The sequence below is a fragment of the Cololabis saira genome, chromosome 10 (genome assembly GCF_033807715.1).
Source record: "Cololabis saira isolate AMF1-May2022 chromosome 10, fColSai1.1, whole genome shotgun sequence".
NCBI lineage: Eukaryota > Metazoa > Chordata > Actinopteri > Beloniformes > Belonidae > Cololabis > Cololabis saira.
The window spans coordinates 622,356-694,444 of record NC_084596.1 but is presented as its reverse complement, the minus strand read 5'-3'; the positions used below and the strand labels follow the sequence as shown (position 1 = coordinate 694,444).

The 72,089-nt window shown below is 42.1% G+C and overlaps 2 protein-coding genes across 2 annotated transcripts in view; one reads left to right on the top strand and one right to left on the bottom strand.

Moving 5' to 3' along the window:
* cahz (carbonic anhydrase) overlaps positions 1 to 18,921 on the top strand; it is a 23,542-nt gene extending 4,621 nt beyond the window's left edge. Inside the window, exons 2-7 of the mRNA XM_061731504.1 lie at positions 644 to 841; positions 9,715 to 9,833; positions 9,943 to 10,035; positions 14,411 to 14,473; positions 16,395 to 16,550; positions 18,056 to 18,921. Coding sequence (XP_061587488.1) covers positions 644 to 841; positions 9,715 to 9,833; positions 9,943 to 10,035; positions 14,411 to 14,473; positions 16,395 to 16,550; positions 18,056 to 18,175 — 749 coding nt within the window. The 3' untranslated portion in view covers positions 18,176 to 18,921. The remainder of the gene's footprint in view (positions 1 to 643; positions 842 to 9,714; positions 9,834 to 9,942; positions 10,036 to 14,410; positions 14,474 to 16,394; positions 16,551 to 18,055) is intronic.
* Positions 18,922 to 43,462: 24,541 nt separating this feature from the next.
* LOC133451769 (tissue factor-like) lies at positions 43,463 to 62,798 on the bottom strand. Its single transcript, XM_061730912.1, has 7 exons — positions 62,678 to 62,798; positions 57,667 to 57,790; positions 55,196 to 55,285; positions 54,986 to 55,092; positions 53,709 to 53,887; positions 48,715 to 48,880; positions 43,463 to 43,644 (listed from the first exon to the last, which is right to left on the bottom strand). The coding sequence occupies exons 1-7, from the start codon at positions 62,742 to 62,744 to the stop codon at positions 43,502 to 43,504; spliced, it is 876 nt and encodes a 291-aa protein (XP_061586896.1). The 5' UTR covers positions 62,745 to 62,798; the 3' UTR covers positions 43,463 to 43,501.
* Between the last annotated feature and the right edge of the window lie 9,291 nt (positions 62,799 to 72,089).

The following is a 72,089-nucleotide window of genomic DNA, read 5'->3' as shown; positions in this document are numbered from 1 at the left end:
TGGTACCATAACTAACCCCCCTGTCCCCCCAGGCCCAGACACCTGGGGCCAGGACTTCCCGGTAGCTAACGGGTCCTGGTCCTGGTACCATAACTAACCTCCCTGTCCCCCCAGGACCAGACACCTGGGGCCAGGACTTCCCTGTAGCTAACGGGTCCTGGTCCTGGTACCATAACTAACCCCCCTGTCCCCCCTGTCCCCCCAGGACCGGACACCTGGGGCCAGGACTTCCCTGTAGCTAACGGGTCCTGGTCCTGGTACCATAACTAACCTCCCTGTCCCCCCAGGCCCAGACTCCTGGGGCCAGGACTTCCTGGTGGCCAACGGGTCCTGGTCCTGGTCCTGGTACCATAACTAACCTCCCTGTCCCCCCAGGACCAGACTCCTGGGGCCAGGACTTCCCGGTGGCTAACGGGTCCTGGTCCTGGTACCCTAACTAACCCCCCTTTCCCCCCTGTCTCCCCCCAGGCCCAGACACCTGGGGCCAGGACTTCCCGGTAGCTAACGGGTCCTGGTCCTGGTACCCTAACTAACCTCCCTGTCCCCCCAGGACCGGACACCTGGGGCCAGGACTTCCCGGTAGCTAACGGGTCCCTGATTAGACCTGGTCCTGGTACCATAACTAACCTCCCTGTCCCCCCAGGACCGGACACCTGGGGCCAGGACTTCCCGGTGGCCAACGGGTCCCGTCAGTCCCCCATCAACATCGTCCCTAAGGAGGCCCAACACGACCCGTCCCTGAAGAACCTGAAGCTCCGCTACGACCCGGGCACCGCCAAGGGAATCCTCAACAACGGACACTCCTTCCAGGTGGACTTTGTGGACGACGCTGACAGCTCTGGTAACTATCAGATATGGACCAATCAGGAGAAGGGGCGGGGCTAATTCAGGCCAATGAAAGTCAAGCAGTCTAAACCGAGTCTGATGAACCACCATGACTTTTTATGCCAAAACATTCAAAAGTTATAGCAGAAAGTAGAAACTATCAAATATGAACCAATCAGATGAAGGGTGGGCGCGCTTTTTGGCGTCTAGCGTCGCCACGGTAACGCTTTTGAAAGAGAAAAGTAATGCGTGGTGTCGGAGGATGAAGACGCACATTTTGATGTATAACACACCTGGGTGCACGTTACGGTTCGGGCCGTATTAACTGCCGAAGGAATGGCATAAATTTCGCCAAAATGACACGATTAATTCAAAATGACCGACTTCCTGTTGGGTTTGGGCCATGGCTCCAAGAGACTTTTCTTTAAGTTGCAACATGATACAGGTGTGTAGTGATTTTCGTGCATGTACGTCAAACCGTATTGTGGGGCTTGAGGAACAAAGTTTTCCGGGGGGCGCTGTTGAGCCGTTAGACCACGCCCATTAATGCAAACCATGAAATATCACATTTTTCACCAGGACTGACTTGGGTGCAAAATTTGGTGATTTTTGGGGCACGTTTAGGGGGGCAAAAGACCTGATTTAGTCGGAAAAAGAGAAATGAAGGAAAATTCCTAAAGATACAATAGCGGCCTAGCACTGTCAGTGCTAGGCCGCTATTGATAATAATAATAATAATAATAATAATAATAATACAGTTTGATAATTAAAAGGAAATAATAAAATCAAGACAAGAGATAAAAGGGATAAAAAGTAAAGACATGGGAGAAAAAGAGAATAAAACAATTAAAAACAGCAACTAAGGAAAAAACAACAGCATTGTTTAGTGATTGTTTAGCTTTGCTAAAAAAGGTTTTATTTAATTGTCATTATTTACATTTTCAACATTAATCTCTACATTGCAACTTTTTTCTGGAAGTGCACAATAAAAGAACTCTTCTCCTCTGAAATATGTGTCCTCCTCCCTGGCCCTGATACTCTCTGTCCCACCAGAGTCCAGTTCCAGGGTGTTCCCCCATAAACCCCCCTCAGGTCCAGGTTCTGGACCTGAGAACCGGTCCCTGGACCAGACACCGCTGTGGTCTAACGTTCCAGGGTGTTCCCCCATAAACCCTCAACTGTCTGAGCAGATAAGAGCGTTGATGACGTTATTATGGCTGTGAGTGTTTATCTGGAGGTGGACAGACGGCCCTCACCCCCCCCGGTCCAGGTCCAGAACCCCCTCTGGTCCTGGTCCAGAAGCAGCGGAGGCAGACTGATATCATTGGACGCCGAGGCTTTGGATCGCGTGGAGTGGGGAATCTTTTTCACACATTAGATAAATTCAGCTTTGGTAAAAAGTTTACTACCTGGTAGGGTTGCACGGTATACCGGTACCAGTATAGTACCGCGGTACTAGAGTTTTGAAAACGGTACTATACCAGCATTTAAAAACAAACGGTACTTTTATATATTTTTTCTATGCAAACGAATTGGTAAATTGGAGCCTGTCTCTTTAAGCACGGCGAGCTCAGCGAGTGTGACGTAGTTGCAGAAGCAGAGCCGCCTCCCCCTCCCACTCGCATGCGGAGGAGAGAGAAACGAGAAGTCGCGTGTTATTAGACAGACAGAGCGGGTTGAAATAAAATTGAAATAAATAGAGATGGCAGCTGCAGAAAAGCCCGTACTTTTGGACAAAATGGGGGCCCGAAGTACGGTGTGGAAATATTTCTGGTTCAAACCGAGCGATAAGGGCGAGCCACTGAACCAGACGCACCGCAGTGCAAGCGCTGCTACAAAGCGTGTCTCGCAAAAGGAGGCAACACTTCAAACTTGTCCAAACGTTTAAAGGACAACCACATGGACTTGTTCCCCGACTTCAGTCAAGAACGACAGCTGATAACTTTGTTCACCAGTTCACTGCACTGTCATGTTAATTACTACAGAGCCTCTCCCAGCCCGTAGTAAACCTACAGCAGCCTACATACACAGTTAAAACATGTCCATGGTTAATAAATGCAATTTTTAAAATATTAAAAAAAAAACAATTACATTCTTAAAATATTTAAATAAATTCCACAGACTAGAATATAACTTTAATATATTTTTTATATTTTAATATTATTTAATGTTTCATATATATTATAAACCATTAAGGCAATGAATTATATTAATTAATATTATATATTAAAACACACTTTTGTAAAACATTCCATTAGCCTACAATATCTAATCCTATCCTAGTAGAGGACTGTCTCAGAAAATTAGAATATTGTGATAAAGTTCTTTATTTTCTGTAATGCAATTTAAAAAAACAAAAATTGGCATCCATTCTGGATTCATTACAAATCAACTGAAATATTACAAGCCTTTTATTATTTTAATATTGCTGATTATGGTTTACAGTTTAAGATTAAGATTCCCAGAATATTCAAATTTTTTGAGATAGGATATTTGAGTTTTCTTAAACTGTAAACCATGATCAGCAATATTAAAATAATAAAAGGCTTGCAATATTTCAGTTGATTTGTAATGAATCCAGAATGGATGACATTTTTGTTTTTGTAATTGCATTACAGAAAATCACAATATTCTAATTTTCTGAGACAGTCCTGTAGATAATAGAATGATCCTCAATTTATTTTTCTAGTTATGCCCATTTAATGTTTCATGTGGCCTATAGTTTCAAAACACAAACCTTTTGAACAATGAGAACAAGTAAAATAAAGCAATGGAATTCAAATTAAAATGACCATGTTAATTAAAATACTGTACCCCCTCCCTCCCCCAATTACAGAAGTCTAGTGCTCCTGGCTCAGAGAGGGTGACACCACCCACTCAGAAGCAGGAGTTTTTGCTGCTACAGTATTTTATTTAACATGGTGACTTTAATTTGAATGGCATTGCTTTATTTTACTTGTTCACACTGTTCTAAAGGTTTGAACATTTTAATATCCCATGCCAATTATTTATTTTATTTATTGTTGTTATTGTTCCCAAAGTCTGCTTTAAAATAAAGGAAAACATTGACATTGAGAGAGTTCCACCTTTTTACAAAAAGTATCGAAAAGTATCGAAAAGTATCGAAATACATATTGGTATCGGTATCGAAACAGAAATTTGGTATCGTGACAACCCTACTACCTGGGTGGAATGACTCTATTCTTCTCCTCACGATTCAGTCAGAACGAACAATACTCTGGGAGTATTTCCCTCTCCACCGGTCGACCAGGGTCAGACTGATCTGTTTCTGTCCCTGCTGCACTGGCAAACTTGAAGTTATTCAGTTTTATATCAGGATGTAAACTTAACTTCGGTAAAGTGAACTATTTCCTCTAAACAAAACTACACGTATGTTTCCTTTACACCAGTGGTTCTCAACTCCGGTCCTCGGGACCCCCTGCCCTGCATGTCTTAGTTGTTTCACTGCTTCAACACACCTGATTCTAATTAACAGTCGTCACCAGGTTGTCATCAAAGTCTGGACAGTTCTGTTGATGACACAGCTCCTTGTATCACGGTGTGCTGAAGCAGGGAAACATCTAAGACCTGCAGGGCAGGGGGTCCCGAGGACCGGAGTTGAGAAACACTGCTTTACACAATTTCCCATTTAAAATATCTTTGCATGGTTTCACATATCTTGGAATTCGAGTCACAAGTAAATTCAAACATCTTTTTAAAGCCAATTTTAGACCTTGTGTGGAACGTATGAAACAGGAAACTGCTCCCATTACATTCAGCTGCAAGGATTAATGCTGTAAAAATGAATTATTTTCCAAAGTTCTCCTATGTATTTCAGTGTAGAACGATGTTCCTCCCCCAGGTGTTCTTCCAGAGTTTATTTGGGATAAAAAAAACCCAAGAATATGGAAGGAATATTTACAGAGACCAAAACCTCTTGAGGAAAGGCCTTACCAAACTGAAGGTTTTATTCCTGGGCCACTAACACCAGAGTTCTACAGTACTGGTTTAGGTCTGATACCTTTCACCTCCTCCTGCCTGGTTGGTAATCAGTCTTTTTCCTCCAAACCTGTCTCTGACAGCTCTTGTACACTCCCCCAGTAATTGCCCCATCTCTTCCTATCCTAAAATATAATTGTTAAGACCTCCTTAAGGATTTGGAACCAGTTCAAGCGTCACTTTGGCTGACAAACCTTTTCCATGGATGCTCCACTGGCTGCAGGTCATGTTTCCCTCCTTCTATATCAGATGGTGCTTTTTTAATATGCTCTAACCTTGGATTAAACAATTCAAAGATTTATATGTGGGCGGTAGATCTGTATCTTTTCAACAGGTTCTACAGTTGTTCTCTCTTCCTCAACATCACCAATGTAGATACAGGCAGACTCGTAGTTTTGTTGGCAGTGAATACGCCCATTTCCTTAATACAGTGGTCCCCAACCCCCGGGCCCCGGTCCGGTACCGGGCCGTGGGTCATCTGGTACCGGGCCGCACAGAGAGAAAAAATTATTTCTGTAACCCCGACTAATGATGGTTGACTATCAAACTGATGGTTCACGGTGTTTTTATTCCTTGGATGTAAATACACTGCAAACACACTGTAAGAGCTATAAAGGAATACAATAAAATAGTTAGTCTTTCTACATTCATATAAGTTTCATTTAACTTAAATACAGACCGACGCAGCTGCTGCTCGGTAATAAAGCTACCACAATACATGAGTAACCATGGCAACCAAACTCAAGCTGGACATAAATACGGCATAACATTTGCAAAGAAAACAAATCCTGATCAGCAGGAGCTTTTTGTGTCAGTTAGGCTCCACGTTAGCGCAGGATGTTTACGAGGTCTCGGTGAGACGCCTTCCTGACTGCAGTTTTTAAGACTTTGACAGAAGTAACTGGGACAATCATTGATCCTAATTCCATGACTGATTTGTTTGGTGTCTTTCAACTGCCTTTGCTTAAACTCCAAGCAGATCTGAAAGCTTTTGTGACTTTATTGGCTGGACGTTTTATTCTAATGAGGTGAAAATCACCAACACCATCACTAACACTGTGGATAAAAGATATAAATCCAACACACACTGAGAGAATCTTCCAGAAAACTTAGTGAAATGTGGGGACGTTTCTTTGCAGAGAAAGTTTACACCGGAATAATAGACCGGGTTAGTATCTTCTTTGCAGTAGTTTGTTAGTATCTTCTGGTTAGGTACATCTTATGACCCTCGAGAGCTTCTCAGGTGCAGGGGGTAGGGTGGTCTTGACTGGCACAAATCCCTCGCCAGACTTGAGCCAACCGCAGTCCGTCGGACTACGTTCGTCTGTAAGAAAAGATGCACTTTGTCATTCATCATGAGTACTGTCCGAGCGGGAATGAGACACAAGATTATTGTTATATTGACACACTTAAATGTAGGTATATACATGATCAGTGCAAGAACAGTAAAAATGCAAATGTACCGGAGGCTGATGCCTTCCATTCCTGTACTTGTAGGTACACTCTCAGGCTGTGGTATTTTGCTGCCCCTGATGTAGGTGGTAAGGCCTGTGGCTCAATATGAGTGGAGCTTGATGCCACTTTCTCACAGAACCGATGGTATCGGAGGGAGTCCAGGGTGTCTGCTGGCTTGCCATTGTACAGTATCACCAAGGCTTTCTCTCCTGCCCTTGCTACATCATCTTTAGAAGATGAACTGTCAAAGAAGACGTTGGCTTGCTCTCGAAACAGGGCACTCTCTTTGAATTTTTTTAAGGAGGTTCCCTTCCCGACCCCATGAAGACGAGATGTTGTGTCACATCCGAAAACTGCATGTAAGAACAAGATGTGCTTACATATATCTGGGCCGAGCAGTCGTTTTGTGGCCTTGATGTTCCACATGTGGGTCTTTTTTGTGTTCTGTCTTGTTTCAGAACAGAAGAATAGATCACAAGACTTCAGACTGGCATGGTGGCATAGAAGCACCAACAGGTCTGTGTCATCTCCTATGAGCACGGTCTTGTTGGTGGTAGCACACTGCACAGCTTTCTGCACAATCAGCAGGTCAGCATCTCCTGAGGCATGGTAGGTTTCACAGTTTGCCTTCTGTAGCTCTGCACTTAACATGAAAATGAAATTCTGCTTGTTATCTCTGTTGGTCAAGAACTCGTCTTTCTTCATGGTAAGTGTCATATCAGCTGTAAATGTCACTATGGCTCCGATCCTTCCTTTAGAACGTCTCTGGTGTGTCATATCCTTTGTGTTGTTAGATTGATATCCATCAAACACCACTACGGCCTTTCCATACTTCTTTACCACATACTGTGTGTATTGGTGGAATATGTATGTGTAAGTGGATCCAATGGACCACGGGATACGTTGTAGGAGTGCTCCCCCATCCAGGACGTACTGGCTGCCATCAACCACATTGTCTGCTGGAACATCTGGCCCAACGTGTTTCCTGATGGCATCAGCAAGGGCAGGCTTTTTTGCTTCTCGAAGGAGCAGAGAGGAATCAAAAAGAGCTGGCGGATAGCTACAGAGCTCATACTTCAGGGCTGACTCCAGTTCATCACACTTCTGTGCCACTATCATCAGTCTCTGGAAGAGGAGCTGCGGATCAACTTGGATTTGATCTCCATCTATTTTTACAGATGACTTCATGCCGAGAGTGACAGCTTGATCTTTCCTCTTGAAAGTGTACTCTGCAGGTGTGTGACCATCCATAGAGCTCAGGATTGATGTGCCGACAGCCTGTGCAGTATCTACATTGACAATGGAAAGGGCATGCTCTCCAGTGGCTATATTGCGAAGACTTGGGTCCTTGTCAAAGGGATTTCGCTCCTGTAGATATGCGAGAACGCTCAGTGTATCCTTCCAGTCACGGGCTTGCCTTGCTTCGGTCATGTCTCGGTTCTGCTCTCCAGTATTAAAGTTGACCCCTGTGAGTGCTTCCATTGCCTGGTTGACTTCTGCACAGGCAGGCATGGAAAGCAGCCACAGCCATAAAGCAATACAGTACTGTGTGAAACAAAGTATATAATTCCTGTGTATAGTAAATTGAAAATGAAAGGAAAATCTACATCTGATTATTATCTTTATTTTTGAGAGTTAATGTTACCTCACATCTATACCTCTGCAGCTTTTCCGATGGTGGTGAGAGTGAATGTAATAATTAACATTCCTATCATTAGTTTATATTGATGACCATTTTTGGGTTCATAAAATTTCCAGTAAAGCTGCACAAATGAATAGCTTACATCTGGGCTCATTGGATGCACAAGAGTCTCAGCTGTCAAGAAATACCAATTTATGCAATGACATTCCTGACTCCCAGTGTGCAGAAATGGGCAAATACACAGTTTTTATAATAGGCGGAAATTACATATTTGTACAGCATGCAAAACACTACATGATTCTTGCACAAAACTACATGGGCTTAACATAAATTTGGTATGTCTGTATAGGGGAGGCTTGTAGGTACCCATGTAACCCATTTCCATTAACATATATTGAGGTAGAAGGCCAAGGGACCATTTGAAAAATGGTGATGGCCATATTTCCCTCCCCAAAAAATCGTCTTAACTTTGAATAATTAGGTATGTAGCCCCCTTTCCAATGAGGTAACATGACATGGTTGGTCTCATTGGAAACCTGAGGTTGTCTAGAATCAAATGGTATCTTTACTTTTGAGCTACCTCAAAATTTGAACGCGTCACAATCTCTGAAAGACAGTGTCGTCAGTGATCCTGCCAGCAATCAAGTAGGTGTCATAGGGGTAACAAAACATTGAAAAAAAACACATTTCCCATGATGGGATTCCTTGGGACTTTTTTTCTCTCACTAAAGACATATTGAGGATACAAAATCAGTTGAGTTTGCTACTGTTGCAATTTGTCCTAGGTTTAGCCTAATTCTGGCCTATAATGACTGGACTATAGGGCCGGACTGGAAAACCTTTTCAGGCCAGGAGTCAGTCATGTAACCAGGCCGCCTTGCCCACACGCACGCACACAATTGTCAGGGTTTTGACACTTCCTCCCAGTTTTAGTTTCAGTTCTGTCTTGCCCCGCCTGTGTCCCATCTGCCCTGATTGTGTCTGCACCTGTGTCTCGTCATGTCTCGTTATCCCCTCAGTATATCTTGTCTTGTCATTCCTTGGTTCCCTGTCGGTCCGTACTGTTCCCTCCTCCATGTCTCCTCGTACCTTTTTTATGATCCTGGTTTTTTGTCAATCCTGCTCTGCAGCGCTTTGTTTTTGCCCTTTGTGAATTAAACCCTTTTATTTTTGAGAACTCCTGTCTCCAGCCTCCCTCTGTCTCCTGCACTTGGGTCCTAAGAAAACCCTAACCATGACACACAATAGTATGTTTTTGGCTGATTAAAAACGAAATGCACTCCAATATAAGAATAATAGCCACTAAAACCCTCACCCTAATGTTTACAAGAATGTGCGTGGAAGAAAGCATAACAAATGACTCTTCAACTAGCAAATCCAACTAGGGCCAAACCTAGCAATTAATCTACGGAGGGACAGCCTTATTACACATGGCACATAAGCACACAACACATGCAAACTAGCACATATGTGTGGGTGGACAGACAAACACACACATGTACTGCATTCCAAATAGAAGTCCACATATGGACCTACTGTGATTTCTAAGGTTGGAATATACAGTAATTTTACTGATGTAATTCAGTTTCAGTTCTGGTTCTGGTTCTGTTCTAACCCGGTTCTGGTTCTGTTTCAGTCCTGAACGGGGGTCCGATCACCGGGACTTACCTCCTGGTTCTGTTTCAGTTCTAACATGGTTCTGGTTCTGGTTCTGTTTCAGTTCTAACCTGGTTCTGGTTGTGTTTCAGTTCTGGTTCTGGTTCTGTTCTAACCCGGTTCTGGTTGTGTTTCAGTTCTGAACGGGGGTCCGATCACCGGGACTTACCGCCTGAGACAGTTCCACTTCCACTGGGGGGCCGGAGACGACCGCGGGTCTGAGCACACGGTGAACGGGACCAAGTTCCCCTGTGAGGTACCAAGACCACTAGAACCCCTAGACCAGCAGACCCCCTAGAGACCTAAACCCCCTAGAACCAGGTACCCCCTGATCCGGTCTCCAGTAACTGGTTTCTCCTCCCCAGCTCCACCTGGTCCACTGGAACACCAAGTATCCCAGTTTTGGAGACGCCGCCGACAAACCAGATGGACTCGCCGTGGTGGGAGTTTTCCTGAAGGTGAGAACCTGGTTCTGGTCCTGGTTCTGGTTCTGGTCCTGGACGTGGACCGGGTAACTGGTCCAGTTCTGAGGCCTCATCTATAAAGCTTGCTTGCGCAGAAAAAGCGCCTGAAAGTTGCAGAAGCACCTTCTATGCAAAGCCTCAGATCTAAAAAGAAAAAACTAACCAAAAAATCTGCGTATCTTTACGGCAACCCTGACCCTCCCGTAAGAATTTACTTAAGACACGGGGAACTGGCGACGCAGGCTGTGAGGTGGTGAAATGAAGCAGATTCATGTCATACTCTTAATAATGTCATCACATATCACAACATATATCAGACTTATAATAAAATAGTGCTGATAACGGAGCAGGCGGCGGGGGGGGGGGGGGGCGGGGGGGGGTGGCTGCCGCTCTGAGCCCACTACTCCACGCCGAAGAGGAAAAAAGAAAGTGTTCTGATTAAAATAAGGAAAGTTGGACTATATAACAATTGCGTTCATAAGGATAAAGTTTTAAAAAAAGTTAAAAATTAAAGAAATAGTCTTCTCCCCGTGTGTGTCTGCTTGTCGTGCACGGGTACGTGCGCGCATGTTGTGTTTACTTTTAAGCCGGAATTATGTAAATCAGCCCTGAGCAGCTCTGAGGGGAGGAGGGGGAGCGGGTCCCGTCCCGTCTTCGCACAGAGTGTCTTGAGGATTTGCAATTACAGGCTGAGCCTTCCGTTAGTTTTTAAACTGTAAAGTGGGGGGGATTTCAACCACAGGAATGGCTAGTTTCAAAATTAAACTGAGAGAAGCTGTGTTTCAACATAATATAATGTTACAATAGTCTATTAGAAAAGTTAAAGGAATCCATTCATGTACATTTTTCAATGTTCATATTATTATTATTAGTATTTGTTCATATGCACTGAGAAATTCATGTTAATATTTTCAGGTTAATTGATCTATGTAATTCTTTGTATAAATGCTGAATTGTTGATTAATTGTATGATTTAATGTGGACCCCAGGAAGAATAGTCTTCATATTTATGCAGACTAATGGGGATCCAAAAATAATAAATAAATAAATAAAAATACATGATTTTGAAAAGTGGGGGGGACATGTCCCCCCTGTCCCCAGTGGAAATTGCGTCGTGGCACTAACGGGCAGCAACGGCGTGCTGCCACTCACTCGCTTTATTTTATACTATTTATATACTTATTCTAACTTTTACTGTGACCACCAAATAATGTGGTTTTCCTGTCCTCCACATCATCTACAACATCTAGATCTAAGTCTCCGTGAAATTCATTCTGATCCAAACAGGCTGCAGGAAGCCACTGCACATGCTCAGTAGGCTCATCCATATGCATTTATGCTATGAAGTGGGCGTGTAGAGGGCGGGATATGAGGCGGATTCAGATGCACATCCTTCCAGCTGGACTGTGATGTATAAAGAGAACATTGCGTGCAAATGTGCGTGCACACGGTTTTATAAATCCGGATTTTTTTTTGCGCCCGGCATATTCGGCTTTTGAGCGTACGTGCACTTTTAGTATGACTCCTACGCAGTCCATTTTAAATGAGGCCCCTGGTGTGTAAGTTCTGACCCAGTTCTGACCTGGTCCTGACCCGGTTCTGACCTGGTCCTGGTCCAGACCTCCTCCTGAGGTCCTGGTGTGTAGGTTCTGTCCCAGTTCTGACCCAGTTCTGACCCGGTTCTGACCTGGTCCTGGTCCAGACCTCCTCCTAAGGTCCAGGGGCCTCATCTATAAAGCTTGCTTGCGCAGAAAAGGCGCCTGAAAGTTGCGGAAGCCACCTTCTACGCAAATCCTCGGATCTAAAAAGAAAAAACTAACCTAAAAATCTGCTTATCTTTACGGCAACCCTGACCCTCCCGTAAGAATTTACTTAAGACACGGGGAACTGGCGAGACAGGCTGTGAGGTGGTGAAATGAAGCCAGATTCATGTCATACTCTTAATAATGTCATCACATATCACAACATATATCAGACTTATAATAAAATAGCGCTGATCGTGTCCTCTGTGTGTGAAGCTGTCAGTCAGGAGGACTCTGCTGCTGCTGGAGCTGCAGCCTCTTCTTCACCCACCGCTTTAGGACAGAACAAATGAGGGGCTGCGTTTAGGGAGCCCCACGGAGCCCCTCATTTCTTCCCTAAAGGGACTCAGATTTGTTTTCATATATATGAGTTTTACGCGCGCGTGAAACCTTTACGTGCGGGTGTATGGTGCCTAAATTAGGGTCCCGCGTTAAACGACGCAGAGCTACGGCGTAGGGTACGCGGCGACGCGCAGCTACGCCGTAGGGTCTGCGTTGGTGACGCAGAACCATAAACCCGCCCTGAGCAGCTCTGAGGGGAGACGGGAGAGGAAGAGGGGGAGCGGGGGGTGAAGCGGGGCTGCGGGGCCGTTTTCGTATCGCTTTCATACAGTGTCTTGATAATTTGCAATTTAAGGCTGAGCCTACCGTTAGTTTTTAAACTGTAAAAAGTAAGGGGGAAAAAAACATGATTTTGAAAAGACGGGGGGACGTTTGTCCCCCTTTTGCACCAGGGAACTCACGGCGTTTAGCGCAGCAACGGCGTGCTGCCACTCACTCGCTTTATTTTATTGTATACTATTTATATAGTTATTCTAACTTTTACTGTGACCACCAAATAATGTGGTTTTCCTGTCCTCCACATCATCTACAACATCTCTGTCTCCGTGAAAGTCAGTGTCACGGTGACGGGACACCCTCTCATTCATTCTGAAGCCAAACAGGCTGCAGGAGCCACTGCACATGCTCAGTAGGCTCATCCATATGGATTTATGGCATAAAGTGGGCGTGTAGAGGGCGGGATATGAGGCGGATTCAGCTGAGCAACCTTCCAGCTGGACTGTGATTCATAAAGGAACATTGCGTGCACATGGTTTTATAGATCCAGATTTTTTTTTTGCGCCCGCCATTTTTGTCTTTTGGGTGTACGTTAGGGCTGGGCGATTATACGATCTCGATTTGTGATCGCGATCAAATTAAGTTCGATCACGGTGATCAGCTGTGGGTCTACTTTCTCGATCACGTGCAAAACATGCTGCAGCAAAGTGCACGACAACCAATCACAACCCGCTTTCCTGGCACCGCGCTGTCTGCATTAATTGATCATGCATGACATGCCGCGGCAAGTTGCATGACCATAGGCATTAAAGTAGTCACATCTGCCTCCCCTGCACTGGTGGGAGCAAGCGTGACCAGAGAGAATAAAACTACAAGACAACAACAACCGCAGGCTAGCGTTAGCTTAGCTTCGAGCCGACCGGGACTCACGGTTAGCGGTTATTTATTTATTTATTTCGCCGGACAACTTCTTCCGAGCGTACAGGAGGAGGGTGTGATGGATTCACAAAATGCCCTTCGTGATGGATGTATTGTGTATTCGAACCGCACTCATTAAAGTTGTGATTCGCTCTGCTTGTACCACAAATTACTCTGATCACCGCCGACTTCAGAAACTCCGCGGCCCCGACATGGGTGTGTGTGTGCGTGTGTGCGTGTGTGCGCGCTCAGCGGAGTGAATGTGTCGGAGCGCGGAGGCAACAAGCAGAGCTCACCAGATGACGCCGTAGGTGTAACGCGGGACCATAAATCAGCGTTAAGTCCCTTTAGGCTAATACTGTGAGAAATAACCTCTCATAATAGCGGTACTACAGTTAATAAATGTAATAAAACTGCCGTTTCTGCTGGCTACTGAGTCCTGTAAGTGGCGATTGAGTTTTAACTCCTTAATTACCAACCAGCGTCAGAGTCACGCACAGTAAACAAACAGTGATGTTAGAGCGCCACCTGTTGGTCAATTTAAGCAACCGCATCGCCAGCTGCTTGACAGTGGCTCAAATCATATTAGTTTACTGTTTTTGTTTTTAATAATGTCATTGCAATTTTATCTATGCAATTGTGAAAAAAATGGCAAAATAAATGAAAAACTGTGAACAACCGCATTCCGTAGGCTATTCAGTACTCAGTATTCAGCCAAGTCTTTACATTTTATTCCGCTTCAGTTTCGGCCTCAAATTTTCATTTTGGTGCATCCCTAGTTTTTTCGGTGGGTACCACTGGTAGCATTCTGGATTCTTGTTAAAACATGCTATTGGCTTTATTTGTTAATAAAAAAAAAACTAATCTCTGGAGGGGGGGATCTTCTGATTTAAAAAAAATCGTGATTAAAAATCGAGATCGTTCAATATGGGAAAAAAAATCGTGATCACTTTTTTTGCCATATCGCCCAGCCCTAGTGTACGTGCACTTTTAGTATGAATCCTACGCACTCCATTTTAAATGAGGCCCCTGGTGTGTAGGTTCTGACCCAGTTCTGACCCAGTTCTGACCCGGTTCTGTGTCTCCTCCAGATCGGACCGGCCAACCCGCGTCTCCAGAAGGTTCTGGACGCCCTGGACGGGATCAAGACCAAGGTAGGACCCGTTCTGCTTTCAGGTTTCAGGTTCTGGAGGACCCGGTTCTGGTTTCAGGTTCTGGAGGACCCGGTTCTGATTGGTAGAAATGAACCAACTGTTCTCTGATTGGTAGAAATGAACTAACTGTTCTCTGATTGGTAGAAATGAACCAACTGTTCTCTGATTGGTAGAAATGAACCAACTGTTCTCTGATTGGTCAGAAATGAACCAACTGTTCTCTGATTGGTATAAATGAACCAACTGTTCTCTGATTGGTCAGAAATGAACCAACTGTTCTCTGATTGGTCAGAAATGAACCAACTGTTCTCTGATTGGTAGAAATGAACCAACTGTTCTCTGATTGGTCATAAATGAACCAACTGTTCTCTGATTGGTCATAAATGAACCAACTGTTCTCTGATTGGTAGAAATGAACCAACTGTTCTCTGATTGGTCAGAAATGAACCAACTGTTCTCTGATTGGTCATAAATGAACCAACTGTTCTCTGATTGGTAGAAATGAACCAACTGTTCTCTGATTGGTCAGAAATGAACCAACTGTTCTCTGATTGGTAGAAATGAACCAACTGTTCTCTGATTGGTCAGAAATGAACCAACTGTTCTGATTGGTAGAAATGAACGTGGGAGGAGCTTCCTCTTCCGTACCCGGGATAAACAACAAGCCTCTTTCACAGAGAGGGTGCAAAGCGGCGACCGCACCGGCTTTCCCATTTATTTATGTGCTACAAAAATGTGCTGCGCCTGCCTGCCCCAATTGAACATTTTTTAATTTCACTTTGCTGTGCTGTGACGACATCTCGACTCGTCCAATAGGAGAGAAGAGAGAAAGTTGTGTCCAATAGGAGAGAAGGGGGCGGAGCCTCTGCGCCGACTCTTCTGCTTGCGCCGCTCCAATTTGTGATCAAACCGTAGCTCGTAGCCAAAAAATGAAAACATCGTGAGAGACACAGAACCCGGCAGATTCTGACAATCTTAATTTATTCAGATATTCCTTAAAATGAGTGAGTAAGCTCAGTGCGAAGACAGAGTGAGATTCTTTTGAAGAAAAAAAGTCATTTTATGAATCCCAACACCTATGTCTACATTCTGACCAAAAATTATTGGTCTCCTTTTTACGGTTTGGCCGTGAGCTCGAGTTACAAATAAAAATTCAGGTAATTTTTAACGGCTTCTGCCACTCTACCAACCGACATTCCGCACGAAAAAGTGATTTCCAGTCCTCGCTTGAGTGCTCATATTTGGAAAAGTTTACATCTTAGGAAAAAACAGTTTCAGTTTTTGAGAGAAGAGAAGTTTTCCTCCGTTTTGAAGTTTGAATGACATTTCTACGTGCAAGCACGAGAAAGTTAGGTGACTCAGAACAAAGGTGATTTTTTTTACCTCCTCCCATCCACAGTGTGACATTCCGCGCCACACACATACATGGGAAAATCTCCCCATTAGTTTGGAGACCTGGAAATGTTTTTGCACTTCGAGCGAAAACTATTTGTGCGATCGCTCTGAAAATCCACAGGACTGTAGTTAAATTCAGGGCCTACAACTTTCTAAATTGGTTCAGAATTTTTCAAGTAACCGTGTGCGATTGTTGAGGCCCCAAAGTTCTCGCAATGCATTCCAGATGGCGCTAAAAGTGCACGTTTTTGCACGTTACGCGAAAGCGTACGAACCAATCGCTAATAAAAGTCATACCACTCGATTCCCGATTAGGGCGCACGTTTCTACGTTTCCTGTTTCAGTAGGACAGAGAGCGTCCGATGTCTTGCAGTGTGACGCGATAGTCGGACGTTCTCATGCATTTATGACACAGTGTATGTTCTGAACTCTGACGGTGTTTCCTTCCTTCCTTCCTTCCTCGTCTCCTCGTCTCCTTGGTTCCTGGTCCTGATTCCTGGTCCTGGTCCTGGTCCTGGTCCTGCAGGGGAAGCAGACCACCTTCTCCAACTTTGACCCCCGTACGCTCCTCCCCGGGTCTCTGGACTACTGGACCTACGACGGGTCCCTGACCACCCCCCCCCTGCTGGAGAGCGTGACCTGGATCGTCCTGAAGGAGCCCATCAGCGTCAGTCCGGCCCAGGTTAGTAATCTAGACCTAGACTTGAACCTAGACCTCAATCTGGTTCTAGATCTGGGTCTCTCCCGCTGTTGCTTCCACCTGCCTGTGTGTGTGTCTGTGTGTGTACGACTCCATTGCCGCTGTTGGCAACTCTGTTCCCGCGGCGCTGTTGCTGACATTGCTGCGTGTGTGTGTCTGATGTGTGTCCTGGTCCAGGTTTCTAACCCCCTTATGATCCAGGTCTAGTCCTGGTCCTGGTCCTGGTCCTGGTCCTGGTTTTCCTGGATCTCTGCTTCTCTTCTCTCCATCATTCTGGTCTGGTTTCCACGGCGAGGAGCTGATTCCAGTCCAGCAGGTCCTGGTTCCCAGGTCTCTGGGGGGCCCAGATCCTCCTGGGGGACCTGGGTCCAGGTAACCGGGTCCTCCTGGGGGTCCTGGGTCCAGGTAACCGGGTCCTCCTGGGGGGCCCCTGGAGACCTGCTGGTCCCGTAGGAGACTCTGTTTACTCCAGGACCTGCTGAGTCCAGGTCCCCCATGTAGACCTGGACCCGCCCCCCCTCCTGAGACTCCTTATTAATTCCAGTCCCTTCTACACTAATTAAACAGCAGTTTGTTCCTGCTGAATATCATGAAAGTTGTTTTATTAAGATTCTATGGAGGTAGATTTGTTCCTTAATTATTAAATAAAAAACACCTAGTACGAGTATTTTAATTTGTACTTGTACAAATTTGTAGTACTTGTAGTACTTGTACTACCAACACCGAGTACCGATCCGATACTTCTACCACAAAATAACTAGGCTAAAAATGCAATGAATTGGAAGACGAAGGTTTTATTTGCAACAGAAATTGCGACGCCGAAGTTGCGATGCCGTTGCTGCGACGCCGTTGCCGCTACGCCGTTGCCGCTACGCCGTTGCCGCTACGCCGTTGCCGCGACGCCGTTGCCGCTACGCCGTTGCCGCTACGCCGTTGCCGCTACGCCGTTGCCGCGACGCCGTTGCCGCTACGCCGTTGCCGCTACGCCGTTGCCGCGACGCCGTTGCCGCTACGCCGTTGCCGCTACGCCGTTGCCGCTACGCCGTTGCCGCTACGCCGTTGCCGCGACGCCGTTGCCGCTACGCCGTTGCCGCTACGCCGTTGCCGCGACGCCGTTGCCGCTACGCCGTTGCCGCGACGCCGTTGCCGCTACGCCGTTGCACATACGCACACACACATAGCCGCACATACATATACAGACACACTGGCTAGTTCACCTGCACGCTTGCTCTGTAGTTTTGGGGTTAGTTAGGGGTAGCTTACCCTAGCCTAGCCTAGCTTAGCTCAGACTGTGATTAGATCTCCAGATTTGGGTCGATTGCTGCTCGTGTTTTGGTCGGCTCCGTGTCGGTTTTGTGTTTCGTTTGTGTTTTTTTTTTTCAGATTTCCAGTGCTCGACGTGAGGCCTCCGTGTGTTCCTGCCAGTCTGAACCGGTCTGGTCTGAACCGGTTTGAGCCGGACCTGATTGATCTTGTTTCGTCCCCAGATGGCGAAGTTCCGGAGCCTCCTGTTCACCGGAGAGGAAGAATCCGCCTGCTGCATGGTGGACAATTACCGTCCCCCCCAGCTGCTGAAGGGGCGGCAGGTCCGGGCCAACTTCAAGTAGCTCTGCCCCCTCTCCTAACCCCGCCCACCCAGCCCTGGCCCCGCCCCTCACCTCCTAACCCCGCCCCCAGCTCCAATTACCGTCCCCCCCAGCTGCTGAAGGGGCGGCAGGTCCGGGCCAACTTCAAGTAGCTCCGCCCCCTCCACTACTGGCCCCGCCCCCAGCTCCTGAAGGGCCACGTCTCCTTCAAATAAACCTGACTCCGCCCACTCAGCTCGCTGGCTCCTCCCTCTTTCTGACGCTCCGCTAGCTCCAGTTTAGCCGCGTTTAGCCGTGCTCCGTCGCTAACATGCTAGGCTAGTTTCTCCGATTCTTTTATCTTTCGGATAAAGTCTGAAACTCTGGACTCTGGAGGACGTTTGATCCCGTTTAGACGTAAAAGTGTGTTTTTGTGAGGAAGATTTTACAGTGACAATCCGGCGACAATCAGCCGACGACCCGACACTCAGATTGTTCGGAGAAACAAACGACTTCATTTGTAGCAAAATCAGAACCTTTAAGAACTGAAGCCAGAGTCGGCGCATGGAAGCGATTTTTTACGTTAAATTTTAGTTCAAAGTTACTTTTTTACCCTAAAGTCGTAGAGTTTGAAAATTATTCTTAAAATTCCTGATTTTCCCGACTTTCTCTAATTTGTTACATTTTTATGAAGTAGGTTTTTAAATAGCTGAATTTTCTGGTATGAGTTATAGATAAAGATATTGAGTATAAATTCAGGTGTTTTTTCTACTGGACTTTACCAACTTCAACGATGCAGAATGTTAGCTCATGCTAGCCTTAGCTAAACACTAGCTCAGCTAGCCTCAGCTAAACGCTAGCTTGGCTATTCTTATCTAAATGCTAGCTCGGTTAGCCTCAGCTAGATGCTAGCTCGGCCTGAATTTAATCTTTCCTTCACCAACGTGCCTTGTTTCTTTCCCAAAACGATGAAAACATCAGCAGGATCTTTGTAAGAAGTAATAATTAATAATTCAGGCTTAAAGTTCTGAGTTAAAGGTCGAGTTCCTCCAGAGATCCAGAGTCTTAGCTAGAAATCTACTAGCCTCGCTCTGCAAAAACTCTAAATCTTAACACGAATATTTGTCTTATTTCTAGTTAAAATGTCTCATTTTTAGTGAAAAAAAATCTCATTCCATTTAAAACAAGACTCATCACTGGAAACAATAACAATTTTCACCTGTTTCAAGTAGATTTTCACTTTAAATAAGTAGAAAAATCTGCTTTTTTTTGCTTGTAATGAGAAGATAAATATTGTTCCACTGGCAGATTTTTCTACTTATTTCAAGTGAAAATTTACTTGAAACAGGTGAAAATTGTCAAATAACAAGTTATTTTTCTGGTGATGACTCTTGTTTTAAGTGTAATGAGATTTTTGAAGTAGAAATAAGACAAATATTCTCGTTAAGATTTAGAGTTTTTGAAGTGAAGTTTTGATCGACTTCCGAAGCTTTTTCTTTGCTGTGAATTGTTTCGTAGACGTTAAATGTTAGAAAGTGTTTTTATTGATAACTGGTTTCCTGAAGGAGGATCCTGGATTCTCCGTTAGCTCAGTTAGCTCAGTTAGCTCAGTTAGCTCCGTTAGCTCAGTTAGCTCCGTTAGTTCAGTTAGCTCCGTTAGCTCAGTTAGCTCCGTTAGCTCAGTTAGCTCCGTTAGCTCCGTTAGCTCAGTTAGCTCCGTTAGCTCAGTTAGCTCTGTTAGCTCAGTTAGCTGAATGTTTCAGTGTTGGATGTTTCAGTAAAACAATAAAAACTCTGAAGTTCCAGACGTGTCTGTCGTTTTTAAACGTGTCTTATTTTTATTTTGTATAAATATTCACAGTTGATGAGTGGATGAAAGTTTGGATGAGCAGGACCAGGACCAGCAGATGAGACCGCCCCCCCCCGAGGGTTTGGACCTGATCTGATCCTGAATGAGCTTCTGTTGTTCTGGACCTTCAGTAAACGGGTCAACGGGTTCATGTGTTTGTTGTTGAGGTTAATGATGAATTATGGAACTCTGGCAGGACGTTGTCCCCCCCCGGTCCAGGTCGTCTCCACCGTCCCCCCCGTCCTCCTCTGACCTTTAAAGCATTTAAGAGTCATCTAACCGCGTTAAACCCACTTTAAACCACTTTAAACCACTTTAAACCAGTTCTGAGCGCTTTAAACCACTTTTAACCACTGTACTTTAAACCAAAGTTAAAGTTTTTTTTTCTTCTTTTTTCTTCTTTTTTCTTTTTTTTCTTCACCAAAGAAAAACAATTTAAAGTTATTTTTTATCGTTTTTTGTCTTTTCTTAAAAGCTCTTCTGCCTGTTTGGCGACATAGAGAGATGAAAAATGTCAAATTGTGGTAAAAGATGCCGTATTAAGGCTACAACTTTTATTCCTCGTCCCCCTGGAATTATTCTCTAAAATGTTATTTTGTTTATTGTCCCAACTAGGAAATGAGATTGTAGCTCCTATAATGTAATAACTCCCTATAATGTAATAATAATCTCCTATAATGTAATAATTTCCTATAATGTAATAATTTCCTATAATGTAATAAATTACTATAATGTAATAATTTACTATAATGTAATAATTTACTATAATGTAATAATTTACTATAATGTAATAATCTCCTATAATGTAATAATTTACTATAATGTAATAATCTCCTATAATGTAATAATTTACTATAATGTAATAATCTCCTATAATGTAATAACTCCCTATAAAGTAAGAATCTATAAAGTAATAAAGTAATAATCTCCTATAATGTAATAATTTCCTATAATGTAATAATTTCCTATAATGTAATAGTTTACTATAATGTAATAATCTCCTATAATGTAATAATCTCCTATAATGGAATAATGTCCTATAAAGTAATAATTCCCTATAATGTAATAATCTCCTATAAAGTAATAATCTCTTATAATGTAATAATCTCCTGAAAATGATTTGAAAAATGATTGAAACGATTTTATTACATTTTCGATTGAGTTAAGTGCAAATTGTATTACATTTTCAGGAGATTAATACATTATAGGACATTATTACATGATAGGAGATTATTACATCATAGGGAATTATTACATTATAGGAGATTATAACATTATAGGAGATTATTACATTATAGGAGATTATTACATCATAGGGAATTATTACATTATAGGACGTTAATACATTATAGGAGCTCCAAGGATTTTGGCCCCTGAAATGACCCAGACCATCTCTTAACTCCGACTGTTAGCTGGACAGAGACCTGGACAGAGAACTAAACTCTGGGGACGTTTGTCTGAAAGTTCCCACCAATTACTGGATAATGAGTTGTGGTTTTGGACCAGTTTCATTGTGTTTCTGATCAGCAAGAATGTCTCATTAGCAGCTCCAACAAAGATCTCTCTCTCTGTTCTGGATTCATTATTTCATATTGTCTGGACACTGAGAGACGATAATGAGGTAAAAACTGGATCAGAACCTGAAACAACGACCGCTGGGAGAGAACCACAGGAAGGTTTGGACCTTTGCTTTGTTTCCTCGGCCCGCCAACGCTGGAACGTCTGGAACTTTGGGTTTCCAGAATCTTCAGTCTGAAACAGGAAGTGGTTCTGAAGCTGGACTGTTGGAGTTCAGTTCAGACGACTTTTAAAACTAGAAGGTTTTAGAGAAGTTTAGAGAGTTTTAGAGGAGTTTAGAGAGTCTCAGGGGGTCTAGGAGGGTCTCCAACAGTTTAGAGGAGTTTAGAGAGTCTCAGAGGAGTTTCAGAAGGTTTGTCCAACAGTTTAGAGAGTGTGAGACGGCGACCCCGCCCTCTCTTATCTTCCGTCTGCAGGACAGTAACGGTTCTTCAGAGTCTGGAGGTGAAACTCTTATCACAACCACAAACTGAACCCTGGAGGACGTAGAGCAGGAGAGGCGACTGGCGGCCCGCGGGCCACTGGCCACTGGCGGCCCGCGGGCCACTGGCCACTGGCGGCCCGCGGGCCACTGGCCACTGGCGGCCCGCGGGCCACTGGCCACTGGCGGCCCGCGGGCCACTGGCCACTGGCGGCCCGCGGGCCACTGGTGGCCCTCCAGGTGTTTTTATGTGGCCCCTGGTCGTATTTAAAAAAAGGGGGGGAAACTAGTGTTTTTTTTTTTTCCACAATCTGTTTATTGTAATTTTCAAATAAAAACAACATTACAGTAACATAATGGAGTAATGATGCAACAATGCAAGATAAAAACAGAATGAGACCAAAAACAAACCAAGACAGGACAAATACGACAAACTAAAGGACAAAACTCAAGATGAAGACTAAAGACAAAAGATAGCTTAATAACGTAAAAGTATATAAATACAGTATATGAATAATAACACAAAATACTAAAACATAAAGTAATATCTGGTCAGTTGGGGATCTGTCATGTCTCAACTATATCACTGAAATGTGTAATGCGTCACTGGGGAATCCCCGGGAAGTCCAGCTCTCAAACACACACAAAAAACTAGTCCCACGTCTTATAAAATGTTCCAAGGGAGCCGCTCAAAACACATCTGATCCTTTCTAGTCGAACAGAATGAAGGACTTCTCTTATCCATACTGTGTGTGAAGGAGGAGTTGGAGATTTCCACGTGAGTAAGATCAAGCGTCTCGCTAGTAAAGTAACAACGGCTAGTAAAGGCTAGCAGAGTAACAACGGCTAGTAAAGGCTAGCAGAGTAACAAAGGCTAGTAAAGGCTAGCAGAGTAACAACGGCTAGTAAAGGCTAGCAGAGTAACAAAGGCTAGTAAAGGCTAGTAGAGTAACAAAGGCTAGTAAAGGCTAGTAGAGTAACAAAGGCTAGTAAAGGCTAGCAGAGTAACAAAGGCTAGTAAAGGCTAGTAGAGTAACAACGGCTAGTAAAGGCTAGTAGAGTAACAAAGGCTAGTAAAGGCTAGTAGAGTAACAAAGGCTAGTAAAGGCTAGTAGAGTAACAAAGGCTAGTAAAGGCTAGTAGAGTAACAAAGGCTAGTAAAGGCTAGTAGAGTAACAAAGGCTAGTAAAGGCTAGTAGAGTAACAAAGGCTAGTAAAGGCTAGTAGAGTAACAAAGGCTAGTAAAGGCTAGTAGAGTAACAAAGGCTAGTAAAGGCTAGTAGAGTAACAAAGGCTAGTAAAGGCTAGTAGAGTAACAACGGCTAGTAAAGGCTAGTAGAGTAACAACGGCCATAAAAGCAGCTTCTGAGGTGGTGAGTGGTGTTGTGGGTGGAGATGTGCCAAACAACGCAATCTTTGACCCGGCGTTCACACTGAAAGCGTCACAGCGTCCTGACGCCGGCATCTCACCGCTTGGTGCGTTCACACCATGGATGTATTATAAAACTGGATGGGACGTCAAAAATGGCCGCCCATTCATTTCAATGCATTCTGCTCAGCCAGCGCATAAGCCGAAAAAATCTCAGACTTCCGGGTTTACTTCCGCATACAGCGGCCCATAGAGCATGCTCAGTTGAGTCACCTCCCATGATGCTCTGGGGCCTCCCATCATGCCCCGGGGCAATGATGCGAATATTAATATAATATGTATTAATATAATATATTAATTAACGTATATTATTACATGTATAGTATTACATATATTATTAATGTATTAATATAATATAATTACATAATATATCCCCTCCTTGAACCGCCACCCCTCCTTGAACCGCCACCTTACTGTGGTGGAGGGGTTTGTGTGCCCGAGTGATCCTAGGAGCTATGTTGTCGGGGGCACTTTCGCCCCTGGTAGGGACTCCCATGGCAAACAGGTCCTGGGTGACGGGCCAGACTAAGAGCGGTTCACAAGCCTACCATGAAGAAGAAAAGATCAAGGACCGTTACGTCGCCCGGATCGGCGTCACCGGGGCCCCGCCCTGGAGCCAGGCCTGGGGTCGGGGCTCGTAGGCGAGCGCCTGGTGGCCGGGTCTTTGCCCGTGGGACCCGGCCGGGCTCAGCCCGAAACGGCGACGCGGGTCCGCCTTCCAGTAGGCCCACCACCCGCAGGAAGGACCATGGCAGGCCGGTGCATTGTGGGCTGGGTAGCAGTCGTGGCGGGGTGCCTCGACGACCCAATCCCTGGACATCAACCCTCACAGTGGGGACATGGAATGTCACCTCGCTGGGGGGGAAGGAGCCGGAGCTTGTGCGTGAGGTTGAGAGATACCGGCTAGAGATAGTCGGGCTCACCTCCACACATAGCTTGGGCTCTGGAACCCAGCTCCTTGAAGGGGGCTGGACCCTCCACTACTCTGGAGTTGCCCAGGGTGAGAGGCGGCGGGCTGGTGTGGGCTTGGTTATAGCCCCCCAGCTCAGCCGCCATGTGTTGGAGTTCACCCCGGTGAACGAGAGGGTCGCTTCCCTGCGCCTTTGGGTCGGGGATAGGTCTCTCACTGTTGTTTGTGCCTACGGGCCGAACAGCAGTGGGGAGTACCCGGCCTTCTTGGAGTCCCTGGGAGGAGTACTTGATAGTGCTCCAACTGGGGACTCCATTGTTCTACTGGGGGACTTCAACGCTCACGTGGGCAATGACAGTGATACCTGGAGAGGCGTGATTGGGAGGAACGGCCTCCCCGATCTAAACCCGAGCGGTGTTTTGTTGTTGGACTTCTGTGCGAGTCGCAGTTTGTCCATCACGAACACCATGTTCAAGCATAAGGGTGTCCATCGGTGCACGTGGCACCAGGACACCCTAGGCCGGAGGTCAATGATCGACTTTGTTGTCGTTTCATCTGACCTTCGGCCGCATGTCTTGGACACTCTAGTGAAGAGAGGGGCTGAGCTGTCAACTGATCACCACCTGGTGGTGAGTTGGAGGCGCTGGCGGAGGAGGAGGTTGGACAGACCGGGCAGACCCAAACGGATTGTGAGGGTCTGTTGGGAAAGTCTGGCTGAGCCCTCTGTCAGGGACATCTTCAACTCCCACCTCCGGGAGAGCTTCTCTCGGATCCCGGGGGGGGCGGGGGACATTGAGTCCGAGTGGACCATGTTCTCTGCCTCCATTGTCAACGTGGCGGCTCGAAGCTGCGGACGCAAGGTCTCCGGTGCCTGTCGTGGCGGCAATCCTAGAACCCGGTGGTGGACACCGGAAGTACAGGATGCCGTCAGACTGAAGAAGGAGTCCTACCGGGCTATGTTGGCCGGTGGGACTCCTGACGCAGTAGATAGGTACCGGCAGGCCAAGCGGGCCGCGACTCGGGCAGTCTTGGAGGCAAAAACTCGGGTCTGGGAGGAGTTCGGGGGGGCCATGGAGGAGGACTTTCGGTCGGCCTCGAGGAAATTCTGGAGGACCGTTCGGCGCCTCAGAAGGGGGAAGCAGTACTCTGCCGGCACCATTTATGGTGCTGGTGGGGAGCTGTTGACCTCGACTGGGGACATTGTCGGACGGTGGAAGGAATACTTCGAGGATCTCCTTAACCCGACTGACATGCCTTCCACTGAGGAAGCAGAGGTTTGGGGCTCGGAGGCGTGCTCATCCATCACCCAAGCCGAGGTCACCGAGGTGGTTCGTAAGCTCCTCGGTGGCCGGGCACCGGGGGTGGATGAGATTCGCCCTGAGTACCTCAAGTCTCTGGATGTCGTAGGGCTGTCGTGGCTGACACGCCTCTGCGACATTGCATGGAGGAAGGGGACAGTACCGCTGGGGTGGCAAACCGGGGTGGTGGTCCCTCTGTTTAAAAAGGGGGAGGAGAGTGTGTTCCAACTACAGGGGGATCACACTTCTCAGCCTCCCGGGGAAAGTCTACGCCAGGGTACTGGAGAGGAGATTACGGCCGATAGTCGAACCTCGGATTCAGGAGGAACAATGCGGTTTTCGTCCCGGTCGTGGAACACTGGACCAGCTCTACACCCTCCGCAGGGTGCTCGAGGGTTCATGGGAATTTGCCCAACCAGTCTACATGTGTTTTGTGGATCTGGAGAAGGCATTTGACCGTGTCCCTCGTGCCATTCTGTGGGGGGTGCTGAGTGAGTATGGAGTCCGGGGCCCTCTACTAAGGGCTGTCCGGTCTCTGTATGATCGAAGCAGGAGTCTGGTTCGCATTGCCGGCAGTAAGTCAGACTTGTTCCCGGTGCATGTTGGACTCCGGCAGGGCTGCCCTTTGTCACCGGTCCTGTTCATAATTTTTATGGACAGGATTTCTAGGCGCAGCCAGGGGCCGGAGGGGATCCGGTTTGGGAACCTCAGGATTTCATCTCTGCTTTTTGCAGATGATGTTGTCCTGTTGGCTTCATCAGACCGGGACCTCCAGCATGTGCTGGGGCGGTTTGCGGCCGAGTGCGACGCGGCAGGGATGAGAATCAGCACCTCCAAGACCGAGGCCATGGTTCTCGACCGGAAAAGGGTGGCATGCCTTCTCCGGGTGGGTGGAGAAGTCCTGCCTCAGGTGGAGGAGTTCAAGTATCTCGGGATCTTGTTCACGAGTGAGGGAACAATGGAGCATGAGATTGACAGGCGGATCGGTGCAGCGTCCGCAGTAATGCGGTCGATGTACTGGACCGTCGTGGTAAAGAGGGAGCTGAGTCGAAAGGCGAAGCTCTCGATTTACCGGTCAATCTACGCCCCTACCCTCACCTATGGTCATGAACTTTGGGTAGTGACCGAAAGGACAAGATCGCGGATACAAGCGGCCGAGATGAGTTTCCTCCGCAGGGTGGCTGGACGCTCCCTTAGAGATAGGGTGAAGTTCGGTCACCCGGGAGGAGCTCGGAGTCGAGCCGCTACTCCTCCACATTGAGAGGAGTCAGCTGAGGTGGCTTGGGCATCTGTACCGGATGCCTCCTGGACGCCTCCCTAGGGAGGTGTTCCAGGCATGTCCCACCGGGAGGAGACCCCGGGGAAGACCCAGGACACGCTGGAGAGACTATGTCTCTCGGCTGGCCTGGGAACGCCTCGGACTCCCCCCGGAAGAGCTGGAGGAAGTGTCTGGGGTGAGGGAAGTCTGGGCATCCCTGCTGAGGCTGCTGCCCCCGCGACCCGGCAACGGATGAAGCGGGAGAAGATGAGCTGAGCTGAGCTACATAATATATATTAATATAAACATCCATGAATGCACGGACACGGCTGTGACGTCAGCCGTGACGTCACGCCCAGAAAGAGACTTTTCTTTGACTTTTCTGGCCGTTATAAAACATTTTTGACGGATATAAAGTCCATGACTTAAAAATATAGAATACAAAGATTAGTAATAGCCGGTGATTACAGCTGGAGGTTCCTGTGAAAACAGTTTTAGAGGACGATCTTTTACTATTGCGGTCTATGGGAAAAAAGCTTTCTGGGCCCCATGGGATTTTTGGTTGCAGTACCGCGGCTGGACACTGGGGGAAACCGGCACGCCTTCTGAGTGGGAGACCCGGGGGCTGGTTCACACTGAAAGTGTCAGTGCCTGCAGCGGGGCGGGGGTGGGCGAGGCTAAAGTTGCAGCGGGGCGGGGGTGGGCGGGGCTAAAGCTGCAGCGGGGCGGGGGTGGGCGGGGCTAAAGCTGCAGTGGGCGGGGTTTCAAGCTGCGCTGCAGAACTGAAGGGAACAGCCTACACATACAGCTGCACATCTTAATTTTCCTATTTCACCATAGATCACACTTTGGGAATCCTTCTTTATATTTTAGCGTTATTTCCGCGTAGATAAGAGTGAGTTTGATCCTTAACAAGTTTGGTCCTGGATCAACATCAACCCTCAGAGCCCTTGCTCCCGGTGAACCATAAATCCTCCTTGGCTGATTTATGGTTCCGCGTCACACCAACGCAGAACCGACGGCGTAGAGTACGCAGCGACGCACACCGCACCGCGTCCCTACGCCGTCGGCTACGCCCTAGATTTAACGCGGAACCATAATTCAGGCGAAGCTGCAGTTTGTCTGCGCTGATACTGACACACCGGGTCGGAGCGGATTTGGTCATGATGTTTAAACTGTGTTTTGTGATTAATAAGCACGGGTTTTGATTATTTTTCGTTGGATCAATGTAGCAAATAAAATGGTTGGGACCTTCCAGCTCCTCAACCATCAGTTACTGTTTCATGTGAGCAGTTAAAAACGGCAGTCAAACCAGCAAAAATGTCAGTTTGCTGGATGAAATATATTAATTCCTGATAAATAAGTGTGTTAGTGACAGCTCTGCTCCTGTACGCATGTGAATGAGTGAACGTTTGTGAGTACATGAAAGTACAATCAGCATTGAGGTTCTCGCTTCGGGAATCCCGGTGTGTGATTGGACGACGCCTCGGCGTCAACGCTGCTCATTTACATAAAGTTCAGATTTTTCAACTTCAAATTGACGCGCCGCGCCCGCCGCTCCCGCCGCTACTGCCGGTCCCGCCACCCCACTGCCTCTCGACGCCCGTTTTCATAGACAATGAACGGCAGCCAGACGCCTATGACGCCCGTGATGCTTTCAGTGTGAACGCAGGGTTAGGCTCTATTACTGTATGAGTAACCCTTGATAATCATCCAAAGATTTCTCTCCAATAAGAGTGTAAAGCAGGACAGGACCAGAACATATGAAGTGACTTGCCGGGGCCTGGAGACACCTGTCACAAGTTGGGTCCACCTGCTTGTAGATCTTAGAGAGCCTGACCTTTGTGAAGTGCGCACGGTGAACAATTTTACACTGAATAATTCCATGTTTTGCGTAGATGGAAGACCTATGGACTCTGTTAAGAGCTTCCTCCCAGAGATCCTCTGAGATCTCCTCTCCTAGGTCTGTTTCCCAACGTGCTTTAATTGAACTTAAAGAGACAAGACGAAGAGAATGAATCTGAGTGTAGAAGTGTGACATCATGCCGGCTTAAGGAACGACTCCAATGGAGAATCTGTGGGTGCATTAGGAAATTGAGCGAATCTATTCTTAACAAAACTGCAAATCTGAAAAAACCTGAAGAGGTGTTGTCTGGGTAGGACAAATTTCTCAGATAACTGTTGGAAAAATGCAAAAGTGTCATCTATGTATAGATCTTTAAATGATGCCAAGACTAGACCAGATAGCAAATGCACGGTCCACCAAAGATGGAGGAAACATGTGATTTGCAGTTATTGGAGCCAGTATAGAATATTTCTGGAGACCAAAGCAACGTCTGAACTGATTCCAGACTCGCAGAGACGATTTTTAATGACATTTTTCGTGTAATCAGAAGAAAAACTCTGAATGGGAGACTGGGCTAAAGCCCAAAGTGACACTGGGCCACATGAAGCTGAAGAGGGGAGGGGTATGAGTCAAATTGTAGCCAAAACTGAATTATTCTGACATCGGCTGCCCAGTAATAAAACCTGAAATTCGGTAGAGCCATTCCTCCCAACGCCTTTGGCCTCTGCAAAAACTGCTTGCGGATCCTTGGAATTTTCTTGTTCCAAATAAATTCTGAAATAACGGAATCAATTTTGCAAAAAAAAATTTGTGGGAGGAAAATGGGTACACACTGAAATAAATACAAGAATTCCGGCAGGGTGTTCATCTTGACTGGATTAATTCGGGCAGCTAAGGGTAAGTTCAGCACTGATCTTATCTCCCTAGGGGGAAACCCTAAGATTGGTAACTCTGCTCACGCTTCTGGGTAAAGTTTGACAACCTTATTTATTTGTTAGAAGGAACCCCTAGGAGGAATAATAGGGGTGTTTCATCTTGGATTGTTTTGCTGGTGACCACTGGAGGCGCTGTAACATTCAAATACTCAATTCATGCATATGGTCACAATAATGGTCAAAATGTACAGTTTATATGCAAAATCTTCAATGTTCAAGATTTTATATTTAGGGAAATGGATAAAACATCAATTGAAAAACATTGTTTTTAATTGTATTGCTATATTTTGTCCAATATTGGTTAAAAAATATGACTTTTTTATAGGCGTTTCTAACACACACATAATAAGCATCTTTTTTCTCTTTTTTCTTGCAGTGAAACACATTTTCTATGAAATCCTGTGTCAAAAACGTCTATAAAAAAGTGATATTTAGTATCCAATATTGGCTAAAATATTACAATATGATTCATAAAGGCTTTTTTACTATTGTTTTATCTATTTCCTTAGATATACAATGTTTTCATCTTGACAATTATGCATATAAATTGTACAGGTTGACCAAAACTGACCATATGCCTGAATTGAGAACTTGAATATTCTAGCGCCTCTAGTGGTCACCAGCTAAAACATTCAAGATGACAACAGCCCTAAAACTCCTTCTATAGATTTGTTCTAACAAAAAAAATAGGTTGTCAAACTTTACCCAGACATGTGAGCAAAAGTCTTAACGGAGGCTTTTTATAAAGTTTCCCCTTGACCTTTTCCCCCTAGGGGGGAAACTAGTGTTCTCCTGATCACGGCATCTTCAAAACATCGGTATCGGCCAAAAAACTATCGGGTCATACCTAGTTATTCATGTTTTTAATATATATTAAATTGTTTTATATATCGTTGCATTTAACGTCATTTCCAGTCGGCGTCCGGAAGTGACGAAGTGAAACTAACATAGTTTACATGTTTTGGTTCCTCATTTATAACATCAAACTGGCTACTATGATGCTTAATATAATATTCAAATAAGGAAATGTTGGGGGAAAGTGGAGCTTTGTCATTATGGTGTTTTATTAAAAGTAGGTCAATATCAACTTCATTAAGTTTGTAAAATGTATGGTTTCAAAATGAACTGGCATTTAAAATAATATTTCTTTATCTGAATATTATATTTAACATTCACAATGACTAAATCTGGAGACGTCAGCAGCACAGCAGGCAGGTGGAAGCAGCAGCGAGATGACCAGAGGGGGGGGGGGGATGCAGGCAGGCGGAAGCAGCAACAGCAGACATCCACGTAGGCAGGTGGAAGCAGCAACAGCAGACATCCACGTAGGCAGGTGGAAGCAGCAACAGCAGATATCCACGTAGGCAGGCGGAAGCAGCAACAGCAGATATCCACGTAGGCAGGTGGAAGCAGCAACAGCAGACATCCACGTAGGCAGGTGGAAGCAGCAACAGCAGACATCCACGTAGGCAGGTGGAAGCAGCAACAGCAGACATCCACGTAGGCAGGTGGAAGCAGCAACAGCAGACATCCACGTAGGCAGGTGGAAGCAGCAACAGCAGACATCCACGTAGGCAGGTGGAAGCAGCAACAGCAGACATCCACGTAGGCAGGTGGAAGCAGCAACAGCAGACATCCACGTAGGCAGGTGGAAGCAGCAATGGGATGACCGGGGATGGGGGGGGGGGGCGGGAACACAGGCCAGCACGCAGCTCCCGAGGCTCCAGCCTGCAAACATGCACAAAAGAGAAAAAAGGGGGGCCGGCACAAGAAACTACAGGAATGATGGACAAAAATGATAGCTATGAGATATTTATAATAAATAAAAATGGTAATGGAGAAGAGAGGAAGGGAACAGGAGAGGAGAAGAAGGGTGAGAGCAGAGGTGTCTTCAGTATTCACATTCATTACTCACGTAGAAGTATAGATATTAGAGTTTAAAAATACTCCTGTAGAAGTTGAAGTATCAACTCAAGTTTTTTACTCAAGTAAAAGTAAAAAAGTACTGGTTTCAAAACTACTTAAAGTATAAAAGTAAAAGTAATGTAAGGGTGAAAAAAGCCATTAAGGACAAAAGCCATTGAAAATGAATGTATCTTAGTATAATGTAAATATATTAAAGAAGCATATATGTGTACTATTGAGCATTAACATGTGTTAATATAAATATATTAAAGAAGCATATATGTGTACTATTGAGCATTAACATGTGTTAATATAAATATATTAAAGAAGCATATATGTGTACTATTGAGCATTAACATGTGTTAATATAAATATATTAAAGAAGCATATATGTGTACTATTGAGCATTAACATGTGTTAATATAATTATATTAAAGAAGCATATATGTGTACTATTGAGCATTAACATGTGTTAATATAAATATATTAAAGAAGCATATATGTGTACTATTGAGCATTAACATGTGTTAATATAAATATATTAAAGAAGCATATATGTGTACTATTGAGCATTAACATGTGTTAATATAAATATATTAAAGAAGCATATATGTGTACTATTGAGCATTAACATGTTAATATAAATATATTAAAGAAGCATATATGTGTACTATTGAGCATTAACATGTGTTAATATAAATATATTAAAGAAGCATATATGTGTACTATTGAGCATTAACATGTGTTAATATAAATATATTAAAGAAGCATATATGTGTACTATTGAGCATTAACATGTGTTAATATAAATATATTAAAGAAGCATATATGTGTACTATTGAGCATTAACATGTGTTAATATAAATATATTAAAGAAGCATATATGTGTACTATTGAGCATTAACATGTGTTAATATAAATATATTAAAGAAGCATATATGTGTACTATTGAGCATTAACATGTGTTAATATAAATATATTAAAGAAGCATATATGTGTACTATTGAGCATTAACATGTGTTAATATAAATATATTAAAGAAGCATATATGTGTACTATTGAGCATTAACATGTGTTAATATAAATATATTAAAGAAGCATATATGTGTACTATTGAGCATTAACATGTGTTTCAGAGAGCAGCAGATATGATGACTAGTTGCCTATAAGTATTGTAATGGTGCAAAAAGTCAAACTTCAGAGGATGTTATCATTTCTCCTAACCTTTATTGGAATGTACATCCAAGTTTAGTTGCAGGAATCTGAGGGAACGGATGTAAGAACAAAACTGGACAAGAACATCTGAAACAACCACAACCAAATTCACTCTATAGGCCTATAGCAGCATATCTACCACCAAGCTATATTTGAGACTAACTATTATAGTCTTGTTCTATAGCTGCAACTATGACTACTGACTCTAACACACTAGAGTTTACACTACCTAGAGATTTACCAACACCAGCTAGAGGTTTACTAAACACTAACTATAGGCTTTACTAAACAGAAAGGTTTTAAGTTTAGTTTTAAAGGTGGAGGTGGTGTCAGCCTCCTTAACCCAGATTGGAAGTTGGTTCCAAATTATATTTACATAAATCTTTGTCTTTGAGTGCAAAATACATTTTGAAAACCACCAAATTCCCGTATAGTCCTTTTGCAGATTCTTTAGTCGGTAACACTTTACAATAAGGGTCCCTTAATTAACGTTAGTTAATGCATTATTAAGCAATAATTAACAGTGTAATAATAGTTAAATAACCATTATTATGTATTACTTAACATTAATTAGCATATTAGTTAATGCATTAATAAACAGTTAGTTAATGCATTATTAAGCATTAATTAACAGTGTAATAATAGTTAAATAACCATTATTATGTATTACTTAACATTAATTAGCATATTAGTTAATGCATTAATAAACAGTTAATTAATGCCTACTGCTCAGAGTTAATTAATACATTAGTAAGCATTAATAAACGTTACATGATGTAATTATTTATCCTTATGTATGCATTACTTAGTATTAAGTAATACATTAGTTAATACATTAGTAAAACGTTAATAAGGTCCCTAGTAATCATTTACTAATGGTGTTTATTTGGAGTGAATAAGCATTAAGTAACAGCTACCTAATGCATCTACTAATCATTCGCTAATGGTGTACATGTTTACTGGATGGGCATTATTAAACAACTATTTAGAGTCTTAAGTAATCATTTCCTAATGGTGCTGTGTATGTTATCAGGTAGCTTACCTGACCTTATGAACGGTAACCTGACATAAACCTTAATAAATGTATAGGAGTGGCTCATAACCATTACTTAACCATTAGTAAAGGCTTGCTGGACCCTTATTGTAAAGTGTAACATATTTATCCCTTAGGTAACACATTATTAATGCTTAACTGCCTCATAAGCATTACTTAACCATAATTAACCATTAGTAAAGGCTTGCTGGACCCTTATTGTAAAGTGTAACACATTTATCCCTTAGGTAACACATTATTAATGCTTAAATGCCTCATAAGCATTACTTAACCATAGTTAACCATTAGTAAATACTTTCTGGACCCTTATTGTAAAGTGTAACACATGTATCCCTTACGTAACACATTATTAATGCTTAACTGCCTCATAAGCATTACTTGACCATAGTTAACCATTAGTAAATTAAGCAATCACATATAAAGAAGTTTACACTTTTTATTTAAAACAAAATAAAACAGATTTTAACTGATAACATTTGTTATATGTATCCATCATATATATATATATATATATATATATATATATATATATATATATATATATATATATATATATATATATATATATATATATATAGGTAACACTTTACAATAAGGGTCCCTTAATTAACGTTAGTTAATGCATTATTAAGCATTAATTAACAGTGTAATAATAGTTAAATAACCATTATTATGTATTACTTAACATTAATTAGCATATTAGTTAATGCATTAATAAACAGTTAGTTAATGCATTATTAAGCATTAATTAACAGTTTAATAATAGTTAAATAACCATTATTATGTATTACTTAACATTAATTAGCATATTAGTTAATGCATTAATAAACAGTTAATGAATGCCTACTGCTCAGAGTTAATTAATACATTAGTAAGCATTAATAAACGTTACATGATGTAATTATGTATCCTTATGTATGCATTACTTAGTATTAAGTAATACATTAGTTAATACATTAGTAAAACGTTAATAAGGTCCCTAGTAATCATTTACTAATGGTGTTTATTTAGAGTGAATAAGCATTAAGTAACAGCTACCTAATACATCTACTAATCATTCGCTAATGGTGTACATGTTTACTGGATGGGCATTATTAAACAACTATTTAGAGTCTTAAGTAATCATTTCCTAATGGTGCTGTGTATGTTATCAGGTAGCTTACCTGACCTTATGAACGGTAACCTGACATAAACCTTAATAAATGTATAGGAGTGGCTCATAACCATTACTTAACCATTAGTAAAGGCTTGCTGGACCCTTATTGTAAAGTGTAACACATTTATCCCTTAGGTAACACATTATTAATGCTTAACTGCCTCATAAGCATTACTTAACCATAATTAACCATTAGTAAATTAAGCAATCACATATAAAGAAGTTTACAATTTTTATTTAAAACAAAATAAAACAGATTTTAACTGATAACATTTGTTATATGTATACATCATATATATATATATATATATATATATATATATATATATATATATATATATATATATATATATATATATATATATATATATATATATATATATATATATATAGGTAACACTTTACAATAAGGGTCCCTTAATTAACGTTAGTTAATGCATTATTAAGCATTAATTAACAGTGTAATAATAGTTAAATAACCATTATTATGTATTACTTAACATTAATTAGCATATTAGTTAATGCATTAATAAACAGTTAGTTAATGCATTATTAAGCATTAATTAACAGTGTAATAATAGTTAAATAACCATTATTATGTATTACTTAACATTAATTAGCATATTAGTTAATGCATTAATAAACAGTTAGTTAATGCATTATTAAGCATTAATTAACAGTTTAATAATAGTTAAATAACCATTATTATGTATTACTTAACATTAATTAGCATATTAGTTAATGCATTAATAAACAGTTAATTAATGCCTACTGCTCAGAGTTAATTAATACATTAGTAAGCATTAATAAACGTTACATGATGTAATTATTTATCCTTATGTATGCATTACTTAGTATTAAGTAATACATTAGTTAATATATAAGTAAAACGTTAATAATGTCCCTAGTAATCATTTACTAATGGTGTTTATTTGGAGTGAATATGCATTAAGTAACAGCTACCTAATACATCTACTAATCATTCGCTAATGGTGTACAAGTTTACTGGATCTGGACCTGGACCTGGACCAGGACCTGGACCTGGTCATTCCACCTTCAGTCAAACTTATTGATAAACTCCCCGAGTGGTTTGGGAGATAGACAGGAGTCTGAGAGAACCGGCCCACGTGGATTAATTAACAACTGATGATGTGATCATGTACAGTAAAGTTATAAAGACTGATGATGTGATCATGTACAGTAAAGTTATAAAGACTGATGATGCTAGCATCGTCAGACTTTTAAAAGACTTTTAAAAGTCTTTTAAAAGTCTTTTAAAAGTCTTTTAAAAGACTTTTAAAAGTCTTGTTAAAAGGTGATGCTAGCATCGTCAGACTTTTAAAAGTCTTTTAAAAGTCTTGTTAAAAGACGATGCTAGCATCGTCTTTTAACAATTCTCACTATTATTGATTTATACAGCGCTGTTGTAAGTGCTGCACACGCCTCGTTAATGATGATGATGTTGTTAATGTTGTTAAGTAAACTTTGACCTTGACCAATTCCAAGTTCTTACACCTATCAAACTATTTCTGACACAACTCATGATACAGAGGAATAAGATGGATGTGTGTCGTCCTGCACTTTTACTGTAGATAAACTGTTCTGTTCCAGGAGTCTAATCTGAGTTTAATCTGAGTGTAATCTGTGTTCACCTCAAACATGATGTGATGACAGTAAAAGCACAAAACCTCACACCTGACTGGCAGCCGTAACCACGGCAACCGCAGGTCCCCGGGGTGAACATGGAGCAGGACCAGCTGTCAATCATCAGGATTATTGTTGTTTCACTGTTTCTACAGGAGAGATTTATAGTTGATATAAAAGAGTCTGGATTTCTATCAATCTTCAAAAAGAGACTAAAACAAAGATTGTTATTAAATTATGTCTCTTCTTATTAAATGATGTCTAACTCTAAAACTGTCTGTGGATGTTTATGTACCAATACCTGATGTATTAGTTTTACAGGAATATCTTTGTATCTATTAATCTGAGGATTCAGGGTTTTATTTTGATAAGGTTATTATATGTTTGTGTGTAATTTATACTAGTTTAACTGTAACTGGTATTCATTAGTTACATTTTACAAACTTACCTCCATTGATTGTTTTCTGTATTTGTGTTTTTATATTATTCATGAATAAAGTCTGAATAGAAGGAGTTTAAATCTAAAGGTCAGAACAGAGTTATATAGTTATGTTCACATTTAAACTATAGAGAAACAGGAAAGGTTAATATAATATAATCTCTACTGCCCCCTGGGGGTGAAGATCCAGAAGGCAAGTTTACACAAACTACAGGTTATAATGACTGTAGGAGGATTTTAATGATAAAACCAGGAGGAGAAGTGAATTATTCTGTAACATCAACATTGTTACGATCACCAGTTAGAACACTCGGCTCAACTCTGTGACCAGAACATCAAGGACACCACACTCGAGTTTCAATTGCGTATAAAAAGCAGGTTTATTCATGAACCAAGGAAAAACCCCCATAACTTAACAAGACGAGTCTGGAGGCCTGACCAAACAAAACAATAAAGGAAAAGACCATGAGGGAAGCCTGAGCCAACCACGCAATGGGCCGTCGGACCCAGAACCTCCCTCCTTGACCTAACAAGAAAAGGAACCTAACCTCAAAACAAAAACCGAGGAAAGAAAACCAAACTGACAGACCTCCATCCTCAAAGCAACACAAACAAAGAAACACAGGAGCAACCCTGGCACCAAGGTGAGGCTGCCTGGTCTGAGAGAGAGCCCCTGCTCCTCCCGTCCCTCTTTAATACAGGCAGAGCCAGATAATCACCTGATGCAGAGCACCTGAAGGGAGACAAGAAAAAGGGGGGGAAGGGAGTGCATAACAAACATTAATGTTCATGCTCCTGAGAAACGTCTCATTATAATTATTTTTAGGATTATTTATAGTTTCCAGGATTATTTATAGTTTCCAGGATTATTTATAGTTTCCAGGATTATTCCAGGATTATGTATATGTTTCCAGGACGTCACTAATGATTGTTCATTAGTGAATTGTTCTGTAACATGAACATTAATTGTTCTTGATCCTGAGAAACTTCTCATTATAATTATTTATAGGATTATTTATAGGTTTCCAGGAATATTTAGGTAGAGACCAGTTACATCCAGATGGACACATAAATTACTGCATTTAAATGCATTTATTTGCCCTCTAGTGGACATATAAGTTACCGCATTAGAATTACTTTTTTGCCCTCTTGTGGACACATAAATAACTGCATTTAAAGGGGACATATTATGGCATTTAATGTATATTTTAAACAGGCCTTGAATGTCTTAAAAACAATCTAAAGCTTGTTTTTTCTACATAAATCAGAAATTCAGCCTGTGGGCCCTGTCTCTAGTTTTACCGCTTCTAACCTCCTTCTCTATGAGGGATTCTGAGGGGGTGAGGCTATGATAATGAGGCTCTGTGCTGATTGGCTGCTTGAATGACGTGTAGCAGGGGAGGAGAATAAACCTCGCTCCGGGGAGAAGAGCAGCCGGCTACATGTCCCATGCCAGGGAGCTTCTGCGACAAAATAAAATCCATTGCTTTATTTTTTTGTATTGACTGTCCTAACTGGCCGCGAGTTTAACGGTTTCAGCGTGGACAGAGAGCGTCCGATGTCACACGTGATAGTCGGACACTCTCATTCAGTTACACGGTGTAAACGGATCTTAAAGCCTGATTTACGGTTCTGCGTTAAATCGACACATACCCTACGCCGTAGGTTCTGCGTTGGTGAAACGCAGAACCGTAAATCAGCCTTTAGTCACCTCGTCTTCACACAGGAAGACTTACAACCACACACACACACACACACACACACACGCACGCACGCACGCACGCACGCACGCACGCACGCACGCACACACACACACACACACACACACACACACACACACACACACACACACACACAAGCATACAAGTGTGGTATTACTAATAGAGCGGGAGCAAAATTTAGCTCTCTGGCCGCGCTGATAGCCGAGTCATTTTCCTGCCGTACGGCCCCTCGGAAATGATGCCGGCTTTTGAAAAAGCCCGAACAACAGTCCAGCCCAGCAGACACGTCAGCCCACGCATCTATTCTTTAACAACCTTCAACAGTAAACGACGGAGCCCGCCGCCCGAGCGGCAGCCGACGCATCGGCTCGTGCTCGGGCGGCGGTTCCTCCCGGAGGAACCACCGCCCGGTCTTCGGGCAGAGAGGGGTCTTCGAGCCCGCCTCTGCAGAGCAGCTCCCCGGGAGCAGCGTCTCCTTCTCCGCTCCAGGCGCCACGGAGCCTACGCCGTAGGCTCTGCGTTGCTGTAACACGGAACCATAAATCAGCCTTTTGCTTGAAAGATCTGAAATGAACAGAAGAAAAATATATTACGGTACCCGTCGGGGCTTCTCACCGGTACGGTCCTTGAGCGGCCCTGGAGCTCCGAGCTAAGCTAAATACTTAGCCCATGCAAAGATCATACTTGTAGACAAATATAAATAACGTTCTTACTGCTGACTCGTGTGCAGTTGCCGGGTCCGTGCTGTTGGTACTGATCCTTTTATGAGGGTAAATGTCGATGGAAAACCTCATCTTAACTGTCCCCTCGCTGTGGAAACAGCCACCGCTGCTGAACAACGGCTGAAGCTCCGACCGGCGGAGAGAGTTGTGGGCGTGGTTTCAGCAGCGGAGGCCAAACCTCTGCGCCTGGGGTGACGTCACCATAGGTGCAGATTCAGACTGGCTCGTAAAAATCACATGACACTGGAAGACTCAGTCAGGGGGGGGGCAGACCCTGCAGATTTTCATGGGATTTCATCTCCCCTGTGCTGGCAGGGTGAGGGGAGACCACTTTATAAAACAAGAAAAAACATGTTTTTCATAATAGGTCCCCTTTAAATGCATTTATTTACCCTTAAGTGGACAAAGAAGTTACTGCATTTAAATGCTTTTATTTGCCCTCTAGTGGACACATAAATTACTGCATTTAAATAAAATTATTTGCCCTCTAGTGGACACATAAATAACTGCATTTAAATAAAACTTTTTGACCTCTAGTGGACACATAAATTACTGCATTTAAATGCATTTATTTGCCCTCTAGTGGACATAAAAGTTACTGCATTTAAATGCATTTATTTGCCCTCTAGTGGACATAAAAGTTACTGCATTTAAATGCATTTATTTGCCCTCTAGTGGACACATAAATTACTGCACTTAAATAACATTATTTGCCCTCTAGTGGACACATAAATTACTGCATTTAAATGCATTTATTTGCCCTCTAGTGGACACATAAATTACTGCATTTAAATGCATTTATTTGCCCTCTAGTGTATACATAAATTATTGCATTTAAATGCATTTATTTGCCCTCTAGTGGACATAAAAGTTACTGCATTTAAATGCATTTATTTGCCCTCTAGTGGACACATAAATTACTGTATTAAAATGCATTCATTTGCCCTCTAGTGGACACATAAGTTACTACATTTAAATGCATTTATGTGCCCTCTAGTGGACATATAAATTACTGAATTTAAATGCATTTATTTGCCCTCTAGTGGACACAAAAGTTACTGCATTTAAATGCATTTATTTGCCCTCTAGTGGACACGTAAATCACTGCATTTAAATGCATTTATTTGCCCTCTAGTGGACACATAAAAGTTACTGCATTTAAATGAATTTATTTGCCCTCTAGTGGACATAAACGTTACTGCATTTAATTGTTTTTATTTGCCCTCTAGTGGACACATTAATTACTGCATTTAAATGCATTTATTTGCCCTCAAGTGGACACATAAATTACTGCATTTAAATGCATTTATTTACTCTCTAGTGGACATAAACGTTACTGCATTTAAATGCATTTATTTACCCTCTAGTGGACACAAAAGTTACTGCATTTAAATGCTTTTATTTGCCCTCTAGTGGACACGTAAATTACTGAATTTAAATGCATTTATTTGCCCTCTAGTGGACACGTAAATTACTGCATTTAAATGCATTCATTCGCCCTCTAGTGGACACAAAAGGTACTGCATTAAAATTACTTATTTGCCCTCTAGTGGACATATGAATTACTCCATTTAAATGCATTTATTTTCCCTCTAGTGGACATAATAGTAACTGCATTTAAATGCATTTATTTGCCCTCTAGTGGAAACATAAAATAATGCATGTAAATGCATGTATTTGCCCTCTAGTGGACACATTAAGTACTGCATTAAAATTACTTATTTGCCCCCTAGTGGACACATAAATTACTGCATTTAAATGCATTTATTTGACCTCAAGTGGACACATAAATTACTGTATTTAAATGCATGTATTTGCCCTCTAGTGGACACATAAATTACTGTATTTAAATGCATGTATTTGCCCTCTAGTGGACATAAACGTTACTGCATTTAAATGCATTTATTTGCCCTCTAGTGGACACGTAAATTACTGCATTTAAATGCATTTATTCGCCCTCTAGTGGACATAAACGTTACTGCATTTAAATGCATTTATTTGCCCTCTAGTGGACACAAAAGGTATTGCATTAAAATTACTTATTTGCCCTCTAGTGGACATATGAATTACTGCATTAAAATGCATTCATTTGCCCTCTAGTGGACACATAAAATAATGCATTAAAATGCATTTTTTTGCCCTCTAGTGGACATAAAAGTTACTGCATTTATTTGTCCTCTAGTGGACAGATAGATTACTGCATTTAAATGCATTTATTTTCCCTCTAGCGGACATAATAGTAACTGCATTTAAATGCATTTATTTGCCCTCTAGTGGACGCATAAATTACTGCATTTAAATGCATTTATTTGCCCTCTAGTGGACATAAACGTTACTGCATTTAATTGTTTTTATTTGCCCTCTAGTGGACACATAAATTACTGCATTTAAATGCATTTATTTGCCCTCAAGTGGACACATAAATTACTGTATTTAAATGCATGTATTTGCCCTCTAGTGGACATAAACGTTACTGCATTTAAATGCATTTATTTGCCCTCTAGTGGACCCATAAATTACTTTATTTAAATGCATGTATTTGCCCTCTAGTGGACATAAACGTTACTGCATTTAAATGCATTCATTTACCCTCTAGTGGACACAAAAGTTACTGCATTTAAATGCATTTATTTGCCCTCTAGTGGACACGTAAATAACTGCATTTAAATGCATTTATTTGCCCTCTAGTGGACATATGAATTACTGCATTAAAATGCATTTATTTGCCCTCTAGTGGACACATAAAATAATGCATTAAAAGGCATTTTTTTGCCCTCTAGTGGACATAAAAGTTACTGCATTTATTTGTCCTCTAGTGGACAGATAGATTACTGCATTTAAATGCATTTATTTTCCCTCTAGTGGACATAATAGTAACTGCATTTAAATGCATTCATTTTCCCTCTAGTGGACATAATAGTAACTGCATTTAAATGCATTTATTTGCCCTCTAGTGGACATAAAAGTTACTGCATTTATTTGTCCTCTAGTGGACAGATAGATTACTGCATTTAAATGCATTTATTTTCCCTCTAGTGGACATAATAGTAACTGCATTTAAATGCATTCATTTTCCCTCTAGTGGACATAATAGTAACTGCATTTAAATGCATTTATTTGCCCTCTAGTGGACGCATAAATTACTGCATTTAAATTCATTTATTTGCCCTCTAGTGGACACATAAATTACTGCATTTAAATGCATTTATTTGCCCTCTAGTGGACACATACATTACTGCATTAAAATGTATCTATTTGCCCTCTAGTGGACATAAAAGTTACTGCATTAAAATTACTTATTTGCCCTCTAGTGGACACACAAATTACTGCATTTAAAAGCATTTATTTTGTACTTAAATGCATTTATTTGCCCTGTAGTGGACACATAAGTTTACATAAGCTGCATTTAAATGATCTATCTGTCCCTCCGTCTCAACAACTCATTGACTCATTGATTAACGTCGTCATCAGCTCGTCATCAATCACATAAATAATTAATATTGACGAGTCATTTCTATCAGAACTGGATCCGAACAGATGAACTTTCCTCATGTTTATTAATTACAGCAGCAGAAGTTTATTCCACCAGAACTGATTCATGTTATAAAATATAAAATATGGAGCCGAAGGAAACACAGATACAAACAAATAAACAGTTATAAACAAATAAAACAGATACAAACAAATAAAACAGACACAAACAAATAAAATAGATATAAACAAACAGAAACACAGATATAAACAAAAATAAAAACAGATATAAACAAACAGCGTCCCGAACGTTTGAGTCTTTACGGAGACACAAGTGTCTCTTCTCTGGCCCAGTCCCAGGTCCAAACCCGGTCCAAACCCAGACCCGACCCGTCAGAACCGACCCGTCCCTCCAGAACCAGCGTCAGTGCAGCAGAACCCAGAGTTCCTGGAAGTGGTGGTGGTTCTGGTCTCCGGGTTCCAGTTCTGGTTCTGGTTCCGGTCCAGAACCAGAACCTCAGACAGACGTCTGCTCCGTCTGCTGGACGGGCTTGTTGCCGCGGCGACGGCCTCGGCGCCGCAGGACGATCGCCGTGACGACGATGACGAGGACGGCCAGAACCACGAAGACGACGCCGACCCAAACGCCTGGAGACAGATCTGGAAAAATAATCAATATTCAATATATAATCAATATATAATCAATATGTAATAAATAATCAATATATAATCAATCAATAATCAATATGTAATCAATATATAATCAATATATATAATCAATATATAATCAACAATCCATATATAATCATTATATAATCAATAATCAATATGTAATCAATATATAATCAATAATCAATATATATATATACATCCACCCGGACGCCTGGAGAAAGATCTGGAAATATAGATATAATCAATCAATATATAATCAATATATAATCACAATATAATCAATAATCAACATATAATCAATCAATAATCAATACATAATCAATAATCAATATATAATCAATATATAATATATCAATAATCAATATATAATCAATAATCAATATATAATCAATCAATAATTAATATATAATCAATAATCAATCAATCAATCAATAATCAAAACATAATCAATATATAATCAATATATAATAAATATATAATCAATAATCAATATATAATCAATATATAAGCAATCAATAATCAATACATAATCAATAATCAATATATAATAAATATATAATCAATAATCAATATATAATCAAAATATAATCATTAATCGATATATAATTAATCAATATATAATCAATACATAATCAATATATATTCAATCAATAATCAATACATAATCAATAATAAACATATAATTAATCAATAATCAATACATAATCAATAATCAATATATAATCAATCTATAATCAATATATAATCAATAATCAATATATAATCAATCAATAATCAATATATAATCAATAATAAATCAATCAATAATCAATACATAATCAGTATATGATCAATATACAATCAATATATAATCAATAATCAATATATAATCAATCAATAATCAATACATAATCAATAATCAATATATAATAAATATATAATCAATAATCAATATATAATCAATCAATAATCAATACATAATCAATAATCAATATATAATAAATATATAATCAATAATCAATATATAGTCAATAATCAATATATAATCAATAATCAATATATAATCAATATATTATCAGTATATAATCAATATATATCCATCCATCCATATGTGTAGTATCTTCAGTAGTATCTTGCAGGGCGAGCTGGTGCTTGCTGGTACACGGATACACAGATACTACATATACTACATATACTACAGATAATACAGATACTACATATACTACATATACTACAGATACTACAGATACTACAGATACTACTACAGATACTACAGATACTACAGATACTACAGATACTACTGGCTGCTCAGGCCAGTAGTATCTGTAGTATCAGTAGTATCTGTAGTATCTGTAGTAGTATCTGTAGTATCTGTAGTATCTGTAGTATCTGTAGTAGTATCTGTAGTATCTGTAGTATCTGTAGTAGTATCTGTAGTATCTGTAGTATTTGTAGTATCTGTAGCATGTGTAGAAGTATCTGTAGTATGTGTAGTATCTGTAGTGATATGTGTAGTATCTGTAGTATCAGTAGTAGTATCTGTAGTATCTGTAGTAGTATCTGTAGTATCTGTAGTATCTGTAGTAGTATTTGTAGTATCTGTAGCATGTGTAGTAGTATCTGTAGTATGTGTAGTATCTGTAGTAGTATCTGTAGTATCTGTAGTATCTGTAGTAGTATCTGTAGTATCTGTAGTATATGTAGTATCTGTATTATCTGTAGTAGTATCTGTATCTGTAGCATCTGTAGTAGTATCTGTAGTATCTGTATTATATGTAGTATCTGTATTATCTGTAGTAGTATCTGTAGTATCTGTAGTAGTATCTGTAGTATCTGTAGTATCTGTATTATATGTAGTAGTATCTGTAGTATCTGTAGTATCTGTAGTAGTATCTGTAGTATCTGTAGTATCTGTATTATCTGTAGTATCTGTAGTATCTGTAGTAGTATCTGTAGTATCTGTAGTATCTGTAGTATGTGTAGTATGTGTAGTATGTGTAGTATCTGTAGTATCTGTAGTATATGTAGTATCTGTAGTATCTGTAGTATCTGTAGTATCTTTAGTATGTGTAGTATCTGTAGTATCTGTTGTCGAGCCACATTGTCATGGGAAGCTCCAGCCCCTACCCCCTACAGGGCTTTGAACTGGACTCAAGACCTTTTGTTGTGACTCCAGCTTCCTACCCCATGTGAAGGTCCCGACACCTCGGAAGTTGGCTCAAACAGACAACTGGACTCAACAACTTTTGTTGTGACTCCAGCTTCCTACCCCCGTGCAGATCCTGACACCTCGGAAGTTGGTTCAAACAGATTTGAATCACGAGAGCACCCTATGGGGTGATTTGGAGGTCTGTGACAGTCATGGCAAATGTCTGATAATGACATTTGGCCCGAGTCACATCCGACTGTAAATTACTTTTTGTCTCTCGCCTGATTTGTGTATTCTTGCTTTAACTTCTTGTATAAAAAGCTTGTTTCAATTTCACTCGGTGTCAGCCCACCGAACGAGACACTGTCTGTATCGGTCTGCTGAACGCCGGCTAGAATAAAATCTCTCATCCCACAGCGGACTCCTGAACTGGACTTTGTAATATTCTTCAACACTGTATTATATGTAGTAGTATCTGTAGTAACTGTAGTATCTGTAGTAGTATCTGTAGTATCTGTAGTATCTGTAGTATCTGTAGTAACTGTAGTATCTGTAGTAGTATCTGTAGTATCTGTAGTATCTGTAGTATCTGTATTATCTGTATTATCTGTAGTATCTGTAGTATCTGTAGTAGTATCTGTAGTAGTATATGTAGTAGTATCTGTAGTATCTGTAGTATATGTAGTATCTCTAGTAGTATCTGTAGTATCTGTAGTATCTGTAGTAGTATTTGTAGTATCTGTAGCATGTGTAGTAGTATCTGTAGTATGTGTAGTATCTGTAGTAGTATCTGTAGTATCTGTAGTATCTGTAGTAGTATCTGTAGTATCTGTAGTATATGTAGTATCTGTATTATCTGTAGTAGTATCTGTATCTGTAGCATCTGTAGTAGTATCTGTAGTATCTGTAGTATCTGTAGTATCTGTAGTATCTGTATTATATGTAGTAGTATCTGTAGTATCTGTAGTATCTGTAGTATCTGTAGTATCTGTATTATCTGTAGTATCTGTAGTATCTGTAGTAGTATCTGTAGTATCTGTAGTATCTGTAGTATCTGTAGTATCTGTATTATCTGTATTATCTGTAGTATCTGTAGTATCTGTAGTAGTATCTGTAGTATCTGTAGTATATGTAGTATCTGTAGTATCTGTAGTAGTATCTGTATCTGTAGTATCTGTAGTATCTGTATTATCTGTATTATCTGTAGTATCTGTAGTATCTGTAGTAGTATCTGTAGTATCTGTAGTATATGTAGTATCTGTAGTAGTATCTGTAGTATATGTAGTATCTGTATTATCTGTAGTATCTGTATTATCTGTAGTATCTGTAGTATCTGTATTATATGTAGTAGTATCTGTAGTATCTGTAGTATCTGTAGTAGTATCTGTAGTATCTGTAGTATCTGTAGTATGTGTAGTATGTGTAGTATCTGTAGTATCTGTAGTATATGTAGTATCTGTAGTATCTGTAGTATCTGTAGTATCTTTAGTATGTGTAGTATCTGTAGTATCTGTTGTCGAGCCACATTGTCATGGGAAGCTCCAGCCCCTACCCCCTACAGGGCTTTGAACTGGACTCAAGACCTTTTGTTGTGACTCCAGCTTCCTACCCCATGTGAAGGTCCCGACACCTCGGAAGTTGGCTCAAACAGACAACTGGACTCAACACCTTTTGTTGTGACTCCAGCTTCCTACCCCCGTGCAGATCCCGACACCTCGGAAGTTGGTTCAAACAGATTTGAATCACGAGAGCACCCTATGGGGTGATTTGGAGGTCTGTGACAGTCATGGCAAATGTCTGATAATGACATTTGGCCCGAGTCACATCCGACTGTAAATTACTTTTTGTCTCTCGCCTGATTTGTGTATTCTTGCTTTAACTTCTTGTATAAAAAGCTTGTTTCAATTTCACTCGGTGTCAGCCCACCGAACGAGACACTGTCTGTATCGGTCTGCTGAACGCCGGCTAGAATAAAATCTCTCATCCCACAGCGGACTCCTGAACTGGACTTTGTAATATTCTTCAACACTGTATTATATGTAGTAGTATCTGTAGTAACTGTAGTATCTGTAGTAGTATCTGTAGTATCTGTAGTATCTGTAGTATCTGTAGTAACTGTAGTATCTGTAGTAGTATCTGTAGTATCTGTAGTATCTGTAGTATCTGTATTATCTGTATTATCTGTAGTATCTGTAGTATCTGTAGTATCTGTATTATCTGTATTATCTGTAGTATCTGTAGTATCTGTAGTAGTATCTGTAGTAGTATATGTAGTAGTATCTGTAGTATCTGTAGTATATGTAGTATCTCTAGTAGTATCTGTAGTATATGTAGTATCTGTAGTAGTATCTGTAGTATATGTAGTATCTGTAGTATATGTAGTATCTGTAGTAGTATCTGTAGTATCTGCAGTATCTGCAGTATCTGTAGTATCTGTAGTATCTGTAGTAGTATCTGTAGAAGTATCTGTAGTATCTGTAGTATCTGTAGTATCTGTAGTAGTATATGTAGTATATGTAATAGTATATGTAGTATATGTAGTAGTATCTGTAGTATATGTATTAGTACGTTTAGTATGTGCAGTAGTATGTGTAGTATGTGTAGTAGTATCTGTAGTATGTGTAGTATGTGTAGTATATGTAGTAGTGTGTGTAGTAGTATCTGCAGCAGTATGTGTAGTATCCGTAGTATGTGTAGTTTGTGCAGCAGTATGTGTAGTATCTGCAGTAGTATGTGTAGTATGTGTAGTATGTGTAGTATGTGTAGTAGTATCAGTAGTACCTCGTAGTACGGGCGTGTACTTGTCGGTACACAGCTGGGTACTCCACGCCCCCTGCTGGCTGCACCTGTAGTGTATATAGTGTGTGTAGTTTGTGCAGCATTATGTGTAGTATCTGCAGTAGTATGTGTAGTAGTATGTGCAGTAGTACCTCGTAGTACGGGCGTGTACTTGTCGGTACACAGCTGAGTACTCCACGCCCCCTGCTGGCTGCTCCGGGGTCTGGACGGGACAAACGCTGCTACCATGAAACAGTAATTATCTCCGGAGTCCAACCCGAGTACAGAGGCGGCGCTGGAGTCGGAGATGACGTCCCTCTGCAAGTACACGTGTGTACAAGTACATATCAGGAAGTACACGTGTGTACAAGTACATATCAGGAAGTACATGTGTGTACAAGTACATATCAGGAAGTACATGTGTGTACAAGTACATATCACGTAGTACATGTGTGTACAAGTACATATCAGGAAGTACATGTGTGTACAAGTACATATCAGGTAGTACATGTGTGTACAAGTACATATCAGGAAGTACATGTGTGTACAAGTACATATCAGCAAGTACACGTGTGTACAAGTACGTATCAGGAAGTATATGTGTGTACAAATAAGGAAGTACACGTGTCTACAAGTACATATCAGGTAGTACATGTGTGTACAAGTACATATCAGGAAGTACATGTGTGTACAAGTACGTATCAGGAAGTATATGTGTGTACAAGTACGTATCAGGAAGTACATATGTGTACAAGTACGTATCAGGAAGTATATGTGTGTACAAGTACGTATCAGGAAGTACACGTGTGTACAAGTACGTATCAGGAAGTACATGTGTGTACAAGTGTGTATCAGAAAGTACATGTGTGTACAAGTACGTATCAGGAAGTATATGTGTGTACAAGTGTGTATCAGGAAGTACATGTGTGTACAAGTACGTATCAGGAAGTATATGTGTGTACAAGTACGTATCAGGAAGTACACGTGTGTACAAGTGTGTATCAGGAAGTACACGTGTGTACAAGTACGTATCAGGAAGTACATGTGTGTACAAGTACGTATCAGGAAGTATATGTGTGTACAAGTACGTATCAGGAAGTACACGTGTGTACAAGTACGTATCAGGAAGTACATGTGTGTACAAGTGTGTATCAGAAAGTACATGTGTGTACAAGTACGTATCAGGAAGTATATGTGTGTACAAGTGTGTATCAGGAAGTACATGTGTGTACAAGTACGTATCAGGAAGTATATGTGTGTACAAGTACGTATCAGGAAGTACATGTGTGTACAAGTACGTATATGTGTGTACAAGTACGTATCAGGAAGTACATGTGTGTACAAGTACGTATCAGGAAGTATATGTTTGTACAAGTGTGTATCAGGAAGTACATGTGTGTACAAGTACGTATCAGGAAGTACATGTGTGTACAAGTACGTATCAGGAAGTACACGTGTGTACAAGTGTGTATCAGGAAGTACACGTGTGTACAAGTACGTATCAGGAAGTACATGTGTGTACAAGTACGTATCAGGAAGTACACGTGTGTACAAGTACGTATCAGGAAGTATATGTTTGTACAAGTGTGTATCAGGAAGTACATGTGTGTACAAGTACGTATCAGGAAGTACATGTGTGTACAAGTACGTATCAGGAAGTACACGAGTGTACAAGTACATATCAGGAAGTACATGTGTGTACAAGTACATATCAGGAAGTACATGTGTGTACAAGTACATATCAGGAAGTACATGTGTGTACAAGTACGTATCAGGAAGTACATGTGTGTACAAGTACATATCAGGAAGTACATGTGTGTACAAGTACGTATCAGGAAGTATATGTGTGTACAAGTGTGTATCAGGAAGTACATGTGTGTACAAGTACATATCAGGAAGTACATGTGTGTACAATTACGTATATGTGTGTACAAGTGTGTATCAGGAAGTACATGTGTCAGCAGCAGCGCCCCCTGCAGGTCTGGAGGAACTTCCGGTCGTAGTGACGGTTACTAAGCGTTTTTTTTTAAGATGTTTCTGGTTTTATGTGGTTTTGTGCTTTGCATCGTTTCTCTATTTGCAGCGTTTGACGGCTCCTTAAAATCTTTGGAGGATTTGTTTCGGCAGTTCAATATATATATATATATATATATATATATATATATATATATATATATATATATATATATATATATATATATATTATATATATATATTCCAATATTCTTCCATTATGCTGGAGGGAATTCTGGGTCTGTGGCTTCGTCTCCCAGAAATGCAGATTTCTAGATAAAATGATAAAGTTACGGAAAGGGACACGAGTCAGCGGTTTATTATTCTCTGATTCAGACTTTTGGCAACGTTTCAGCCCAGCAGGAGACGTGGGAACGGGATCTGAACCCGACCTTTAGTGAAGATCACAACAGAATTAGTAAAAATATTAGTGGTTTCAAGGGACGCAAGAGTTCATTCAGTTCAAAATGACCCGGCTTTTATTGGACGATTATTTAGATTAGCATGATTACCCACATCAAATTGTTCAGCGACGTAAGTCTGAACAGAGTTCGCGTTTAGTTCACGTTTAATGTGATAAAGTCCAACAATTCTGGACTAATATTGATGATAATGTGCGTGAGATTGCAGAAATACAAATGCCATTTATCCCTAGATTATTTATTCTGGGTGATTATTCAGTCCTGACAGGATAAACATATTCAACGTTTAAACTAGTATCATTAGACAGATGGAAGACGGAGGGAGTTGTTCTCTTCAGGAGATGCACGAGTTGCAGCAATCGAACAAATGTCATGTACTGTTGTGATTGTATTGTTGGAATAATGATGGAGGGAAACGACCTGCTACTAAATAACATCCAGAGTTTGGTGGAAAAACTGAGAGTCTGAATTTGTAAAACTGTCTAAAGTAAAACAACAGATTGCTAAATTGATGTGTGATAAAAATTTAAATGAGGTTGAATTTAACAACGTACGATGGGTTGTGGTGTTTTTATCTTTATTGGGCTTATTTCTGATAAACAAACATGAAACATGTTTCCATCTCAAATGTTGAATATCAAGAGTTTATTGTGGGAACAGATTAACGTCTGAGCTAAAGCCCGTCCGGCTAGAAAACTGGGTCATGATTGTTTTCATTGGCAGAGTTTTCATGTAATTCTGCTCCTCGCCACCAGGGTTCAGTATTCGCTGTATTTGCAGTATTTACTGTATTTTCTGTGTTTGCAGTATTTGCAGTATTTGCAGTATTTTCTGTATTTGCAGTATTTTCTGTGTTTGCAGTATTGGCAGTATTTGCAGTATTTGCAGTAGTTGCAGTATTTGCAGTATTTGCAGTATTTTCTGTATTTGCAGTATTGACAGTATTTGCAGTATTTGCAGTATTTTCTGTATTTGCAGTATTTTCTGTGATCAGCTGATTCCAGCTGTTATTTCACCTGGAAACCCAAACACAGTTGATGATTGGAAAAGAAAACAGTTTGACTGTGTTCAGTGTTTTCTTAGGAGTTTTTGGATGTGAGAAGTTTGGAGTGTTTTTTTTGTTATGTTTTATGAGAGCTGAAGTTGAGATACTTAACTTTAAGATAAAGTAAAGTTAAGAAAAATAAACCTGAGAAACAACTTTGAATCAAATCCAACGTTTGCTCTGACGTGTTTGGAGCTCGTTCCAAACTAATCCTCCCTATTAGCAACCAGTTCTGGACTTTGTTCAGGACTTAGTCGGTACAAACAGAGTATCTGAGACAGTATATGTGTGTACAAGTACCTGCAGGAACTTTAATGACATAAAAACACCTTTTTAAAGGAACCAGCTGGAGACCAGTAGCTGGGAACGTCTCAGGGTTTTACCTTTCCCGTCTCAGGAAGGTGAAGATATTCCGGGGTTTTACCTTTAACGTCTCAGGAAGGTGGAGATATTCCCGGGTTTTACCTTTAACGTCTCAGGAAGGTGGAGATATTCCAGGGTTTTACCTTTCCCGTCTCAGGAAGGTGAAGATATTCCGGGGTTTTACCTTTCCCGTCTCAGGAAGGTGAAGATATTCCGGGGTTTTACCTTTCCCGTCTCAGGAAGGTGAAGATATTCCGGGGTTTTACCTTTCCCGTCTCAGGAAGGTGAAGATATTCCGGGGTTTTACCTTTCCCGTCTCAGGAAGGTGAAGATATTCCGGGGTTTTACCTTTCCCGTCTCAGGAAGGTGAAGATATTAAGAAAAATAAACCTGAGAAACAACTTTGAATCAAACCCAACCTTTGGTCTGACGTGTTTGGAGCTCGTTCCAAACTAATCCTCCGTATTAGCAACCAGTTCTGGACTTTTTTTAGGACTTAGTCGGTACAAACCGAGTATCTGGAAACAATATGTGTGTACAAGTACCTGCAGGAACTTTAATGACATAAAAACACCTTTTTAAAGGAACAATCTGGAGACCAGCAGCTGTGAACGTCTCAGGAAGGTGAAGATATTCCGGGGTTTTACCTTTAATGTCTCAGGAAGGTGAAGATATTCCGGGGTTTTACCTTTCCCGTCTCAGGAAGGTGAAGATATTCGGGGGTTTTACCTTTCCCGTCTCAGGAAGGTGAAGATATTCCGGGGTTTTACCTTTCCCGTCTCAGGAAGGTGAAGATATTCCGGGGTTTTACCTTTCCCGTCTCAGGAAGGTGAAGATATTCCGGGGTTTTACCTTTAATGTCTCAGGAAGGTGAAGATATTCCGGGGTTTTACCTTTCCCGTCTCAGGAAGGTGAAGATATTCGGGGGTTTTACCTTTCCCGTCTCAGGAAGGTGAAGATATTCCGGGGTTTTACCTTTCCCGTCTCAGGAAGGTGAAGATATTCGGGGGTTTTACCTTTCCCGTCTCAGGAAGGTGAAGATATTCCGGGGTTTTACCTTTCCCGTCTCAGGAAGGTGAAGATATTCCGGGGTTTTACCTTTCCCGTCTCAGGAAGGTGAAGATATTCCGGGGTTTTACCTTTCCCGTCTCAGGAAGGTGAAGATATTCCGGGGTTTTACCTTTCCCGTCTCAGGAAGGTGAAGATATTCCAGGGTTTTACCTTTCCCGTCTTAGGAAGGTGAAGATATTCCGGGGTCTTACCTTTCCCGTCTTAGGAAGGTGAAGATATTCCGGGGTCTTACCTTTCCGGTGCTGCCGGACTTGGAGTAGCTGATCTTGTACTTGAGGTCGTTCTTCAGGACGTCTCTGATGCTGAGCTGCTTCCCCGACTGATGGATGGCCGTTAGAGGATCTGAGATGTTCACCAGCACCGTCGTCTCGTCCACCTCCTGCAGGACGAACTTAGCAGCGCTGATGTTACCTGGGAGGAAGGAGGAACATGGAACTATCAACAGATGTTACCTGGAGAGAAGGGTTAGGGTTAGAGACCACTAACACAAGACCAGGACGAACTTAGCAGCGCTGATGTTACCTGGGAGGACAGGAGGAAATGGAACTATCAACAGATGTTACCTGGGGAGAAGGGTTAGAGTTACAGACCACCAACATGAGGAACATGAAACTATCAAGATAAGGAAGCAATGAACACAAGGAGACCACTGACATGAGACCACCGACATGAGGGTTGAAGTGGTTTCAAGTAAAAAGAGAAAAGAGTTGAAATGTTCAGAAAAAAGTCAGAATTTCGAGAAAAAAGTGGAAATGTCGAGAAAAAAGTCGAAACGTTGAGAAAAAAGTCAGAATTTCGAGAAAAAAGTCGAAATGTCGAGAAAAAACTCGAAAGTGGGGGGAGTAGGTGTGGAGGAACGTCTCTGGGTCGTACCCGGTACTAGGTACCTACTCTGTTTGTAGGGGTTGAAGTGGGGGGAGTAGGTGTGGAGGAACGTCTCTGGGTCGTACCCGGTACCAGGTACCTACTCTGTTTGTAGGGGTTGAAGTGGGGGGAGTAGGTGTGGAGGAACGTCTCTGGGTCGTACCCGGTACCAGGTACCTACTCTGTTTGTAGGGGTTGAAGTGGGGGGAGTAGGTGTGGAGGAACGTCTCTGGGTCGTACCCGGTACCAGGTACCTACTCTGTTTGTAGGGGTTGAAGTGGGGGGAGTAGGTGTGGAGGAACGTCTCTGGGTCGTACCCGGTACCAGGTACCTACTCTGTTTGTAGGGGTTGAAGTGGGGGGAGTAGGTGTGGAGGAACGTCTCTGGGTCGTACCCGGTACCAGGTACCTACTCTGTTTGTAGGGGTTGAAGTGGGGGGAGTAGGTGTGGAGGAACGTCTCTGAGTCGTACCCGGTACCAGGTACCTACTCTGTTTGTAGGGGTTGAAGTGGGGGGAGTAGGTGTGGAGGAACGTCTCTGGGTCGTACCCGGTACAGCGGTACCTACTCTGTTTGTAGGGGTTGAAGTGGGGGGAGTAGGTGTGGAGGAACGTCTCTGGGTCGTACCCGGTACAGCAGTACCTACTCTGTTTGTAGGGGTTGAAGTGGGGGGAATAGGTGTGCGGGAACGTCTCGGGGTCGTCGTCCATGTCCACATCCAGCGGTTCCGTCTTGATGTCGGCCTGGTAGCTCCTGCAGGGACACAGCAGGTTCAGGTTTTTTGACCGCGGTACCAGGAACAGGAAGTGGGCGGGGCCTACCTGTCCAGAGGGAACAGGAAGTGGGCGGGGCCTACCTGTCCAGAGGTAACAGGTGGTCCGTCAGGTCACACTGAGTTCCAAACATCTGGGTGCAGTCAGGACTCTCCGTCCAATCGCTGTCCTCCCTGGTGGTCACATGACAGAACAGTTCAGGTCCAGGGCAGTTTTGTAAATAAACGCCGACAGGTTCATCTCAGAAATGAAGGTGAAACCGCCGAATAAGGAAACACCACTTTGTTATCCAGTTAAAACATTTATCACATAAAAAGTACAATCAAATTTAAGTTCTGACCCCTAACCCTAATCCTAACCCTAATCCTAACCCTAACCCTAACCCTAATCCTACCCCTGACCCTAACCCTAACCCTAACCCTAATCCTAACCTTCATAAGAAATATCCCATTCTAGGTTCCCTTCCCATCAGACCACCAACGCCGTTCATGCCATCACCTGCACACTATGCAATAAAATATACGTTGGAGAAACAAAACATTCAATTCATACACGACTCACACAACATTTATACAACATTGGGAAGGGCCGTCTGAACACCCATCTGGTACAGCACTTTCAATCTCATCCCACAAGCCACCTTTCCGTAACAGGTCTGGAACATAACGACCATTGGACGGACGGACAGAGGAGGAGGGCGGAGAGGATCTGGATCCATAGACTGGGGACTGCTGCACCGGGGGGCTTAAATGATGAATGATCTACCTAAAAGCTCAACCCGTTTGCCCCCTACTGGTCTTCTGGGTCCGGGTCCCCTCCCCCTCCACTTATTTCGTTCTCTGCCCCCCCCCCCTTTTTTTTTCCTCCCTTATAAATATACAACCTGGGGATGTCGCCTTAGGGGAGAATCAGCCTATAGTGTGATTTTGATGTATCTTACTAACTTGCCTGTGTTATTTATTGAAGCACTTTTTACAGCACTTACCTTTTTAGCATTTATTTATATTCCCCTATTTTTAATATATTATATTAATCCTTCGTTTTTTTCCCTTCTTGGTACCACCCCCCCGGTCCTAAAAGGAACAAATGCACGCCCATCAAAGATACAACTCCCTTTTTTTTTCCTTCTCTCTTCCCTCAACTTCTCAACAAAGATTATTTTTCAATAATAAGATACAATTTTGACTTGGTTGGTTATTTTATTTTGGTTGGTTTTTGATCCTTTGCCATGGATCCCCTCTGTCCGTCCTTCTGGTCCTGCTTGGGGTTCGAACCCTCGGTACATGTGTGGAAGACGACCGTGCTCCCACTGCTCTACTCCTTTTTCTCAGTACAGTAGGCTCGTGCACCATATCGTAAACCACAAAAATCTAACCCTAACCCTAACCCTAACCCTAACCCAACCCTAACCCTAACCCTAACCCTAACCCTAACCCAACCCTAACCCTAACCCTGATCATAACCCCAACCCTAACCCCAACCCTAACCCTAACCCTAACCCTAACCCTGACCATTATTTTGCCTTCCTCAGGTGACTTCCTGGCATCAGGGTCTATTTGACATCCTGGAAAAAATAATTCAGACAGGCACCCCCTTTAACTTTCCCTGCATTCACAAAAATCCCCTGGTTAAGGTTGGGATTTGGGGTTGGGGTGGGGGTAGGTTAGGGTCAGGTAGAGGTCAGGTAGGAAACGTACCAGAGGCACTGGCTGGTCAGGGTTAGGGTAAGGGTTAGGGTTAGGGTTAGGGTTAGGATAAGGGTCAGGGTTAGGGTAAGGGTTAGGGTTAGGGTTAGGGTTAGGATAAGGGTTAGGGTTAGGGTCAGGGTTAGGGTTAGGGGTTAGGGGTCAGGGCCAGGGTTAGGGTCAGGGTTAGGGTTAGGGTTCAGGTAGAGGTCAAGTAGGAAACGTACCGGAGGCACTGGCTGGTCAGGTTAGTGAAATGAACCGGCTCTCCCTGAGGAGAACTGGAAAATGTACGGGCCATGCGGGCACATGCCCACTCAATTTTATAGGATTTTTTTCCTTCAGTCTTGCCCTTACATGCCTTTCAATTGGAATGCAGGGAAAGTTAAAGGGGGTGCCATGTCTAAATTCATTTTTTCCAGGATGTCAAATAGACCCTGATGCCAGGAAGTCACCTGAGGAAAGCAAAATAATGCCGAAACATCGTGCACAAAACCCAAGTAAAATGTAGGGACAAAGAAAGACAACTTAAATTCCAATCGAAAGGCATGTAAGGGCAAGACTGAAGGAAAAAAATCCTATAAAAGGTAGGGGTTGAGTGGGCATGTGCCCGGGTGGCCCCTACATTTTCCAGTTCTCCTCGGGGAGAGCTGGTTCATTTCACTTACCTAACCCCAACCCTAACCCTAACCCTAACCCCTAACCCTAACCCTAACCCTGATCCTGAACCTGCAGCACCTACATCGGTTCATGTAGAACCGTCAACAAACTGGGAGGAACATTCCTGAAGTATTCAAGAACTAAACAAAAACACATTTCCTGTTTCTTTAAAAAAGGCCATGAAGAAGATCAGTTTCTAGTAGACTCACATGGAGAAGAGGACGCTGTAGGTGAAGTCGTCGTGTCCAGGTGAGTCCAGCCTCCAGGTGAGCATGGTGGTGAAGTCCAGGGAAACCCAGTGGACGTCCTGGGCCGTGGGGGCGGAGCTAAAGTCTGCAGGAGACAGAGAGAGCCGGCGGTTAATCCACATCTGGTCTGTGTTTGCGTGGGAAAAGCACTTCCAGATGTTTGTGAGGAGGAGGAGGGCGAGGAGGAGGAGGAGGGCGAGGCCTCAGGAAGGATTCCTAACATCGGGGAGCAGGACGTGACCTCACTCTCTTACGCAACACGACCAGCGTTGGGAAACGTTTCTGAGCACGTCCGTCATCAGCTCCACCCCGGAGCCCCAGCCCCGTCTCCTCCGTCTCCACCGTCTCCTCTCCTCCTCCATCTCCTCTGATCCTCCGATCCTCTGATCCGAGCAACATGTTATTTATGAGTACCGGAGGACAGGATCTGTCCTGTGGACAAGCCTGCGTCCCCCCTCAGGCCTGCTGGGTTTAGGAGCTGCAGCGGGGGGAGGACGTCTGCAGAACTCTGTAAAACACCTTGGGAATAAAGTGTTTCCATGCGTGAGCTAACAGGGTCATCCCTGTATCCATGGTGATGAATCCTTTGGGATATCTGGATCATTTCTGCCTTTCCTTCCGGTTTCCAAATCCAAAATAACAACAATTGGACAATAATATGTGCAATAATATAAGATGTGCAATATCTGCCAATCTGCCAGTCTACCTCACAACACTCCACCTGCTTTTTCTGCACTGTTTCTTCTTTCAACCAACTATATATACTGTTCATATTCTGTGATTATACATATTTTATATGTATCTTTTTGTATTTTTTATATATTTTTTATTTCTGACTTTTCAGTCTTTTTACCCCTCCCCTGCATGTGTGTGCTAAGTTACTGCTGACAACAAAATAAGTTTCCCCACTGAGGGAGAAAAATAAAGGATATCTTATCTTATCTTATCTTATCTTATCTTATCTTATCTTATCTTATCTTATCTTATCTTATCTTATCTTATCTTATCTTAATTAAAGCTGCAAGCAGCGATGAACGGATGAACGGATGAACGGGCCTCCACCCTGATGCAGGTTCAGGCTGCAGTGGAAGCTTGTATGACTAATGTAGATTCTTCAGGCCTGGACATGTAGCGGATGAACCAGCCACAACTCTTTATAAAGAGTAAGAGAGTAAGAGAGTAGGTTTGGTATACCAAACCATTCAAAAGTTATAGCAGATAGTAGGAACTATCAGATATGGACCAATCAGATGAAGGGGGGGTGCGCTTTTTGACGTCTAGCGTCGCCACGGTAACGCTTTTGAAAGAGAAAAGTAATGCGTGTTGTCGCAGGATGGAGACGCACATTTTGATGTATAACACATCTGGGTGCACGTTACGGTTCGGGCTGAATTAATTCTCGAAGGAATGGCATATATTGCTCCAAAAGGGCTGAATTAATTCTCGAAGGAATGGCATATATTGCTCCAAAATTACGCGATTAATTAGGAAAGTTCAAAATGACCGACTTCCTGTTGGGTTTCGGCCATGGCGCCAAGAGACTTTTCTTTAAGTTGTGACATGATACAGGTGTGTAGCGATTTTCATTCATGTACGTCAAACCGTATCGTGGGGCAAGAGACGCAAAGTTTTTTCTGTCTGAACCAACCAGATGAAGGGTGGGCGCGCTTTTTGGCGTCAAGCGTCACCACGGTAACACTTTTGAAAGAGAAAAGTAATGCGTGTAGTCGCAGGATGGAGACGCACATTTTGATGTATAACACATCTGGGGGCACGTTACGGTTCGGGCCGTATTAACGGACGAAGGAATGGCATAAATTGCACCAAAGTGACACGATTAATTCAGAATGTTCAAAATGGTCGACTTCCTGTTCAGTTTCGGCCATGGCTCCAAGAGACTTTTCTTTAAGTTGTGACATGATACAGGTGTGTAGCGATTTTCGTGCATGTACGTCAAACCGTATTGTGGGGCTTGAGGAACAAAGTTTTCTAGGGGGCGCTGTTGAGCCGTTAGGCCACGCCCATTAATGTAAACCATTAAATATCACATTTATCACCAGGCCTGATAAATGTGGTGACTTTTGGGGAACGTTTAGGGGGAAAAAAGACCCTCATTTTGTCAGAAAAAGAAAAAAGAAGGAAAATTCCTACAGATACATTAGGGCCCTAGCTCTGTCAGTGCTCGGGCCCTAATAACAACTAATAACCAGCGTGTTTTTGACGTCTTCCAGCAGAGCTTGATCTGGTCTGGCGTTCCTACAAATGCTGCTTCAACTTTTCTCTCTCCTTCTTGTAAATCTTCTATCCCGGTACTTTCTAGCGTCTACAAATGCAGAAATGTTCATATCCTTCATTACATTTATGAAGTGATTAGTCTCCTCCTGGTCTAGGTTTCTCCGTGTTTATAAGAACTTCCTGGACTCAAAAGACCAGGATTCCTGGAGCCAGTTCCTGTTCCTTCTGACGGGGAAATCCCGTTAAACACGACCCAATATTCAGTTAGAAAAGGAGTACCCCAGGGCTCATACTGGGGTTTAAAAACCTGAATATGAGCAAACTCTGGTTATTCAAAGGGGTTATTGGTGTTTCCATGGACGTGTAACTGGGTTATTGATCATATTATAAAAAGGGTTATTGACTGATGGAAACGGGGTCATTGTCAGAAGGGAAAGACATCAGCATGGGTGTTAGAGAAGTGGAGGAACTAGTTTGATCGTGTTTGGAGTCCTGGACTGTTGAGCATGGAGACGGAGATGGAGACGGAGACGGAGATGGAGACGGAGATGGAGACAGAGACGGAGATGGAGACGTGATGACGAGGGACTAGACCAGCCTTTTTCAACCTTTTTTCAGTCATGACACCTTTCAAAAGTGAATAAAATCTCATCACACCCCAGAGTAAAATATAATTAAAAACCAAACTGCATCGCTCTGACTGTAAATGCATAAGTCCTGTTTATTTTGTATCAATAACTTGAACACGATAACTCTGCTGGGACTATTTTGCGAGATTTCGCAAAAGCCGGCATGTCCGAGGCGCCGCACGGCACGGAGAGTGACTCTGACAGCGAGGAATTCAGACTGGCACAGCTGATTTAGCGGAGCTCTTTAAAGCAGAAACAGAGGATGAGACTTCGATGGGTTTGATTAATGTAAAAACTGAAATAAAGTACAATCAAACAAAGTTTTGCTCCCGCTCTATTTTTAAATACGCACACTTGTGTGTGTGTGTGTGTGTGTGTGTGTGTGTGTGTGTGTGTGTGTGTGTGTGTGTGTGTGTGTGTGTGTGTGTGTGTGTGTATGTGTGTGTGTGTGTGTGTGTGTGTGTGTGTGTGTGTGTGTGTGTTTTAAATACAGAAATGACACAAAACTGAGGGTACGTCTTTCCACACGGCACGCCGAATGGTCGCGAAAATACAGTATTTATATATGAAATGTCAGATAGGTAATTTTTTGACGACACCCCTGAAGCAGTCAGACGACACCCCAGGGTGCCGCGACACCCCGGTGGAGAAAGGCTGGACTAGACAGACGGACGGAGGGAGGACGTGATGACGAGGGATTTTACAGACATCTGTCTTTTGACAGGAAGTGGTTTCAGTGAGTCAGATTTGATGGGAATTGAACATGAGGTCATGTTAGCATCATGTTAGCATCATCTTAGCATCACAGGTGACACGCTACTGTAGCCGTTGGCCCATTGGCCACGGTTTTTAATTCAGAATAAATTATTCAGAATTAAATAATTCAGTTTTATTTAATGTATTTTTATTTTTTTAATTGTTTTTATTTATTTTCTATTTTATTTAATTATTTATTGTATTCTATTTTTATTTTTATTTTATTTTATTTTATTTATTTATTTATTTTTTCTTTTTTTGACTGAGTGTTTACATGATTGCTGAGTTATTCTATTCAGATTTAAAATGGGAATAAACCAGCCACTTCGGAATTAAGTTTAATTCAGAATGGCCGTTTTCAGTCAGAATTAGGTGTTTACTTGGTCATTTCTACTCATTTTAAATCTGGTACTCTGGGGTACTTAGGATTACCCACACGTCATTACTCTCTTTTAATTTCCTCGTTGTTCATATCAGACGGCTGTAGACCAGGAACCAGAACCTGCAGGTCCTGGACCTGGTCCTGGATCTGGTTCCTGGTCCTGGATCTGGTTCCTGGTCCTGGACCTGATTCCTGGTCCTGGTCCTGGTTCTCCAGACCAGGAACCAGGACCTGCTGGACCTGGTTCCTGGTCCTGGATCTGGTTCCTGCTCCTGGTTCTCCAGACCAGGACCAAGAACCAGAACCTGCTGGACCTGGTTCCTGGTTCTCCAGACCAGGAACCAGATCCAGGACCAGCAGGTCCAGGTCCTGGTTCCTGGTTCTCCAGACCAGGAACCAGGACCTGGACCTGCTGGTCCTTTCCTGGTCCTGGTCCTGGTTCCTGCTGGATCTGCACCTGCCGGCGACCCCTAGGCCACCTGAGGACGGAGTAACTTCCAGGTCCCAGGTCCTGGACCAGGTTCCAGGTCCTGCAGGACTTCCAGGTTCCAGGTCCTGCAGGACTTCCAGGTTCCAGGTCCTGCAGGACTTCCAGGTTCCAGGTCCTGCAGGACTTCCAGGTTCCAGGTCCTGCAGGACTTCCAGGTTCCAGGTCCTGCAGGACTTGGGTTCCAGCCAACATTCCAGAGTCCTGATTGGCCGACGGGTCTGATGATGAAACCTGAGAGTTCCAGCACCTCGTCCTGAACTCTGATGTTTTAGAGTCTCGTTCCTGCAGGTCTCTGGTCCAGGACCAGAACCTACTGGTCCTGGTCCTGGTTCCTGGTTCTCCAGACCAGGAATCAGGACCTGATCTCCGATCTCTGATCTCTGATCTCTGATCTCTGATGTTTTAGAGTCTTGTTTCACCAGAACCCTCAGGTCCAGGTCTGGGACCAGGTCTGGGTCTGGGTCTGGGTCTGGGTCTTACCTGCAGCGTGGGGGGTCCATGTGCCGGTCCAGATCCCCAGGAACAGCAGGGTCCTGGTGGTTTCCATGGTAACGGGTTCAGAGGTCCTGGTGTCTGGTGGTTCCTGGTGGAAGCTGCTCCGGTTCTGCTTCTCAGATTGAGCAGCTTCAGCCGGCAGAGAGGGGTAGAGGGAGGGGGCGGGGCCTGGGAGGGGCTGGGGGCGGGGTCTGGGAGGGTCTGGGGGCGGGGCTTAGGGAGGGGGCGGGGCCTCAGAGGCCTCTCAAGGCTGCTGATCCCCCACATGTCTGCAGGAATTCCTGAGATCAGGACCTGAAACCTGGACCTGGTGCTGGTGCTGGTCCTGGATTCTGGATTCTGGATTCTGGGTTCAGGTCTGGGTTCAGGTCTGGGTTCAGGTCCGGGTTCAGGTCCGGTCCAGGATTCTGGTCCGGTCCTGTCTCCTCCCTCTCAGCTCTGACATGAACAGCTTCTTTGTGGGACTGTGGTTGCCGTGACGACGGCTCCTCCCCCTGGAACCGGTTGCCAGGAAACGTAATTTAATCCAGAAACAATGTGGGAACGAGGAGGAACCTCGACCCTGAATCCCTGAACCAGCACGTGAGTCAGAACCAGAACCACAACATGACACGGGACAAACCACCAGAACTGAGTCACCAGTTTCTACGAGTCCAAACAGAAAAACTCTTGATTTACGGCTCGTAAACTTCTGACTCTTCCTGTCTCTGGAGGAAAACCTGGAGGACTGGGGGGTCCCAGAGTCCTGGACCTGGACCTGGACCTGGACCTGGACCAGAGACCTGGTCTCACCAGGTCCAACTAGACCTGGGACCAGGTCTTGGTCTAGAACTGGACCAGGTCTCTGAACCCAGTACTCAGTCATCTGTACTCCAAACTTCCAAACAGGTTCCCATCTTTAAAACTGGTGACAGACAGTCCGGACAATTACAGCTTTACTGCCACAATCTTCAAAAATAATCTTTATAAAACAACTACATAACTTTATTGGAAAATGTAATATTTTAAATGAGCAACAATATGGATTCAGAAAGAACTGAACTACATACGATCTCCGTACAGTAGGAATCTTCCTAGATTTAAGTAAAGCCATTGATCATAACTATTTACTGGGAGAAATGAAACATTATGGATTACCAGGGAAAAGTTCACGTCTGGCTGAAAAGTTATTTAGAAAAGAGAAGCAATCTGTTCATATAAACCAAACAATGTCTGAATTTAAACCTCAGGGCTCCATCACTGGCCCCAAATGCTTTATTCTCTTTATTAGTGATATTGGTTTGATATATGTATATAAATATATGTGTGTACATGTATGTATGCAAGAGTATGTACAGTATACGAACGAACGGACGGACGAACAAACAAAATAACGAATTTAAACCTCAGGGCTCCATCACTGGCCCCAAATGCTTTATTCTCTTTATTAATGATATTGGTTTGATATATGTATATGCATATATATATATATATATATATATATATATATATATATATATATATATATATATATATATATATATATATATATATATATATATATATATATATATATACGATATATACGAACCAACCAACCAACCAACCAACCAACCAACCGAACGGACGAACGAACAAAAGAACGAACAAAAAAACGAATGAACGAACGAACGAACGAACGAACGAACGAACTAACTAACTAACTAACTAACTAACTAACTAACTAACTAACTAACTAACTAACTAACTAACTAACTAACTAACTAACTAACTAACTAACTAACTAACTAACTAACTAACTAACTAACTAACTAACTAACTAACTAACTAACTAACTAACTAACGAACGGACGGACGGACGGACGGACCGACGAGAAAAAAAAAAAAAACATCCAAACACAGACAAAAATTAGACGCAGACAATGGTTAATAAATACAGAGAATAAATACAGAGAATACATGAGATAACAGCAACATTTTGACAAATGGTCAACTCATTTAGTGAGTCATGTCAGTCCATATTTTCTCCCCCTGATTGATTTAGGAGTGGAGACCACAGTTCACGGAACACTAACACTAACCTTTGAGAGTTACCTCTCCAATGGGAGGAATTGTATTATTTGTTTTTTGAACATTTCAAAAGTGGGCAGCTGTTCTCCTTTCCAGAGTAGAAGAATACATTTTTTTGCATAATATGTTATCGTAATTAGCAGTCTGTATTTCTTTGAGTCCATTCGTATTTCTGGCAGTTCATTTAATAAATAGGCACCTGGGGATAAATCGAATTGTTTCACCAATGCAGCTTTTGTAAATGAGTGGATAGAGTTCCAAAATCCATTTAATTTTTCACAATACCAGAACATAAGCGCGAAAGTACCTTTATTGGTTTTACATCTGGGACAGTTTGGTGAATTGTCATTTGAAATTTTATTCATTTTTACTGGTGTTAAATAAAATGTATGAATGAATTTAAAATTGGTTTCTTTAATTTTGTTACTTGTAAATGGAAAACGTATTCTGTCACAGATATTAAGCCAAATGTTTTCGTCAAATGTAATTGCTAAGTCAGTTTCCCAGATCTCCAAGAAAGGTAAAAAAGATGAATGACATTTTTTTGATAGTATGTCATATACTTCGCTTATTTTTCCCTTAATAGTGGTTGATGTTATTAGTAATTCCTCTATTTCATACAGCTCTAATCTTAATTTTTTTTTCTCAGTGATTGTATATTGTTTGTATTTGTTTGAAGCAGGTTTTTAAATTGCTTTATCCCCAACTGTGCCCAGTTTTGTATATTAAGTGCGGCTAAATGTTTATCTAAATCTGGGTTACAGTAAATAGGAGAGTATATGGATGTCCAGTTCGTAATACCCAGTTTCTTTGAACAGTCTTTCCAAGTTCGTAACGTGTGCACAATCGTGAAGCAATTATTTATATTTCTGATTTTACTAAATTGTTTACAGTTTTTGCCCGTTGCTTGAACACATTTTGCAAAATTTCGCTCATTGTGCCAAAACTCTACACACAAGTAAGCATGACACAACACTGGGAAATATACCATTCACATCTGTGTCAAATTGAAACTTTACTATCACTGCCTTAACTCTGCTATCAAAACCTAAAAATACTTGGTCAAAATGTAACTCTGATGACAAAATGACACACACTTGTATCATATGCATACACTTTCAGATCAGGGAGAACACACTAGTCTACTTTATATAAAACACTGCAGTCTTTGATTTTGTTTTTTTATTCTTGTTTATTCAGCAGGCACATTTTCAAGCAACCAAAAAAAACAAACCAAATAGGCCTACCCAATGTTGTACATAGTAACGTGAACTAAAAAAAAAAAATAGAAAAAACACTATATTGCAAACACATAATTGTTCATACTGCACGTGGGCTCATGGTTGTGTGAACAGGCGTTGGCGTCCTCCCCCAGAAGGTTTTCTAGTCATTCTAGAGAAATACAACCACAAATTGTCATCAGTTTGATTCTTTTTCTTACAGTACTTCACTGTATATACTGTATCATCCACTGTATTGAACCCTGCAATACCCTGTACATGTGATGTGGTAATATGATATACTGTAGAGTGCTGTAAATACCATCTGAGTAGAAGGTCAAGAGGGGAAGACATACCTGTTTTCCAGTCTGAATGTTCTTACAGTATTATAGATGCCACTGTGTGAGGTGCGGGTGGACTCTCTGCCCAGCTTCCCTCATTGTCAGGCCATGATTTATAACATGATCCACCAAAGTTGCCCTTATATCGTCAGATATGGAGGTCCGTGCATTGCCTCTTCGACCTTGTCCTTGCCCTCCTTGTCGTCCTCTTCCTCGTCCTCTTGCTCTCCCTCCATCCATGCTTGCAAAGTTCTTGAAATGGCTAAACTGAGGCCTTTTTGTAGCTGGCTGATTGGTGTTACGTTTAGCAAGCAAGTGTCTTCAAGTGTGTATTTGAATGGTTGCAATTAACCGATGTGTTTTGTATTTTGGAAACATGTGTTTTCCAAATGGCACCCTGAGATTTAATTTGTGAACGAAGTGTCTTATGTATGAAATAGAGTCTAGTATGCAGGACCAAGTGTGTTGCATAAAGGACTAAGTGTGTTGCAGAATTGCAACTAGAGTGCAAAGCAGCGCTTTGGTTTAAGGTATGGGTACGTGTGTTTGAGGTATGGTAACAAAAGTTTCAAGTTGTGTTACTTTAGTTTAAGCATGGGTCTATAGTGTTCAAGCAACGGGCAAAAACTGTAATAAATATAAGAGAGTTCAATGGTAAAGGTTCAACAAATTTAGCTTCCCTTTCTACCCACTGTGAGTCCTGTCTACCCAACAGCCAAGATATTATGTTCTTAGTTGAGCTGACCAAAAGTAATGTTGGAGGTTGGGAAGACCTAGACCTCCCATGGGCTCAGATTTCATTAGAGTCACTAACTTTATCCTGGGCTTTTTGTTACTCCAAATACATTTTGAGATAGGCCTATTCAAGGTATTAAAAAATTCTGGTGGTAGATAACATGGTAACATTTGAAATAAAATGTTGAGTCTTGGAATGACGTTCATTCTTATTACATTTATTCTTCCCAGAAGAGATAATGGGAGAGTGGCCCATTTACACAGATCGCTTTTTATCTTTTCTATTAAAGGGTCATAGTTTTCCTTATACAAGTTCTCTAATCGTGGTGTGATATTTGAATCCTTCTGGGGACCATTTAAAAGGATAAAGGTTACCCATTGTATCTGTTGGCGTCATGTGCAGAAGACAAGCATTGGATTTATTAAAATGTATCTTGTATCCTGAGTATTTTCCAAATTCCTCTATTTCACTGTATAAATGTACTAAGGGTTGTTCTGGTTCTTTAATGTATAAGATTATGTCGTCTGCATCTAAAGATATTTTGTGTTCTTTGTTATTCATTTTGAGACCTTGAATGTTACAGTTGTCTCTTACAGATGACGCTAATACTTCTACCACCATTGCAAAAAGCGAGCTTGACGATGGGCACCCCTGTCTTGTACCTCTTGTTAGTGCAAATAAATCAGATGTGGACCCATTGGTAATAACAGCTGCTTTAGGACTTTTATAAATTGCTTTAATCCAGGCTACACAATTCCGTCCCATATTACAGTTTTTCTCAGTCGCTTTGGTACATTTCTCAGATCATCCTCGACATTTGCAAAACAGTAAGTGCATTTCTCAAAACAGTTCGTACAAATAGCAAAACACCATGGATTACCTGCAAAAGCCAGTCTCTTGCTCAAAATCCTTAGTTCATCTCTCAAAATTAAATATCTGTGTCAATGAACGTGTCAACTCCTCTGCCACGCAGCCTCACTCCTCTTCCTCTTCTTCTTCTCTCTGCCTGTTGACCCCGTCCAATTCCTTGTCCTTCCATTGTCAGACATTGTAACATTGTGTTGTGCTCTGGCTATATGTATACTTGCCAGCTGATAGTTCATGAGATGCACCTTCGAGCTATTTCAGAAAACTGGTTGATCATTGGTTGATGTAATGCTTGACATATTTCCCTTCATTACAGAAAGTCAAGATTCACCTGGGATCAATTTACCAATTCAGGCCAGATTTAGAAACAAAGTCTAATGGAAATGTATAGAAAATATGCTGACATATTATGACAACTTGTTCAACCATTTTGCATGTAAAGACTTATGCGATGAACTAATGCCTAAATGTTGTGGGGGGTGAGACTATTCAACAGAGACCCATTATAATACATTTTGATCAACATGACATAAACAACTGATAATGTAGGAAACAGCAGAAAATTGTACATTATCATTTGCATGGATGACAAATGCATTTGCAACTTGTTCAAAGAAATTAGAAACTGCTTTTTTGATGTGCACAAGTGACACAATGATGTGAAGATTGAACAAGTAGTTTTGAGAATTTCAATTCTGATCTGAGAAATTAAAAATAAGTATAGAGAACAAGAAACTCCACTCCACTCTATCGAAGGCCTTCTCCGCATCTAATGCTAGAAGCAGAGAAGGGCTCCCACTAGTGTCCAAGTGGTTTATTACATTCAAAAGTCTCCTTATGTTGTGAGCGGAATATCTCCCTTTTATGAAACCTGATTGGTCTGGATTAAGTAATTTGGGCAAAATATCTTCAAGTCTTTTCGCTATTAGTAATGATCTTATAGTCATGATCTAAAGACTAATAGGTCTATATGAAGAACAATATAATGGATCTTTACCAGCTTTATGCAATACTGTAATATGGGCTAAATTCATTGATTGCGGGAGTGCTTTGTTATGACAGAAGTTATTCACCATTGCCATAAAAATAGGGTGGAGTTCGTTCCAAAATTCCCTATAAAAGTCGGCAGAAAATCCATCTGGTCCTGGGCTTTTATTTGTAGGCATTAGTTTTATTGTAGCGAGGACTTCTTCTTTTGTAAATGAAGCGTTAAGGTGTTGTTGATCTAATTCCAATAGTTTTGGCAATATCCTGTTCTTTAAGTATTGATCTAATTGATCTTGAGATAAGGCACTTTGAGGACGGACGGACTGACTGACTGAACCTACTAGAACGAACGAATGTTTCTTGTCTCGGTGAACTGAAGGTTGTAGAATCCGCTGCTCGTCTGAACCTGCAGTTTCAATCCAGCGTGAAGCGTCTCCTCGCTCCGCGGCAGCTTGGATTGTTTTGGATTGTTTTGGATTGTTTTGGAATGTTCTGGATTGTTTTGGAATGTTCTGGATTGTTTTGGAATGTTCTGGATTGTTTTGGAATGTTCTGGATTGTTTTGGAATGTTCTGGATTGTTTTGGAATGTTCTGGATTGTTTTGGATTGTTTTGGAATGTTCTGGATTGTTTTGGAATGTTCTGGATTGTTTTGGATTGTTTTGGAATGTTCTGGATTGTTTTGGAATGTTCTGGAATGTTTTGGAATGCTCTGGAATGTTTTGGAATGCTCTGGAATGTCCGTCTGCAGGTCTCTGGATCTGAGGAACCTGCAGGTCTCGCTGCTGGATCTGAGGAACCACGTCTTCTCCAGACTCTGAACCCCTGCTGGTGGAACCCCCCCCCCGACCTCTGTCCTCCACCAGGACCTCCACATCCCCCCCAGGACCTCCAAGACCTCCAGGACCTCCTCCAGGACCTCCACCTCCCCCCCCGACCTCTGTCCTCCACCAGGACCTCCTCCAGGACCTCCACCTCCCCTCCAGGACCTCCTCCAAGACCTCCAGGACCTCCAGGACCTCCTCCAGGACCTCCAGGACCTCCTCCAGGACCTCCAGGACCTCCTCCAGGACCTCCATCTGCCCCCCAGGACCCCTACTGCTCCCCCGGGACCCGACTTGGTCCTCCAGCCCAGGAATGCAGCAGCATCTGTGAGGAAAACAAGCCGAGACGTCGGAGCTGGTTCATCTGTTTAAGGTGGACTGGCAGAGATTCATCTGTTTAAGGTGGACTGGCAGAGTTCCGTCTGTTTAAGGTGGACTGGCAGAGTTCATCTGTTTAAGGTGGACTGGCAGAGTTCATCTGTTTAAGGTGGACTGGCAGAGATTCATCTGTTTAAGGTGGACTGGCAGAGTTCCATCTGGTTAAGGTGGACTGGCAGAGTTCATCTGTTTAAGGTGGACTGGCAGAGTTCATCTGTTTAAGGTGGACTGGCAGAGTTCCATCTGTTTAAGGTGGACTGGCAGAGTTCCATCTGTTTAAGGTGGACTGGCAGAGTTCCATCTGGTTAAGGTGGACTGGCAGAGTTCATCTGTTTAAGGTGGACTGGCAGAGTTCCGTCTGTTTAAGGTGGACTGGCAGAGTTCATCTGTTTAAGGTGGACTGGCAGAGTTCATCTGTTTAAGGTGGACTGGCAGAGATTCATCTGTTTAAGGTGGACTGGCAGAGTTCCATCTGGTTAAGGTGGACTGGCAGAGTTCATCTGTTTAAGGTGGACTGGCAGAGTTCATCTGTTTAAGGTGGACTGGCAGAGTTCCATCTGTTTAAGGTGGACTGGCAGAGTTCCATCTGTTTAAGGTGGACTGGCAGAGTTCCATCTGGTTAAGGTGGACTGGCAGAGTTCATCTGTTTAAGGTGGACTGGCAGAGTTCATCTGTTTAAGGTGGACTGGCAGAGTTCCATCTGTTTAAGGTGGACTGGCAGAGTTCCATCTGTTTAAGGTGTTTAAGGTGGACTGAAGAAGAAGAAGTCCAAAGGTTCACGACGTCGTCGCGGCGTCGGCTCTGCGTTGGTTTAACACAGAAGCTTAATTCAGTCTTAATTCAGTCTTAATTCAGTCTTAATTCAGTCTTAATTCAGTCTTAATTCAGTCTTAATTCAGTCTTAATTCAGTCTTACTTCAGTCTTAATTCAGTCTTAACTCAGTCTTAACTCAGTCTTAATTCAGTCTTAATCCAGTCTTACTTCAGTCTTAATTCAGTCTTAATTCAGTCTTACTTCAGTCTTAATTCAGTCTTAATTCAGTCTTAATTCAGTCTTAATTCAGTCTTACTTCAGTCTTAATTCAGGCTTAATTCAGTCTTAATTCAGTCTTAATTCAGTCTTAATTCAGACTGAATTCAGTCTGAATTCAGTCATTCAGTCTCAGCCTAATTTTTTGATTTTTATTATTTATACGTTATTACACCGCTCTATTAAATGCTATTAAATTAACTGTATCTTATCGATTGCGAATATCATTGTTAAGGTATTAGTACCAGTAAACCACCAATAGGTGTCCGCATTGCTATGTAAACAGAGGAAAATAAGATAAATGTTTTAAGATATTGCATTTTGCAGAAAATCTTAATTAAATGTGTTGATTAAATTGAATAGTTAAATAAGAAGTCTAATCTACAAAGACCAATAAAATTTGCAGTAAGACAAAGTGTGCTGTAGTATGTATGTCTGTATGTGTATATGTATGTATGTGTATGAGCCGTCTGGGAGATTTGCGAGGCCCTGTGCGAAATGGCCAGGGGGGCCCTTGCGCACGAAATTTTTGGGTTTTTCGAGTCGGATAGGGTGTCTATATGCGCAATTTTAACTCTCCAATTAGCAAAATACTGGATACCTTCCCCTGCCTCATCATCATCCCTTGCCTCGACGCGGGGCCCCACGGCTGCTTGAGACCCGGTCGGATCGGTGATTTTTGGAACAAATTTATCAAACGAGCCTTTCAGAGAGGCATTAAACTCTTCAATTTTCTTTAGTTTTTTTCTTTTTTCATCCCCTGATGGAAATTTCCTGAATCTGTCTCGTTCTGTCGACATTGTGTGACAGTTTGTTCCAACTCCACCGTGTGGATCAGAGCAGCTTGTGTCTGCGCTTGGTGTGATCAGTTGTATTGAACAACAGACACGCGTCATCATTGCACATACATTTATTGATATGCACAGACTAGTACACATTTAGGTCTGTAATGGAACGTGACTGTT

What these genes read in the sequence shown, in the direction of transcription:
- LOC133451769 (XM_061730912.1), bottom strand. Translation starts at nt 62,744, where the DNA reads ATGGAAACCACCAGGACCCTGCTGTTCCTGGGGATCTGGACCGGCACA. An exon ending in CACCTGTTACCTCTGGACAG is followed by an intron (nt 55,093 to 55,195) that starts GTAGGCCCCGCC and finishes GTGTCCCTGCAG; the next exon opens with GAGCTACCAGGCCGACATCA. An exon ending in AGTCCGGCAGCACCGGAAAG is followed by an intron (nt 48,881 to 53,708) that starts GTAAGACCCCGG and finishes GTGTACTTGCAG; the next exon opens with AGGGACGTCATCTCCGACTC.